The 72,089-nt window shown below is 44.5% G+C and overlaps 1 protein-coding gene across 2 annotated transcripts; it reads left to right on the top strand.

Annotated features, from left to right (window-relative positions):
* Nucleotides 1-35,474: 35,474 nt before the first annotated feature.
* DIPK2B (divergent protein kinase domain 2B) lies at nt 35,475-67,443 on the top strand. 2 transcript variants are annotated; one of them, XM_063084078.1, is made up of 5 exons: nt 35,475-35,874; nt 43,001-43,265; nt 62,607-62,780; nt 64,918-65,206; nt 66,387-67,443. In XM_063084078.1, exons 1-5 carry the CDS (start codon nt 35,639-35,641, stop codon nt 66,725-66,727), a joined length of 1,305 nt encoding a protein of 434 aa, XP_062940148.1. In that variant the 5' UTR covers nt 35,475-35,638; the 3' UTR covers nt 66,728-67,443. The 2 variants fall into 2 exon arrangements, with proteins under 2 accessions (XP_062940148.1, XP_062940149.1); XM_063084079.1 differs by lacking the exon at nt 62,607-62,780.
* Nucleotides 67,444-72,089: the final 4,646 nt, after the last annotated feature.

The following is a 72,089-nucleotide window of genomic DNA, read 5'->3' as shown; positions in this document are numbered from 1 at the left end:
TCCGGGAAGCATTTTACTGAATAATGTCAATAGAGCACTAAGCATGTGCATGGCATATAGTAAGCTCTCAGTAAATGATAATTATTATTATTGCTTTTATCATTCTATCTAAGCCCCTTTCTTTCAGATAAATGTTCCTCTTCACATATAGCTCCCTAACCTACTACACATTAGTCCTTTGTCTACACTATGCCTTTTTTAAGATGGCAGGGTTTAGCCAAAGCAATCTGCAGATTCAATGCAATTGAAATATCAAAATTCCAATGTCATTTTTCACAGAAATAGAAAAAACAATCCTAAAATTCATATGGAACCATAAAAGACCCCACATAGCCAAACATTCTTGAGCAAAAAGAACAAAGCTGGAGCCATCATACTTCCTAATTTCAATATATATTACAAAGTTACAGTAATCAGAACAGTGTGGTAGTGGCGTAGGATCAAGATGGTGGAATAGATGGTCCCCAGCATCACCTTCTCCCACAGTCAACCAATTTACAACCATTAAAAAGTAATGACTGCCAAGCTAGGGCCACTAGAGCTCAGGGGAAAAGGAACAGAGACCTACAGAGTTCACAAAGGCAGGAGAAGCCACGATGAGAGAAAGAAAGGATTGCTCTGACCATTTTGAGCCCCAACCATTTCGAGTGTGGCCCTGGTGAGCACAGGGAGCAGGAGCTGGCAAAAGTTGCTGCTGTGCCCTTCATATGAAGTTGCTTGGAGGAGGCAGGTGAAAAGAGGCCCTTGGCGACCCCCAGGCCAGCAGGACCACTAATAGGGTTCCTGTGGACCCACATAGAAGCGAGGGGCCACATACAACTGAAAAAAGGAGCTACTCAGAGGCCGGTGCGTCATGACAAGGGAACGGTGCATGGCCTGCCCCCTGGGAAGTGTTTGGGCAGTGGGGGAGATGGGCCCACTGGGGGAACACTGGGGCACAGCATGGACAGCTCATCTGCCCTCCAGTCAGCACAGGATCCCTCAGTGGAGACTGGTCAGGAATAGAGAACTGCAGGGGGTGCAGTTTGCTGAAAAGTCTCAGGCCCAGACCAGAGTTTCCACACAACCCAGGTGTGCTGGACCCAGAAGTGCTTACAAGGTCCACAATTAAACCCTGAGCAGCACAAACAGTCTTCCCCAGAGAATGAGCAGCAAAGCAGCAATTTAGCTCAACTGCAGGGTTCAAGGGCAGGTCCCCACACGAAGTTCCCCCATTTAGAAGTGACCAAAGGCCAGCAAATTTGTTCCAGTGCAGAGTTTAAGTGGTGGGGATAGTGAATAATCCAACACAGAACTGAAAGAAACAACAAAAAACCCACAGATCAGAGACAAAGTTCTGATATTAACCAGTAAAGGTCTAACATCTTTAAAACCTAGAAGAACACCTATAAAATCTAGAAGGACCAAAAGCCCCCCAGGCTCCCAAGCCAGGGTGGGGGGTGCTGAGGGCCTCATCCATGCCCCACCAACATCAGCATCCAGCCCAGCACTGACCCCCGAGCCACCAGAAGCCCTCTGAGCTCCCCTGCCAGAATGAGAGGGATGCCGTGGGCCTCGATCATGCCCCACCCTGCCTCCTTCCTCCTTCTACTCCCCCCCATCTGCCTCCTCTTTACCCTCTCTCCCCCTCTCCCCAACTGCTCCACGACAGCATCTTAGAATGTAAAAAATAATAATAATAGTAAATTAAGTAATTTTTTTTAAAGTGTGGTACTGACATAAAAACAGACATATAAACCAATGGAACAGAATAGAAAGTCCAGAAATAAACCCATACACACTCTCTTCAATAAATCATGTTGGGAAAACTGGATACCACATGCTTATCTCAAAAATTGACTCAAAACAGATTAAAGACTTAAACGTAAGACCTGAAACCGTAAAGCTACTAGAAAGAAAACATAGAGGAAAAGCTTCTTGACATTGGTCTTGGCAATGATTTTTTGGATCTGACCCTAAAAGCACAGGCAACAAAAGCAAAAATCTCAAATGAGATTCTATCAAACTAACAATCTTCTGCACAGGAAAGGAGACAATCAACAGTGAAGAGACAACTTGTGAAATGGGAGAAAATATTACATCTGATAAGAGGTTAATATCCAAAATATATAAGAGACTCAAACAACTCAATAGCAAGAAAACAACCTGATTAAAAAATGGGCAAAGGACCTGGGTAAATACTTCTCAAAAGAAAACATACAAATGGCCAACAGGTATATTAAAAAATGCTCAAAAAATGTTCAACATCACTAATCATCAGGGAAATGCAAATAAAAACCACAATGAGATAGCACCTCATACCTGTTAGAATGCTACCATCAAAAAGTTAAAACATAACAAATGTTGGCGAAGATGTGAGCAAAATGGAACCCTCCTACACTGGTGGTGGGACTGTAAATTGGCACAGCCATTGTGGAAAACAGTGTAGAGGATCCTCAAACAATTACAGATAGAACTGCCACATGATCCAGCAATCCCAGTACTGGGTATATACCCAAAGGAAATGAAATCAGATATCTGCATTCTTATGTTCACTGCAGCACTATTTACAATAACCAAAATATGAAATCAACCTAAATGTTCATCAGTTAATGAATGGATAAAGAAAATGTGAAAATGTGGCGTGTGTGAGTGTGTGTGTGTGTGTGTGTGTGTGTGTGTGTAGTCATGTGTGTGTATGTATATGTATATACAATGGAAAATTGTTCCACACAATGGAAAATTATTCAGCTTTAAAAAGAAGGAAGCTGCTGTTTGCAACATGGATGAACCTGGAGGACATTATGCTACGTGAAATAAGCCAGGCTCAGAAAGACAAATTACTGCATGATCTCACTTATTTGTGGAATCTAAAAATAGTCAGACTCGTAGAAGCAGAGGATAGAATGGTGGTACCAGAGGCAGGAGGGAGGGCAGTAAGGGAAAACAGAAGATGTTGGTCCAAGCGTACAAAGTTTCCAATCTGCAGGATAAATAAATTCTGGAGATCTAAGGTACAGCATGGTGATTATAGTTAATACTGTAGATCTTAACTGTTCTCACCACACACACAAAAAACTATGTGAGGTGAAAGATATGTTAATTAGCTTGATAGTGGTAATTATTTCACAATGTATACTTACATCAAAACATCACATTGCACACCTTATCCACCGTATCTCAATAAATAAAGTTAGAAAAAATGCAAATTTTTAAAAAATATGACAGGATTTACTCAGAGAATTATCAAGGAAGGATTAAAACTATTGGTTTTACTTTATATCCTCCAATTACTAATCCACAGAAACCTAAAACTTCAGTAAATATAAGTCCCAAAAGTAATCTCTCCATCACTGTCCACCTTTTAAGCAAAACCTTTAAAAGCAGGGTCTCTCTGTGCCCTCAGCAGCACAACATGTAACCAGCTGTCTCAGATCAGTCTCTCTTAGAAACAGACCCTGAGATGAGGACTTGTGGGCAAGTAATTTATTGAAGGGAGTGCTCCCAAAAGAAGCCAGTCAGGGAGGAGAGGAAACAGGGTGAGAAAAGGGGAGGAAACCAGGCAAGGGTATAATTTCATGCGAAGTTCCAGACTCAGCCTGATCCCCAAAGGAGGTCTGGACTGTAAATTACACTTCAGAATTTGCTGCACCTAGAGACGGGAGAGCTGGGTCATGTAGTCCCAGTTCAGTCTGTCACTGGCTGCCCAGCAGTGGACAGGAGTGGGAATGTAAATCCCAAGCACTTCCAACCAGCAGTGTGCTGGAGCCAGTTTGAACTGGCTCTCCAGAGGTGATTATTCCCAGCTCTGAATTCAGTAAAGTCACATTGGTAGCTTGAAATCAGCCACAGTGAACATATTGATACCATGGAAAATGGTCAGTGCTACAAACCAGGACATCAGGGGCTTTTTTTCGGGAGATCCAGTTGTTAAACATTTACCAGCATACCACTGCTACCAACTCTGTACAGATGAGGTGATGTTTGTATCCAGGGACAATCCTCGGGAGGTCAAAAGTGCCAGCCATTAGCAACAAAGCCTGCAGAAGCTGAAGGATGGGCACACAGCATTGTTTGAAAAAAAAAAAATGGAGGGGTCTGGTGGGGTGCCAGTAGGGTCCACTACACCAGCACAAATCTATTCTGCTTATATGCACCTGAGTTGCGTCTTCAAGGCATGATGTGACCCTGGGGAGTACTCCATTACTGAGTCTCCAGGTCTCCGGGCTGCACTTGGAAATGAGGAGGGCTGCATCAACTGCGCCCCACAGCCCTGTCTCCTCCCCCAGATGCATTGATTCACAGGCTCGCTGGCAATGAGGAAGAAGAGGGTCTTTCTTCCAAAAGCATGTGCATTCCTCTCCGCTTGGTCCCAGTCATGACTCAGTGTCTGACCTGGGAGGCGTCACAGTTACAGTACCTTGTCTAATAACAAAGAGGACAAATAGAAATCCAGGTGTTTTTCTTCCATGGAGAAGAGAACAAAGAACAATATCCAACCATTGAAGCCATTGACCTACCGGCTGGTGACTAGCTCCATTTCCATGGAAACAGAGAGTAGAACAGGAAAAAGAAAGGCTTTTTAGAATAATAGAGGGTTTTGTGTTTCGAGTTGCTTTTTTTAAAAAATAAAGCCAGCAAGGTGCCTCCGTTTTCTCAGCCCTAACCCCCACACGGCTCCCCAGTGAAGCCAGTAGGCAGAGGACAGAATGGCAAGAGGGCACCTGCCCACCCACGGGGCCTCCCCACCAGCCAAGGTGGCCGGAGCTGGCAGGAGATCACACAATGTCAGCCCTGAAGAAGGGGAGACGTTCGGAAGAAAACAAAAACAGTTAACACCGAGGAGAACAAAGCCTTTTGCGAAGAGCTAGCTGGTTTTTACGTCTTTTTGACTTAAATGTATATATACGTGTGTGTTTGTTAGAGAAAAAGCCACCGCCCTCATTGAAACATCATTTTGAAATTATGGTAAATCTTCATATGTTGAAGTGTTAGAACTACCCCAGCCCTCCGCCACCCGCTTTCCTGGGCACTTTGGGGGAGAGAGATGGTCAGAGCAATTGGCCCTGGGGGTGACACTGGTTCCATTTTACATCTTGGCCTCCCTCTAGAGATCCACAGCATCCGTGGATGCTCTGCCCCTTGGCATCTGGCCTGGGCACATGGAGCTCAGCCTCCCGAGCAATCCAGGAGGCAGCCAAGCAGCAGCCTCTCTGATCACACGCCTGATTTGCTTCATGCAAGTTTTATTAAAAGCAACCGTTTTAGAAGAAATGAAGAACTCTACAGCCCCCACACAACTGCCATGGAGAGAAAAAGTGGAACTGAGAAAAAAAAGACACCAAGATAAAAGATGAGTGCTGATCTCTCTTTTCAGAAAGTCGGGTTTGCCTTGGTAACCATAAATCGTAGTTGCCATGGTGATGAGTATGGTTGCTAAGGAAACCTGATTTTATAGGCAAAGCCTGAAAAAAAAATAAAAACGAATTCTACAGGGCTCTTAAGTTTGGGCCCTGCCATTTTACTGAGTAGTGGGCTTCTTCCAGAAGCAGCCTCTGAGATGAGGATTCGGGTGTGAATGATTTATGAAAGAGGTGCTCCCTGGAGGTGCTCCCCAGAGAAAGTGGTAAGGGAGTGGGGAAAGGAGCCAAGCAAGGGTGTGAGCTTAGGTGATGTCCCAGCCTCGGGTGGTTATCCTACAGAGAGCTCCGAGGCAAAAACTGCTCTTCAGAGTTTGATAGGTCTGGAGGCAAGCAAACCAGTCTTTTATAATTCTGCACCTGTCAGTGGTTGGCTAAGGGTCACCCCAGGGACATAAAGCCTTCAGGCATTTCTGCCCCGGTAGCTCAAGGGGAGGCCTCTGCAGAGGGTTGCAGTTGCGGGCCATTAGAACCAAAGCCCACAGAAGATGTGGAGAGACACACTGCAACAGTAAAGGAGGTCTGAGGGGCTTCAAGACCGACACCAGCAGTGGCCACTACACTGAGCAAGTAGGGTTTTTGAAATACAGCCAAGTTATTTGCTAAATGACATGAGAACAACCCTTTGGCCACCCACTTTCCCAAAGAAATCAGATTCCCTAAGGCCTTCCTCAGGGAGCAGGACCGAAAATCTCAGCAATTAAGATGAATAATATCTTTATGCAGTATTTTTAAAAATAAAATTAGTGGGTTTCCTGGCTTTTGATGCATTTGTGGAAAGCAGTATATCTGTTCATGTAGCTGTGCATGTGTATAGATAATACCGGTGATTAAAAAGGAGAGAAAACTGGAGTCTGTATTCACAACCCCGTACATATGTATGCTAACAAGAAACGATGTTTTTATTGAACAGGTGTGTCCCGGTAACTATGGTTTTTGTAGCTTTTTGTAAATTATTTAATGGGATGTAAAAAATATTTTTGGAAAATATTGTTCAGTTCTGTAGGGCATTCCTAACTGCAGTTTTCTGTGGTCTGCAAACCAGTCTTAGATTAGCAAACATTCGGTTCTTACCATCACAGCCAGGCTCAACGAGACTCTGAAACGGGGCTTTTTCGTGTGATTGCTGGCAAAAATGTCCAGTTGTACCTGCACCTCAGGCCTGAAGAAGGCAGCAGTTGCCTTCCCCAAGAATCACTAAATGCCCAAAGGTGTCTGTAGGGAAGCTCCTAGGACAGCACTTTTTATATAAAGGATCATCCCCCTGGTCCCTAGAGTCCAGAGCACGACTTCTGAAAACTGCAGTCTCAGCCTTTGATTGGAAAAATATTTCAAAGCACAATGGCCAATGTGCAAACTGACCAAGCTGTTCCCTGTTGCATGTGGAAATCCAAGTGAGGCCTCTGCGACGGATGCTCTGCAGCTCAGCCCTGAAGCCTGGAGCTTTTCATGTCCAGTCTTGTTCAATCACTACATGATTCTAACATCTAAATAAATCATCTTTTATATGGGAGCTCCTGCTCTTCATTTTTAATCACGGTTCTAAAAGATAATACAACATGTGCATTTTAAATTTCCTTTTCTTGATTTCTGTGCATCAATAAGCACTCAAAGAGTTGCATTAGGAGTTTTGGTTCCAAAACTTCTTGGGGACTGATGATGTGCAAAACCCAGTACTGGGGACAAGACTTCGCCACACCTACTGTTGTGGGAAAGTTAGATAGGGAAAGAGCAGGAAGAGGAAACCTGGTTGTTTCTGAATAGGACAGCCAGTACGGCCAGTTCCCTGAGGACACAGGCATGCATGGCCACAGGAAATACAGATAGGGAGCTCCACCCCCATGTAGGGCACCATTTGGTTGGACCAACGAGCTCCCATCAGCTAAGGTGCCAATCAACAGAAACTACCAGGGCTCAACCAATGACCAAACGACACAAATCCAGCTGGGAAGACCTAAACCCCTGGGAATGTAACTGTAGGAGCTCCTGAGCCACTCTATCACTGGAGCCTGCTCCATCCTCTCTGGAGTATACTCTCTCTTTACTAAATAAACTGTCCTTTGCTTTTCACCTCTAGCATGTCTCATCCAATTCTTTGTTCGAGACACCAAGAACCTGGATTTAGCCAGTGGAACCTGTAGGTTTCCCACAACACTACCTTCCAGGAGCTGGATCCTAGTCGGGGGTGCACCCAAACAACAGTGCCCATGCTTTCAGCAGCTTTCTGCCAGCTGCCTCTCTGTGGCAGATGGGGAAGGGCCCTTTTTGGCACCGAGACTTGGTTAAAGGCAGTAGCCTCTGGTCCTCGGGGCTTAGGCTGTGCAATGCCTTCTTGGCCTCCTGCGCCTTCTGCTCTGAGGCCGCTGTGGTGCCCATGGCTACCGTGGAGGCAGGAATCCTTGTGGGCACTGAGGGGATGTAACATTTACATGGTGATTGTCCAGGAAACTTTCATTGGTCACCCAGAGCTTTACAACTCAGCGTCGTGGTTTAGAGACGATGCAGGATTTACTTTGCAGCTGAATTTTGTTGGTATCATAACATGCAAGTGAATTTTCTACACACTGTGCACTCTGCCTGCCACCTACGGTCAGTGTCTGCTGAGTTGGGAGCTACAATGAGCCAGCTGTGTGGTCCCCCCTCATTGTCTAGTGCCCTCTTGGTGTGCATCAGATATCTCTGTTGTGGCATATCCGTTAACTGAAGTTCTTCTGGGAGAAACAAGTCCGTGTAATCCATGCTTTAACTTTAATTTTTTAAGGAGTGCTTTCAAGCCTCAAAAACAAAAATCAGCTTGTTTTGTACAAAAGAACTGGGGTTTTTTAAAAATACAAATAAATCAAGCACTACCCAAGAAAAAATAAAATAAAATTAGAGCAAAAGAATCCATGATGAAAAAAAAAAAATACTATTTTAAATGAAGACAGGACCCGCCTCTGACTCACCTGGCTCACCCTAATCCTGGCCCTGCCTGGTTCTTTAATGACAAAAACAGGAAGCTGGCCTGGGGGGTGTAGTTTGCCAATTTGATTTTTTTTTTTTTAAATATTGCATTAAAATATTGCTGAGGGTTTTGGTGCCCCCTGAAATTTTGCACCCAAGGTGAGTGCCTCGCTTGCCTCACCCTAGTCCCAGCCCTGCTCAGGCGAGTAGTAACTTCCTGAGAAATGGGCAGCATGCAAGGATTCCTGTCCTGCAACAACACCTCCCTCAACCCAAACACAAATTCCTTAAACACCCTTAATTAAACACCTTTAAATTCCTTCCCTTTCCTGATCTCCAACCCTGATTCTCAATCACTAGGGATAAGAAGTTTTTAAAAATGATTTTCCATTGAGGAAATAAATACATTTTTGTGCACCTTAAAATCTTCCAGCCCCTGGGAAGACCCATCTGCTACACTGATCATGACTTCCTGAAGGGATTTAACCCTCAATCAAGGTAACCAACTCATCCCAGTTTGCCCAGGATTTTCCTGATTTTAGCACTGAAAGCTGCATGTCCCAGGAAATCTCTCAGTCCCAGCCAAATACTCATAATGCTACTTCTCTAGAAGAGGATTGCGCCTTTTCTGCAGATTTTTTTTTTTCAATTATAACTTAGTCGGTAATATACGTCTGTGGGGTACAGCATCAAACATAGATACCTGTGTGCAATATGTGATGTTCAAACCAGGACAATTAATATATTCAGCAATATACAATGAAATCATTTTTCGTGGCTCTTTACCTCCCCTCCCCTTCTTTTCTTCAGGTTCTGACCTCAGGGAAGGACCCCTGCTTCAGTCACTAGCGCTGCACAGCAAACCTGCCCATCATGGTGATATAAAGCCACCACCATTTTAGTCTGCCCATGGAGTCAGTGGGTCAAGAATTTAGACAGAAAGTAGCAGAGACAGCTTGTCTCTCCTTCCCAGTATCTGGAGTCTCAGCTGGGAAGACTCAAAGGCTGGGAGTGACTTGGCTATTGGCTGGAACCTCAGCTGGGTTGTCACTCAGAACACCTCTCCATGACTTCTCCAGGTGATCCCTCTGCATAGGCTAGTTTGGGTTTCCTAAGAGCATGACAGCTGGCTCCAAGAGTGCACATCCCAAGAGACTAAGATGGAGGCGTAGAGCAGTTTTATGGAAGCCACATAGCATCACTTTTTTTATACTCCACTGGTTGAGGCAGTGAAAAAGGTCCACCCAGGTTCAGAGGGAAGTCAGAGATTCCACCTCTTAATGGTGAAGTGGCACAAGTGTAGAAGAGCATAGGGATGAAAATATTGTTTCAAGCATCTTTGGAAAATGCAGACTGCAACAGTCACACAAGCAACAGGGTGTCTTTAAAGGAAGTGAGAAGGAATTTAGAGAGCCTCCCAGGAGACTCCTTGAGGCTCCTGGGTAGCTGGCCTGTGACGCTGTGAAGAGGCTCAAGGATAGAAGTTCTGGGCAAGAGGAGGGACGGGCAAGCTTGAGGCCCTTAGGTCTGTCCTAAGAACCTGAACAACAACTGGGAGCTGGGAGATGGAGAACAGGAGCAAATTGTTGTTCTATGGAGTGAGAATTTCCAGCCCCCAGGAGCTCTGATCCCTCCCTACCCCCTTCCCCAGATCAACACGTCCATTATGGACTGAATATTTGTGTCCCCCCAAATTTGTACATTGAAGCCCTAATCCCCAATGGGATGGTATTTGGAGGTGTGGCCTTTGGGAGGTGATTAGGTTTGAATGACATCATAAGAGGGGAGCCCTCATGATGGGATTCATGTCCATCATGAGAGGAAAGAGATTTCCCCCCCCCAACCCCTGCTGTGTGAGGACACAGTGAGAAGGTGGCTGTCTGCAAGCCAGGAAGAGAGCCCTCACCAGAAACCAACTTTGCTGGCATCCTGATCTCAGATTTCCAACCTCTAGAACTGTGAGAAAATGAGAAAATAAATGTCTGTTGTTTAAGCCACTCAGTCTATGGTATTTTGCTTATTTAGCAGAATGAGTAGACTAAGATGACTTCTACAGAGCTCGTGCTCAAGGGAATGAAGTAAAAGCATTTGTGAGTCCCCTCACCTAGTGCCCCCAGTGGCGCATGCACTGGAAGGTGGTGCCCTCCCTCTGACCTCCAGTTCAACATGGCCACCAACCCCTGGGAAGAACCCCAGAGCCGCCAGCTACCAGCCACAGGAACTTCAGGCCTGGTTGCCCAGGCCCCTGGTGAGGAGCTCTTTCTCTCCCCAGAGTGCTCTCTGCCTTCTTCGCCAAGGCCTGAGTCTGAGCTGATTTCTAAATGTGTGTGAGAACTAGTTTGAAGGCCATTAGGTAAACATAATTTGCACAAAGAAGGAAAAGAAATCAGAGGCCTTAGGTACAAAATTGAAAGATATATTTTTAAAGTTCATCAACAGTAAAAGCATCAAAATCTCATTGTGTAGGGGTTTTCAAGGCCAAATTAAGATCCCTGAGGGCAATTTAGAGATGTGAAGTTCTGCCTCTTTAAAAACTTAAATACTCAGGGGACAGCACACATCCTGTGTAACTTTCATTCTTCTGTTAAAGCTGTAAAAAAAGAAAAAAGAAAAAAGAAGAAAGCCACTTTTTTGTTCTACATTTCATGTCTGAGTAGTGAGAGGAGAGAACAACCCACAATATAGGGTAATAATAGCAGCTAAAAGGAAACTGACAAACAGGCTTTGTTACTGGTTTTTCCAAACTAGGCTAGTCAGAAAGAGAAAAAGAGTTTTTGTGTGGTTTTCTGGTACTTCTGCCAGTCAATTTTTAAATGAAATTTGTATTTTTGTGTTTTTTCCTATATTCAAAAGTAAATCAATGACTGTGTGTGTGCATATTGTTGGTTGTTGTTGTTTTGTTGTTGTCAGACTGTTTAGACTTCCTAACAATGAGTTGCTTGCTTTTCTTATATTTGGTTCAGACTTCCTTAAAGTGACTAAGTTTTCATAAAGGAATAAATGAACAACCAAGTGTACAATGGATTGGAATCCCATTTAAGGGTTATACCAGGTGCTTTTGATTTCTGTTTCCTATAATGGGGTTCCAGTGAATGAACAGCACAGTGTGTAAGTTAGAAAGAGAACTATAAACTTTTCCCCTCCCAGCATCCATGCCCCTGAAAGGTGCATTGCAGATCCTTGCATTCAGAGGTAGAGTCTATATTTTCATCTATTGAATCTGGGTTGGCTATGTAACTTGCTTTGGTCAATGGGGCATTAGTATGCATGACACAAGGAGTGACTTCAAAAGCATTTGCACACTGGAGTTTCTCTTGAAAACTTTCCTGCATCCATGTGAACAAACCCAGGCCTGAGAGACATGTGACACAATCACCCATCTCCACAGCCATTGCCAGCCAACCCCCAGAAGCAGAGCTATTAGCTGATGGGAAGCCAATTGCGAATGTATGAGTGAGCCTGGCTGAAAGAAACAGAAGAACTGCCCAACTGAGCCCAGCCCAAATTACCTACCTACAGACCCGTGAGCTAAATAAATGATTGGTGTGTTAAGCCACTATGTTTTGGAATAGTTTGTTATGCAGTAATGGTTAACTAACACACATAGACTCTTGGGTTTTTATTTACTTTAAAATCTAGAAGATGAATTTCTTAGCAAGGGAGGTAACAAAGGGCACATGTATCAAATAATATTAATTTCCACATAATCTCATGATACATGAAGTTGTCATCATTTTTTATTTTTAAAGCACGTTTCCTCTTGTCTCTTCCCATGACAACAGTGTGAGTTGGTAGGGGTAGGTTAAATGAAGGATGTGACTGGCAGTTAAAGAGCAGAACATGAAGCTGGTTACTTTCAGCCTCTGTTTTCCACCCAGCACTGGAGGTCACAGCAGCCAAGTGGCTGAAGCTCTCAGCCCTCACAGCCACTGGCCCTGAAGACTTCAAGTCTTCTTTCTGTGTCCATGGTTGTTGGGGTACAGCCTGCACTCCCTGCTCTTCTGGTCCCCTTCCCATAACAAGGCTTCATTACAGCAACAGAAGGAGAACAGCCAGGGCCAGCTTCATTGGCATGCAACCAGTGCAGTTGCACAGGGCCTCCCACCCAGAAAGGCCCCTGTGCTGGAAAGAGTTAATACAGCAGGCCTGACTGCTTAGCCTTGAAAAGACCAACTTAAAACGTTGGGCATCGACTGGTGTCTGGGAAGGTGGATTTCAGAAGAGCTCCCACCCTTCCTAACTGATAAGACCGTTCACTTGCCTAGCCTGTTTATACAAACAGTGTGGTTTATGCCAAACACCTGCTTTTCTTCTGGGAGTCTGGAATTTGTGTACATGCCAGGCAGAGGGTGCCTACTTGACCAGCCCCCAATAAAAATCCTGGGTGCTGAGTCTCTAATGAGCTTCTCTGGTTGGCAACATTTCACACATGTTGTCACAACTCATTTGTGACTCCAGTGGGAGAAGACTCAGAAAACTGCACCTGGACTTCGCCCATGTGCCTTTTCCCTTTGTCAATTGTGCGTTGTGTCCTATCACTACAATAAATCATAGCCATGAGGATGACTGTATGCTGAGTCCTGGGAGTCCTCCTAGTGAATCATCCAAACTAGGGGTGGTCTCAGGGGGCCCAGACCCGACCTCACCCTTGGAGTTTAACCCTCTGCAGTCACCATCTTGACATTCATTTCGTCTTTGTTTCCTAAGTGAAGTCAGATGGGCCAATGGAGCATGCTGCTGAGATTTGGAGCCTCTCCCCCTTTGCCTCTCCCATCTCCCAGGGCACTTCTTTTCCTGCTTTGTGAACAAGGGGCCCCACATTTTCAGTTTGCAGTGGACCTCGGAAATTCTGTAGCCAACCCTGAGAACAGCTGAATATGTTGAGCTGTTAGCACTTTAACTGAATCATCTCATTTCATCCTCTCAACTGTCTCCCATGCTTTTGGACTGATGCCCTTGAACTGTTTTTCAACCATGATTTTGAGTAAGAAATGTATTTTACACGTGACCCATACATAGAAATGAAACAAATTCTTCACTAAATAATATTTGTCTCTACTACATGTGATAAAGCAAAATATAACAAATTCATATCACATATGATTTTATGAAAACTTAAATACGATATCAAAAACTCCCCAATAAATAATGTAAAACAAAACTTTGGGGAAAATGTGTTTGATGAAGCTTGACAGCCTAGATCATAAGGGGACAAGGATACATGTATAACTGGAACATTGTTGAGCCCGTTTCCAGACTTTTTTTCTTTTAAGCTGATCACAACCTAAAGTTATTTCACAACACACAATTAACAGGTCACTTTCTGTTATCTGAGAAACACTATTCTGGAGCAGTACTTCCTATCTCTGCCCCTAATATCATGCAAACTGTAATTAAGTGTTGCACAGAAGAAGAGTTCTTTTTTTTTTTTTAAAGATAAACAGTAAGGGGATCTTAACCCTTGACTTGGTGTTGTCAGCACCACACTCACCCAGTGAGCCAACCGGCCATCCCTATATGGGATCCGAACCCGTGGCCTTGGTGCTATCAGCACCACACTCTCCCGAGTGAGCCACGGGCCGGCCCCCAGAAGAAGAGTTCTACAGGCAATAAATGTAGGAAATGCTGCATATTCACTATTTTTCCTAGAAATTCACAATCTTCCTAGAAATTCATAACGCACATTACTGTATTATTGTCTCTGAGAAATCCTGTAGTGGAAAGAAATAGATACCATTTTTTAAATCCAATCTTTACCGACCATTAGCATATAATCTTTTTTATGTAGTTATTGGGTCAAAGGGAAAATAAAAACACAACATGTGGATATTTTAAAAGTGAAAATGACAACACTGTGTATTGGATTTTATAGAATGGGGTCAAAATTCCTGTCAGATGTAAATTTATAGCTTTAACAGATTTTATTATAAAAAAATGGATTTTAAAATATTAAAGATTCAATTCAAGAAGTTCATTAGAAGATAATAAAACAACCCTAGGGGAATCAGGAGGATATAATAGAAAACCATAAACTAATTAATTAAAAGCAAGAAAAATAGAATTGCTCTTAAAAAATAGACAAAACTTTGCCAAGTACAATTTTAAAAAGAAAATATAAATAAATAAAAGTATAATGAATAAAAAAGAACAACAGATGTGTGGGTTGGACAACCTTAATGACATGGAGAATTTTCTGGGAAAATATAAAGGAGGAGAAAACCTAACAGACCAATAACAATAAAGAAAAAAAAGAGTTTGCAAGGACGTACCTTCAAAGGAAGGCTGGAGGACCAAATAGTCTTACCAGTAGAGTCTTTTCAAATTTTCAGTGTGCTAATTTCTAATGCACCATATATTGCTCCCAGAGGGGAAAAAAAGAGGAACCTATTCAATTTGTCTCATGTAACTAAAATACATTTGACACTAAACCTGATAAGTACAGGTAAAATTCTTTAGATGGAGACCATTAGCACTTATTTTAAAAAGCTAAAATGCACAAATGACATAAAATCAAATGCTACAGAATATTAAAATAACAACCTACTATATCCACACCTAATTAGAGTCTATTCCAAGTCTGCAAGATTTAATTTATAGTAGAAAATCTATAAATAGCATGTGTCATATCAATAGGTTAAATAAGAAAACTCATCAGTAGTAAGAATGCTTTAAGAGCATTTTAATTAAATTCAAATCCAACTCATGATTTTAAATATCAAAACCCTTTAAAATTAAGAATAAAAGGATATTTCCTTGACATCAGAAGTTCTTAACTTATGGTTCTAGGGATCCATGGATAATAGTTCAAGGGGGCTGTGATCCCATGAAATTGTACACAAAATTGAGCAAGCACTTTCTAGAAATAAAATTCATAAAACTAACATCAGATACTCAAAGGAGTTTATGACCCCAAAAAACTAACAATCATTACTTTATAGGATAAATACTTTTTATCTCAACCCAGTTAACTTTATACTGAACTAAAAAATTAGAAGGCATTCCTATAAATAGGAGAAACAAAACAATGATGTTCACTATCCATTGTTAATTTTAACATGAGTCTAGGAGCTCTCACCAAGGCAACAGTATGTAAAACAGAAATAAGAGCTATGACTACTGGAAAGGAAGAGACCAATTTATCACTATATGGATCACTGTATGGATCACTGTATGGATCACTGTATGGATCATTGGAAACTCTAAGAAACCAGTAAAAAACACTGTTCAAGCTGGTCAACAAATTATGCACAGTAGCCCATAACAAAAACGCATATCATTATAAATTTGATAGTAGAATAAGAAAATCCCAACATAATAATCATTAAAACTTAAAAGAACTAGAAAGAAACTTAACAGAAATCTAAGAAATTCTATGAAAAATTCCAAAACATTGTTGAGACAGTATTTTAATGTCCAGAAAAACAAACTATTTTCCTAGATATTAATAATTCTATAGTATACAGCTGTTAACTCTTCCCCAATCAATTCGAAGGTAAAAAAAACTCCAATTAAAGTTCCAATGGGATTTGGTTTTGAATTTTTCAAAAAGATTTTTAAAGAACATCTAATAGAATAAATAGGGAGAAAAAAATATAAAAACCATAGGGAAAAATTTTAAAACAACTTTAGAAAGCTAATAAAAATCATAGAAAAGAGCAATAATGGGTTATCTATCCTTCCAGATATTAAAACATATTGTAAAACTATATTAATTAGAACAGTGTGACACTGATGCAAGTATAGACACATTTGTTATCAAAAATATATAAGTAATCCAGAAACTTCCTCGTATATATCCACTATGAAAATGGAATCATATATCAGTGAGGAAGGGACTGACTATTGAAAAGTCTGACAAATTAGCTAGTTACTTAGAAATAATAACAATATTTATTACTACTCACTGGGGGTTAAGACTTCAATATATGAATTTTGAAGGGATACGATTCAGCTTATAACAAAAGACAACGTATTTTCCTTTGGACCATCAGGACAGATATTTGAGATACTTCAGTTCTTAGTTTTCTTTTTTACTCCTGGGCCTTCAGAAAAGTTTGACCAACATTGTTTGGCAGCATTGAGAAGAACAAAAGGAAGTGTGACCTTCCCTACATTTACCCCTTCGCTGACTCTGCGAGGTAGGAAAGCAGCAGATTATAAAGGGGACCATGTTGAGGAACGCATGCTAGGACCAGCGCAATGGAGCAAGGGGGTCCTCCAGTGGAAGAGGTGACAGCTGTGGGCAAGGGCAGGACCCGCAGAGCTGCACCATGAGACCCAAGACTCGCTCCCTGCTATGTGCCAGAGCAAGGAAACCAGAGAGAAAAGGGTTCAAGTGATCCAGATTTATTCATTTATTTTTTCAAAAATATTTATTGAACACATACCATGTGTAAGGCAGTGTACTAGGTTCTGAGGATATGTAAGGAACAAAAGAGGCTGGCCGGTTAGCTAAGTTGCTTAGCACGCAGCCTTATAACCCAAAGTCACGAGTTTGTACCCCCATACCAGCCGGCTGCAAAAAAATAATAATAAAATTAAAAAAAAAAAAAAACACAATGAGGAACAAAAGCGACAAGGTCCCTGCCCTATATTGTAATGCAGGAGAGACAATGATGAAATTAATATACCATTGTAGGTAGTAAAGAACAGTGTAGAAAATCAAACACACTCTAGTAAGGGAAAAGAGAGTGAGGAAGGGGTGATATTTAGGACACAGTGGTGAGAGGAAGCTTCTCTGAGGAGGTGACTTTGAGAGAAATGTGAATGAAGTGAGGGCGGGAGCTGCTCAGGGTCACAGGGAAGCATCTTAGCACAGAGAGAGAGACAGAGAAAGAAAGATTGCCAGGAGGTCTTTATTCCTTCTCGGAGTATGTAGATTGGGTTTTGTGTCAGATACAGAAATGTACCCCTCAGATCCCCCTTTGAGAAAGAACTTGTTGCCCATCTGTGAGGAGCATGGTTAACTGGCAGCTTCCACCTGTTAGCTTTGTCAGGGTTCACCTGGGCTTTCAAGCTGAGATCATACATACCTTCTTCAGGGAATGACAGTCATTGAGCCTGACCAATGACTGGGTAAGGAGGTGGTAGCTGAGGGCACACTTTTCTTGGGGTAGCCCCCAGCAACTAAGCAGCGTGCTTGTAAAAGGGCCTGGCCATCTCCACCCAATGCAGGACTCCTCCAGTGGGCAGTCTCTGCTCCAAACCTTTCTGCTGAGCAGGTAGAGGTCTCAGCTCAGTCTGATAGTTCCCCCTCCCCAGTCCTGCTTCCTCCCTTCTCCGTGTGCAGCTGCTACTCCTCAACCGAACTTCCACACTCCTAACTCTGTCTCAGCATCTGCTTCCCAGGGACAGCAAATTGCCATGGTTTTAAAGAATAAAACATTTCTCCAGGTTCTGGGTAATCTACCAGAGCAGGATGTTAGATGGAAATTATAGATATCACACTCAAAGTGAATTGTGAGATTTCAAAATAGATTCCAAAAACCAATTAGATGATTCACCATCATTGAGGCTATGTAAGAGTTGGGTTGTTGGAGACTAAGAGAGGACGGACTTTAGACAGAATTGCTCTAGAGATAACTGTTTTCTGCATAGCCCCTCCCCCCACCTCACCCCTAAAAGAGAAGATAAAGGTGCCTGTTTCTCACCTCAGGCCTATGAATGGTTTTTAATAGGACCACTTGCAGTATTTGTTCCCCAGAACTTGGGGGAAAAACAATGGCCCACTGTCCAATTCATGCCAAAGAATTCTCACAGAAAAGAGATTTGCCAGCTGGAAAAGTCTGCTGTGTTGGGGACAGCCCACACTCCCAGCGTTTGTGAGAACAGAGGATGACATTGGAGCTACAGTTGGCCTGAAACCATTTACCCCACCTCTTAATACCATCATATTGGTGATTAAATTTCAGATTAATTAAGCTTCAAGCAATTAATTTTGGGGGACACATTCAGACCATAGGAATGGCTAGGCAGAGACCATATTAACATTTCCAAGGGGAAGGGGGTGTGAGGAATACCAGCCTGTGAAAGTTTCTGCCAGAAAGTGTTCATTGTTCAAAAAGTTGTGGGAAACACTGCATACTATTTCTTTCTCTTGGAATTTCATAGAATATTTTGACATTTCAAGGGCTCCAGAAAGCCTGGTAGTTAAAAACAACAACAAAAACCATATTTATGCAACAATGGAAGTTTTTATTGTAAAATCTACATGCATTCTTGCAGATTTTTTTTTCATAGAACATACTTCAAGAAATGCTGAACCTCAGCCACGTGTGTCTTCCTACTGAACAGCATGATTCTCGATGCTGAGTCAATCGGAGGACAATACTCTCAGAAGAGCAAGGTGACTCCAGGTTCATTCAGATGGGCACAGTGTTAACACCAGCCATGACGAGAGCAGTGAAACTCCTTCCCTGGGGAAAAGCAGCCTGGTGCTCTGCGGTGCTCATTAGACTGACAACCCAAAGCCCTGGTTCCAGTCCAGGTCAGCAACTTCAGAAGAAGCCCAAAGCCCTAAAAACATTATAGGCCTTACCCCACATATATTATACTTCAAAATTAACCCAACCCCAAATTGTAAAATAAAAAGAAACATAACAGAATTCTGAATGACTCAAATAATGAACTAACAGAAAGAGAAATAAAGAAAGTAAGCCCATTTACAATTGTCACACACAAAATAAAATACCTAGGGATCAATTTAACCAAGGAGGTGAAAGACCTCTATGATGAGAACTACAAACCCCTTCTGAAAGAAATTAAAGAAGACACAAAAAGATGGAAAGATATTCCATACTCCTAGATTGGAAGAATTAACATTGTGAAAATGTCTATACTACCCAAAGTGATCTACAGATTCAATGCAATCCCTATCAAAATACCAATGACATTCTTTACAGAAATGGAAAACACAATCTTACCTTTCATATGGAACAACAAAAGGCCCCAAATAGCTAAGACAATCCTGAGCAAAAAAAAAAAAAAAATAAAGCCAGAGGCATAAAACTACCTGACTTCAAATTATACTACAAAGCTATTATAACCAAAACGGCATGGTACAGGTATAAAAAAAAAAGACATTCAGACTAATGGAGTAGAATTGAGAACCCAGAAATCACCCCTCAGGCTTATTGCCATCTGACATTGGAGAAAGGCAACAAAAATCTACATTGGGGAAGAGACTGCCTCTTCAACAAGTGGTGCTGGGAAAACTGGATATCCATATGCAGAAGAATGAAACCAGATATGCATCTCTCACCTTACACTAAAATCAGCTCAAAATGGATTAAAGACAAGTATAAGACCTGAAACTGTAAAATTACTAAGGGAAAATATAGGTGAAACACTTCAGCAATTAGGTGTGGTCACAGGCTTTATGAACATGAGCCCAAAAGCACAAGCAGCAAAAGAAAAAATAAACAAATGGGACTATATCAAACTAAAAAGCTTCTGCACAGCAAAGGAAACAATCAACAGAGGGAAATGACAACCTACAGAGTGGGAGAAAATTTTTGCTAACTACGCATCTGAGAAGGGATTAGTATCCATAATATACAAGGAACTCAAGGAATTAATTATACAGTAAAAAAACAAATAACCCAATTTAAAAATGGGCAGAGGAGCTGAATAGACATTTTTCAAAGGAAGACATACAAATGGCCAATAGGTACATGAAAAAATGCTCAGCATCACTAGTCATCAGAGAAATGCAAATTAAAACCACATTGAGATATCACCTCACCCCAGTCAGACTGTCTATAATCAAAAAGACAGTGAATAACGAATGCTGGCGAGGGTGTGGAGAGAAGGAAACAGTACTGCACTGTTGGTGGGACTGTAAATCAGTACAACCACCTTGGAAAACAATTTGGAGGTTTCTCAAAAAACTACAGATAGATCTTCCATACGATCCAGCAATCCCACTTCTGAGTATATACCCAGAGGAATGGAAATCATCATGTCAAGGGGTTTACCTACACTCCCATGTTCATTGCAGCTCTGTTTACAATAGCCAAGACATGAAACCAACCTAAATGTCCATCGATGGATGGTTGGATAAGGAAACTGTGGTACATATACACCATGGAATACTACTCTGCCATAAAAAAGAATGAAATTCTCCCATCTGCAACAACATGGATGAACCTGGAGAAACTTATGTTGAGTGAAATAAGCAAAGCACAGAAGGATAAATACCACATGTACTCACTCATATGTGGGAGCTAAGAGAGAAAGAAGGAAGGAAAGAAAGACCACAGTGGTGCGTTGTACTTGCAGAGGGAGAGAACATACCTTAGGCTACAAAATGGAGTGGGGGGAAAGTGGGAGGGGGAGCGAAGTTGGGGATAATTGGTGGGGGACACGGGGTACAAATGCAATTTGTGGTAATGGGTATGCTGCCAGTATGAATCGGGCCTCCACTTCATGGGCACAAGGGGTGACAATCAGCTTTGTATCTCATGAATATTCATAACCAATTTTTTAAAAAAAGAATTCTGAATGATTCCACAATAACTTCAGTATTTTAAATGTCAAATATCAAATTCTTTCCAGAAAAGAAATGCATGTGCTTTGCTGGTGCCCTAAGCACATGCTTCTTCTGAGTCAAGTTACAGCCTTGCCAGTATTTACATCTCAGGTTCTGCCATGTGTTGACTCAAAGCTGATACAATTCACCTCTTTTGGCCTCAGTTAAAATGGCATAGGAGATTAAACTAGGCTCGAGAATTGCTAAGATTACTTTCAGCTTTAAAGTTCTGTGACTCCTCCTGTTGTGTTAACTAGTCCTTGGTCTTCAGCCTGACATTGGAGGATTTCCCAGGTGCCTACTGTAGTATACACTGTCAGCTTCTCACCTAAGCAGGCACTGTAGATGCCCACCCACCTGCCCTTGACACTTTCTTCATTCCCATACTTGCCACTTAATTGTTTCCAACTTCAGACACTGCAATGCTTTGCCTGAGGCTTTCCTCTGACCAGCAGAGCTCACTCAGCCTAAGTGGGGCAGGCTAGAACTGCCGTGGAGTTAATATCCCCTAGAGCAGCCCTCAACCAATGACTGGAGAGAGTTGGTCTATAAATACCTCAGCTTTCTGGCCCTCAGTCAGAGTAACTCTGAGGTGTGTGCTCTCCACCGCCTCCCAGAATTCCCAAGCAGGATTGAACCCATTGTCCACAGTGGTAACTGGCTTGATAATGCATTCTTTATTGGTTTCTTTCACTGCCCTATCTCAGCTCCTCCCTCTCCTACCAATATTTCTGGGAACACCTTCCAAATAATCTACTTGCACTCAAATCTTTGTTTCAGTTTGTTTCTGGGGAACCCAGACCAAGACACTAGCCAGCATTTATTTCCTTCACTTTCTTTCTCTGTAACGACACCTTGTTTTGGTTTAGCTACCCACCCAGCAAGAAAATGTATTCCTAATCCCAGCTCTAGGGATAGAGCCAAACCAACCACAGTAATTTCAGTCCTCTTCCTAATGATGGCGTAGGATTTGATCCAATTCTAGCCAGCGAGACCTGAAGGGAGAATTCTGGGAAATAGCTTCTTGCTCCAAAAAAAGAGACACTGTATTAGTTCGTTTCTGTTGCTTATAACAAGATACACAGATCTAGGTAATTTGTAAGAAAATGAAATTTATTGCTAACAGTTTCAGAGGCTGGGAAGTCCAAAGTCCAGGGAACACATCCCGTGAGTTTTCCTTGGTAGTGGCTTTACAGCAATGCAAAGGTCTCACATGGCAGAAGATGGTGGAGCAGAGAGAACAAGAGACTAACCTCATTCCCTCTCTTTTTAAAGCCCTCCAAACCACACCCATGACCACCATCTTTAATCCGTTCACTATGGCATGGTCCTACAATCCAATCACTTCTTCAAGGCCTCACATTTCAATTACTGTAATAAGATTTCCCACCCTCTCTTTACACTGTCACAGTGGGGACTAAGTTCTGGGGGGACATTCAACCCAAGGCAGACAGAAAAACAATTTCTACTGGAAATTGACATGTCTCAGTATGATGCCCAGAACTGTAGCCACTAACTTGTGACCAGGGAGCCAGCCTAAAGGGAAAACTGACTTACCTAATATGCAAAGTAGGGAGGTGACACAATCCTGCCTCATTGATGACATTTTTGAGCTGCTGGAGCCCACTGAACTTCTGGACTTCTTACATGAGTTAATAGAATTTGTAGTATGTAGACCAATTTCAGTGGGACTAGTCTGTTAATTGCAGTTAAAGATATCCTATCTGATATACTTTCCCAAAGATTTCAAGAACCAAAGCAAAATGTTTTGTTTTGAAACCCTGTCACTTGAAAAATTAAATCTTGCAAAGTTTTTAGCAGATATCTAATAATAGGGGCTTGTTCGGTAAATTATGGCACACACTATACAGCCATGAAAAGTCCTGTTTTGGGAAAAATGTTTAATGACACAGAAAATTACTTCATTGTATTTTTAAGTGAAAAATCAGGTGTGATATAAATGCACTGAAAAATAGTAAAAGTTAATACTGAGAACTGTTAACATTTGCTTTAATTTTTTATTTTCATTTTCCAAGCTTTCTCTTAAGAAGATACATTGTTTTTATACTTGTAAAAAAAATACAGTATTTTAAAAAATAACATATGCTCCTTCTTTTTTCTTCCTCTCAGGGAAAACACCAAGTGTTCAGCAGTAAAGGACACATTTAGGGGCAGAAAGTGCCCAGGACCTGCAGTGAACCAAGATTCAAAAGGTCAGCTTCATGAGCTGGTCAGGGCAGAGTTGTCAAGATAATCATTTATACTGCTACTCAGGAATTATGGGCAATGTGAGAAGGCTTCCAACAGCCTGATGGGCAAATCTATGTACACTCACCACTGGGAATGCTGTAGGTACAAGCTGGCGTCCTGGCTTCAGGAAAGGTGACAGGGGTTGAGGAAACTTCTATGTGCTAACTTACTAAAGGGGAAGTGAGGTTTCTTTGCAGGAGGGAAGAAAGCAAAATCCAAAAGGGAAGCCAGAATCAGAAAGCAAAGAGACATCAAAACCAACGTCATGATGGTGGTGGTGAATGGAAAAAAATACCGGAGGGTTAAAAAAAAAAAGGAGAAGAAACAGCACAAAGAGGTCGGATCACCGGCCGCCTCACCAAGAGTGACGCTGGACATACAAAGTCGCCGACACTTCATGGCAATGTAGAGAGGTCTTCACAGGCACCGGCAGCTTGTGCCCTCCCTGCTGGGAAGAGCCGAGAGGGCACAGGCTGACCCCTTGTGGCTGAATCAGAGGTATGCCATCTTCATTGGGTGTGTTGCCAAAACACGTGGGAAGTTTTCCGAGAACCCAATGCCTCTTCTGCTTATTTGGTGATTCAAGTTAGACTCGTTGAAATCACCAAAACAAACTCAAACCTCCTCTTGAAAGGCTGCGTGGTAGTGTAGACAGAGCCCTGTGTTATGCTTCAGAAGAGCTGGGTTCAAGCCTCAGATCTGGTACATGATAGCTGTGTAACTTTTGGAATATATTAAACATCTCTAAGCATCAGTTTCCTCATCTATAAAATTATCATTATTATTATTATTATTATTATTATTGACTATGCAGCTCTTTCATAAGGTTGTTATAAGAATCTAGCAAAAAAGTAAATGTGAAAGTGCTTTGGGAAACTATAGAAATCTCCACAGGGTAAAGTATTATGAGTGATTTTTTTTAGTCCTGTTCAGGAAAATTAAAAAGTAGGTAACTAGGAACTGTAAATAGGCTAAGGGCAATTTTTTACCATGCTCATCTGAAGAACCACAAAAGAATAGATCTATGTCTAGTAGATGGTGCTGGTAGAGAGAAATCTGCATCCTATTGGGTTGCCATCTTTTACATCAAGGAGAATAGTTTTCAAATATTAAAGAGTAGGACCAATACTGTTGAGAAAAATATCAAAGCCCAAGCAATTTGAGGGAACTATATGAGACCTCTTCCTTGGGACTTCGTGCTTAACAAATTATTTCTGAGCCCCTGAAAAAACTTAAGACATTTGATCCCAGGACCAATGTCAGGAGAGCATAGAAGAATCACGTTTGTTTCAGTTGGCTCCTCCAGGAAGCAGACGCTGAGATGCAGTTAAGAGTGCAAGAGGTTTAGTAGTATCTACCTTGCACAAGATAAAGGAAAAGGAAGCATTTTGGGGCAGGAAGAGTCTCAAACCACATGCAGATCTGACAAAGCCTCAGCCAACCCAACAGCGAGCTCTGCAGCAAAGATTACCCATTAAAGGAATCCTGTGTTGGGCAGCAATGGCCAGATGGTAACCCCTCCGCCATGCTCACTCATTAGCTGGGGCTGCCCAAGAAGAGTGTGGCTTCAGTTTAAAATCTGAGGTGAGTCCTAAAGTGCTAACAGATGGAGACCGTCAGCTAACTGCATTCCTGGTGGTGGATCTGCTCGTTCTTTCTTGAAGAGAAATCAGAATAGTGTGCCACCAGGACTGCCATGATGTTGAATAAAAGAAGTGCAGGGAGACTGAAGCCGTTCAGGCATACTGGGGTTTTTTAAAGGGACATCTAGAAAGTCTAGATTTGACTGTTGAACAGACTGCTTGTGAGCTCTTACAACGAATATTGGAGATCACTAGGGACCAGTAATGGTTCATTCATAGTGGTCCATCTTACTTCCTGTTTTTAGCATTACCAGTCTGACACACCAGCAGAATGTTGATGATACAGTATGCTGGATTTCAGTAAGATATTTATCAAAATCGTTACCATCAAGATGAAAATATGGGAGCTGGGTAACAGTTTAGTTGGGTAAATTCTGATATTCTTAAGCAATCATATCCATGGAGATCAATTAATAAGATCTACATTTACAGCTAATGTTTTAAGTTCAAAGGTCCCAAACTGGGATTATTGTCTTCTTCCAAGACTAGCTTCTCTTCCTCATTCCCAACTTCAGTCTATAGTACTATATTTTCTTGGACATCCAGATTTGAAAGCTCTAAGCTTCCATGGATTCTTGCTTCTCCCTTATTCCCTTTATTGACTCAGTTTCCAAGTCAGGCAGACTGGATTTCTTAAACCTCCTCACATTCATCCCTTCACTTTCATTCCCACAGCCAATTTCCTGGCTCTGGGTACCATTTCTTCAAGCATACTCCATGCAGTAGTCTTCCATCTGTTCTTTACACATTAATCCATCCCACACACTACCCACATTGACCTTCCCTGCCACTCCAAACTACTGGCCTGCTATCCAAGGCCCCCACAATGGGGCCCTCCATCTATGCCCCTCTCCCACCGCTTGCTCATGTGTTCCACCCCTGCGGTCAGACGAATCAAAGTAGTGCCCCTGCTGTGCCTCTTCTTGGCTGCTGGCTGCCTTGCAGATTTCCTCAGTGCTGAGCCACACATTTTTAAAATCTTTCTATGTTTCTGAAATAAGGATGCACCTTACAATCAAGGTCAAAAGAAAACTGTCATCTTCGGGATCAAAGAACTTATGAAAGGGTCCTCACTGCCTGTGTCTATGAGAATTTTGTAATGCATAGAAAGGATCAATTCATCTAATCGTCATTACAGCTGTATATTAACTTTGGATCCTTAATTTTTACTTAAAATGAGAAAGCATACACTAGAAGTCTCTCTGAATGCTTGAGGCAAAACAGACAAAAATCCCTTCCCTGGTGGATCATGTTGTTACTTAACCCAAGTCCAGCTCCCTGCCCTAAATAAAAGTGAATGACCCAAAAGTCAAATGGTAGTGGAATAGGAAGTCAGCTTTTATTCAGGAATACCAGTGACCTGAGGAGAGATGTAGGGCTAACCCATCTCTCCAGCAACCCTGAAGGAGAATGGCCAGACTAAAGCCATCTCAAAGTCTCACATTTACTGAGGGGTTTTTAAAGAGGGGGTTGAGGGAATGGAACATGGGAAATGAAAAGTAGGAGGGAGGGAATGTGTAAGGGGCAAAGTACAAATTCTCACCAAGGCTCCATCTGCTTCTGTTTTCATCCTTGACATTATCTTAGGGTCCTGCAGGATTTTGATTTGCTTCAGGATGCAAACAGCATAGCTTTATTGATGTCTTCCTTGGTTTTTCAGGATCTGAAGAGTACATATGTTGTGGCAAGTTGGCAGCTCCAGGCTGACTGGAAAACAACTTTACATTTATGTAAATTATGTAATCTTGCCCCTTAACCAAGGTTCAAAATATCAAATAACCACAGGAAAAGAGGGAACTCAGAGAAATGCATGCTAAGAAAAAAACAATGTTTTTTCAAAATCTTCCCATAGCCCAGGCAGTTTTAGGTCCCAATATGGCTTCAGTCCTGCTCACTCCAGCAATACATCATGAAGAACTGTCGCCAGGTTCTGAAAAACCTGTCACAGGGTCTGGTTGACTTTTAAGAGAAGCAATTTAACTTGTAGGAACAAATAACTCAATTAGGGAAAAACTGAAACTATTATTCCAGCCAAACAAGGCATGCAGACAAAACCTGTCATACTTTGTGTAGCAGAAAAACATCTGGAAACTGTAACCTACGCTTTTGGTACCTTTATATATTTTCTTCTTTCTGCACCACCCCCCCCCCACCAATTCAAGCAGAGTTGGCCCCTTTCTCACTTCCTCAGGGGAAGAATGTAGCAAATCAGAAAATAGATATGGACTAAGAGAGAGGGGATCGGGGCCCCACTGCTCAGCAGTGCTAGTAACACGGTGAGACCCCAGAAAGGAAATGGCACTTGGGTACATCTATAGTCATGGCAAGCCAAAGCACACGTCCCAAGTGGAGCTTGAAGAGACTGAGGAGCAACTGCAACTGGACGTGGCAGGCCACAGGAAAGGGGCACCCTGGGGTCTCCTGCCCCTCCCTGAGCAATTCTGCGCAGCAAGGAGTCAGATATCAAACAGCCCTCCCCCATGGCTGCATGTTCAGTAAACCCCCCAGAACCTCAGTAAAACGCCAGAAGAGAAGGGAGGAACTCAAAAAAGAGCCATACTGATATTTCCCACCAATCCATAAAAGAAGGCTTAAAATGGAAATTGTTATAAAATCTAAAGTTATGTGTCTTACACATCTGCACTTACAGATTGAAAGTCTTACATGCTATATTTGCCATATCATGAAATTAAAAGTGCCAAAGTGGTCAAGAATCATAAGAACATTATGAAAAGCAGCAAGATACCTGGAATGCTTGAGGAGAAAAGCGATTCTGAAAAATCTTAATGCTCTGTGAAAAAAATTCAAAATTTGGTCATAATTCTAAAGGAAAAGTAGTCTATATTAAAAATCTCAGGAATAAATTTATACTATATGACATTAGTATACTTGATACCATGTTTCTTCTATTTCGCCTTACTAGCCTTTTATTTAAATTAATAATCGATTTATATTTTCAATAAATTGCGCATCTCACAGTTGATGGCATTTTGGAAGCGAGGAAAAAAATGCTGCTTTTCATCATTGTCAGGGTTTTCAGCTGTTAAAATCTTACCCATCAGCAACTAAAATGTTTAACAATAAGGGGTTTGTTAAATAAATTTGCTACATCTGTATAATGAAACGCAGTCCTTATAAATAGTCTCATAGAGGAATGTTTATGACATAAGAAAATGCTAAAGTTAACTATGCTTTTTTTAAAAAAAAGAAAACCACACGTGTGGGGGGGTGTGGATGTGGATGTGTGTGTGATCTACAGATCTGCCTCTGAGGTGTCTCCCAAGCCTTCTAACCTCAAAGGCTGTTCTTTAATCTAGTAGCCAAGTGGCACACTTGAGGTCCCATCTCATGCACCTGACACGGGAGGTCTCCAGTGCCAGGATGATAACCATTGAGCTTTTCCTGGGAGTGAAGACTTTCCTGGGAGGCAGGACCTTCAGGGCTAAAATATATACGGTACTGAGCAAACTGGAACAGTCTGTCACCCTAATCACTTCCCTTCCCAGTATCTCAGGAGCAGAGTCAGTCCTCGCTGCAGCAACCACTGCTGTACGGGCCTCGAGCTCCTTCCTTGGGCTCTTGGCTCCCCCACTGCTGGGCCCACCTGCAGGACCTAAAACAAGGCCTTGAAGTCATAGTAAGTACCAATAAACATTCTGTTATATCACATTGAATGTAGAATGCCAGTTCCAGCACTTTGCCCAGGGCTCCATACTGGGGCCTGAACTCTTTTCAAGACTTCTGTACTTTTTATCAATGCATTGGATAAAGACTTGCTTCTAAAAGTTACAGATAACAGAAATTAGAATTCACAGACTCTTAAATCCAAAATATCACCAAAGATCGAAACTATGCCCAGGGGGTCCCGAGATGGGCTGTGGGCCTTAATCCCTCCCCTGCCATACATCCAGGCCAGCAACAGAGCCAGTCCACACCCGGGATCCTGAGAGGGGGGCCAGGCCAGCCCCACCCCACAACCAGATCCTAGAATGTACTTATTAACCACATGTGTTTTTGGGGGGTGTGTGACTTATCTGCTCATGTCCTTAACCAAATTTCTACTTAGATTTCTCTAATTCATTTTTAAGAGTTCTTTTTGCAATAAGGATGTTAATTTTTGTGTGTTTAAAAAAAGTGCAGAGAACAGAATAATGATTACCAGAGACTGGGAGGAGTGGGGCAGGGGCAGATTAGGGGTGAACTAATGGGAACGAAACTATGTTATCTACCCTAAATGAATCATTGTGCAGGATATGCATGTATTGAAAAGACACACTGTACCCCAGAAAAATAAATATAAATAAAATTGAATTAAAAAAAAAGATTGAAACTAAAGCCAAACCCAAGATGCAATTAAACAAGGGAAAATATCAAGATCTCAAGTTAAGACTTTTTTAAAAAAATCAATAATACATGTATAGACTTAAGGACACCTGATGGAGTAGTTTATATGAAAAATAACGGGATTTTAGTTTGCTGAAAGGTTGTATGAGACAAGAGGATGAAATAAAGCTGCCCCAAAAAAGAAAAAATAATCTTTAAATATATCAGTTGAAATATAATGCCTGCGAGAAGCGAAATTCCGACCACATCTCCCCCTTAAGATAGGGATCAATGAGTTACAGCACTGGTTTTCAACATGCATCATAACTGCCCAGAAAACTTGTTAAAGCACAGGTTGCTGGGCCCCACAACAGTTTCTGATTCAGTCTGGGATGGGGCCCAAGAATATGCATTTCTAACAAGCTCCCAGCTGAAGCTGACGCTGCTGGTCTGGGGGCCACAATTTGAGTAGCTCTGGTGTGGTAGGCATCCTTCTAAAACAGCTCCCGGTGATTCCCAGCTCCTGGTATTCACACCCTTATGTAATCCTCTCCTCTGGAGAGGGCTGTGGGCTGCACCTAGTGACTTGCTTCTGGCAGATAAAATGCAGCCAAAGTGATGGAATGTCAGTACAGAGATTAGGCCATAAAAGACTGTGAGAGACTTCTACTTCCAGAAAGATGGACTAGAAGTACTTTTTTAGAAGTATTTTATCCTATTTCTCCTGCTAAGTACTGCTAAAGATCCTGGACATTATATATGTAAACCAAACGTAAGAAGACACTGAAAAGTGAAAAGAAGACAGATGAGCTAGGGACCCTGAGATCCAAGGAATGACATGGTTGCAAATCCCCTAAGTTTTCTTTTTGCTTCATAATCCAAGACTTGGTGCTGGAGAAGCTGGCAAGCCGGAAATGCCAATGGACGGAGATTTTTTAAAAAACAAAAGCCATATCTTTCTAGCCACAGGACTAGGAAAGGGCCTAAAAAGACAGAAGAAACTGTGGCCTTACCCCCACCAGCAAGGCCAAGAGGAGAGCCTAGATTTCTACCCTTGCCAGACTATAACAACATATCCTAAACCCCCCTCCTTTACCGGGTGATGCCAGAGAAGTTCAAGTGGGGAGCCAAGACTTTCATCACCCCCAGGCAGTAGCAAGCATATATCACCCTCCCCCTGCCATGAGGGGAGGCCGTGTGGAAAGCCTGGATGTCAACGCCGCCCAGTAGTAATGGAGTGCCCATGCTGTCTCCCTGCTAGAGTTGCAGGCCTAGTGAAGAGCCAGGACTTTTGCCACTGCCCAGTAGCAACGAGACCAGATACCCTCTACTTGGAGGAAGGAGAGGGATGTGAGCACTGGACTTTGCCTCATACCCCAATATTGGGCCCACCCCAGTAAAACCCAGTGTTGGGCAGGTACTTATGGCCCAGACCCCTAGCCAGTATCTGCGAGTTGAGCCTCCAGGCCCACTGCAGTGTCAGGCCAGATCCCACACTCCCAGGCTCCAGGCTGGCCCAGCAGACTCTGTCTCTGGCCACCACCACCCCCCCCCCCACCAGCCCAGCCCCCACAGATTCAGGCTCCAGACCCCAGAGTGAGGTCTGCCTCAGGGGTCCCAGGCTCCAGACTGCCCCCAGCACCTGGCTGACCCCCACAGCCCTGGGCTTCAGGCCCACCCCAGCACTAGGCCGGCCCCACATTCTTGGTCGTCAGGCCAGCACCAAACCTCCGAGCCGGCCCCTGTGCATACAGGCTCCAGGCCTACTGGCGTAAAAACAGGCACAGACCAATGGGACACAATAGCGAGCCCTGAAATAAACCCATGTGTTTATGGTCAATTGATTTTTTGACAAAGGTGCAAAGAATGCACAATAGGGACTGTCCCAGTCTCTTCAATACATGGTGTCGGGACACCTGGAGATCCACATGCAGAATGAAATTAGACTCAGCTTATACCATACATGAAAATCAACACAAAATGGATTAAAGACTTAAATGTAAGACCTGAAACTATAAAGCTACTGGGAGAAAAATAGAAATAAGCTTCGCGACATTGGTCTCAGCAACAATTGTTTGGCTATGACCCCAACAAGCAAACAAGCAAAGCAAAAATAAATAGCAGCAAAAGCAACAAAAGCAAAAATAAACAATAGGATTACATCAAACAAAAAAGCTTCTGCACAGCAAAGGAAACAATCAACAGAGTAAAGAGACAACCTACGGAATGGGAGAAAATATTTGCAAGCCATACATCTGATGAGAGGCAAATATCCAAAATATACAAGAAACTCAAACAACTCAATAACAGGAAAACATATAACCCACTTTAAAAATGGGCAAAGGTAAACAGACATCCATTACTAAAGTAAAGATTAAATAGTTTTATGACAAACACGACTGTAATAGGAATATAGTGTCGTTTGTACTGGGTAACTCACATCCCAGTTTTCTTATGATGATGCAAATTATTGAATACTGTACACTTTTAATATATGTGCTTTTATTTATATAGTAAACATGTTTCCATGTCATTTTGAGAATTATTTTAATAAACATTCAAATAGCTTGCTATAACGTTTTATATCATACAAAGTCTATTACATATACGGTATGAGATGCTTCAGTTCAAATAACAGAGCAATAATTCACCTATATCTAAGAGATTGCCAAATGATTAAACATCAGGTATTGCACTTCTATTTCAAGTGGGAGCTTACACATTTTAAATTACATCAAGGGGAAATCGATGCTATGAGTATTGTAATTTGGTCCACTTCAAACGTAATTTCAAAGACTGTGCTCATTTGATCTATTTAAGCAACCAGAAAAAAGGTAACAAAAAAAGTAATCAAGTTGTATGTTTATTTCCAGAAAAGGCATTTACCCTGGAAGAGAGTAGAATTTACTAATGTAGTTTAAAGTCTGTGCAATTAAAAAATTAAAAATCAATTTGTGATTATTTCTTTAAGTAAAATATACAGATCAAGTTCACTTATAATCTTATGGCATTACTAAACTGAACAAACAAAATATTTTTCAGAGGAAAAAAACTGTGCAAAGGACCTGAACAGACGTTTCTCAAAAGAAGACATGCAAATGGCCAACAGTTATATGAAAAAATTCATGACATCTCCAGTCATCAGGGAAATGCTAGTTAAAACCACAAGGAGCAATCACTTCACACCTGTGAAAATGGCTATTATCAAAAAGGTGAAGGGTAACTAGTATTGGTGAGGACATGGAGAAAACGGAACCCTGTTACACAGTTAGTGGGAATGTAAATTAGGACAACCGTTTAGAAAGCAGTATGGAGTTCCTCAAAAATCTAAACTAGAGCTACCATATGATCCAGAAATCCCACAAAATCAGTATGTCAAAGAGATTTCTTCACTCCCATGTTCATTACAGCATTATTCACAACAGCCAAGATATGGAAGCAACTTAAGTGTCCATCAATGGATGAATGGATGAAGAAAATATGGTATATATACACAATGGAGTACTATTCAGCCTTGAAAAAGAAGAAAATTCTGTCATTTGCAACAACATGGATGAAACTAGAGGACATTATGGTAAGTTAAATAAGACAGGCACAGAAGGAAAAATTATTGCATGATCTTGTATATGTAGAATCTAAAAAAGTTGAACTCATAGAAGCAGAAAGCAGCCTGATGGTTACCATGGACAGAGGGGATGGGGGTTGGGTGTGGGGAAGATGGTCAAAGGATACAAAATTCCAGTTATATAGGAGGAATAACTTGAAGAGATCTATTTTACAACATAGTGACTATTTTAATAATAATGCATTGTACTCTTAAAAATTGCTAAGAGTAGGTTTTAAGTGTTCTCACCACAAAAAAATAAGTATGTGAGGTAATGCATATGTTAATTAGCTCAATTTAGCCACTTCAAAATGTATACATATTTCAAAATATCGGTTGTATAGGATAAGTATATACAATTTTTGTATAAGTATATACAATTTTTTTGTCAATTTAAATAAATAAACAAATAATTTGAAAATAATACAGGACTCGGATGCCAAAATCTACAAAACACTGATGGAAAAAGTCAAAGAAGATCTAACTAAGTGGAGAGGCATACAGTGTTCGTGGATTTGAAGACTCAACATAATAAAGATGTCAATTCTCCCCAAATCGATATACAGATTTAACTCAATTCCTATTGATATCTCCAGAAAAGTTTTTGTAGATATAGACAAGAGTATTCTAAAATATATATGAAAAGTCAAATGAACTAGAAGAGCTCATATAATTTAGAAAAAGAAGAAAGTAGGAGAAATCACTCTACCCAGTTTCCGATTTATTATATGGCTATGGTAATCAAGACTGCAGGACTGACAAAGGAATAGACACACAGATAATGGAATACAGTAGAGAAGCCGGACACAGCCACATACAAGTACAAGCAACTGATTTTTGACAAAGGTGCAAGAACAATTCATTAACTCAAAATGGATCATAGATTTAAATGTAAAATGTAAGACTATAAAACTTTTATAAGCAACCATAGGAGAAAATCACTGGGACCTAGGGCTAGGCAAAGAATTCCTACACTTGTTAAAAAAAAAATTCTAATTGGGAGGCCATTAGACTGGGTGGCTCTGGCACTTTAAATTCCTACATGAACAAACCAAAGCCCATTGTAAACAGTAAATTGAAACTAGAAGCTGTACCAATCCGAAACCACCAACTAACCTCTAGCTAGGGACTTTCCACTCTAACCCATCAAAATTTTCTTTGTCTTTCTTCTGCAGACACTTCATGAAAGTTTCCCTTTTTGCCCCTCCTGGGGGAGTGTTAGCAATCCGGTGCTGCCCTGATTCATGAATCACTGAATGAATGCTCAGATAAACTCTTTAAGATTTAAATGTGCTTAAGTTTTTCTTTTTATCACACTTGACACCAAAAGCATGATCCAGAAAAGGGAAAACTGACAAATGGGACTTCATCAAAATTCAAAACTTTTGCTCTGCAAAAGAGTCTCTTAAGAGGATGAAAGACAAGTTTACCACCTGGGAAAAAATATTGGCATGCCACATATCCAACAAAGGACTAGGAGCTAAGATAAGTAAAGAAGTCTCAAAACTCAACAATAAAAAGCAAACACAACAAGACATTTACAAAGGAAGATATATAGATGGCTAATAAGCACACGCTTAAACATCAGAGAACTGCCTTCACCCTGTTTTTTCCCATCAATGTTTAGCAAAACTCTCAGTTCTGAGGCCATCCGTCCCCTTCTCCCCTCCTTTTTCCCTCTCCCTCCCGCATCTTCCTATGCGCTCTCTCATATTCTCAAACTGTGCCCCTCCCCCGCCCACACCCCCTCGCAGGAAGTCAGACAACCTGCCTTGCCTGATTTGGTCCTCACAGGCTCTCTCTATTCCCAAATAAGCACTGCCATCTCCTCCATGCTGTGGACCTTGATCCTGGGGCAGTTAAGTCCTACTAAGTCAGGCCAGCCACCGAGAAGTGAGGCAGGGTGGTAAAGGCTTCCCTTTAGCTACCTTTAGCTAAATAAGGTAAATAAATAATAAAGTAAATAAGGTAAATAAATAATAAATAAGGTAAATAAATAATAAATAAAGTAAATAAGTAAAAAGTTTCCCTTTAGCTAAATAACATCCCTTAGGGGCTTTCAGGCCTAAGGAAGAGGATGGACACAGCTGGGCACAGGCACAGGGCTCTTCCTGGTGCTCCCCCCATGGCATCACAGAGGCCACCAGATTCTTTCCCTTCTCTTATTCTCAGATCAGCAGGAGAAAATGGACTAGCCTGAGTTTTTCTATTCTCTAAGCAGCAAAAAGTCTTCGCCTTTCAAATCAATGTTAAATGTGCAACTCAATGGCCGGCAAACTAACCTCTAGTTAGTTCACAGCCAAATATGGTAAAAGTGGGTGAGGTATGGCTGGTTAAGGATCAGGACAAATTATCCAGTGTGGAGGGAGAAAAAAACTGGCGTGTGTGTGCGTGTGTGTGTGTGTGCGTGTGTGTGTGCGTGCGCGTGTGTGTGTGTGTGTGTGTGTGTGTGTGTGTGTGTGTGTGTGTGTGTGTGTGTAATCCATAAGGACAGATGTACCCAGAATTAAAACAGTGGAGGGTGGAGACCTCCAGGAGCCTTTGAAACTCCCAGGTGGAATCCAGGTCAGACACACATCCCGCATGGACCTTTTCCTGCCAAGCCGGGATATCCTGTGTTTGTTGAAAGGACCACACAGGGAAACCCTGACCATTGTCCTTCCCAAAATCTGCCAGTGAGCCCCTCCCCAGCCTGAAGCAGCCACCCCAGGCAGAGGAAGAGTAACTCTGGAAGCACGTTATCAGCATCCTCCCTGGACTTCCTCACCTCCTGCCCAGCCTCATTAGCCCCGAGCTCCTCAGCATCCTCAAAGAGAAACCTGGGAGGCTGGGATATGGTGAGCGCCCTGAAGCCAGCCCCCTCTGACAGCTTCCTCTCGGCCAAGCCCTGCCTCTGTGCCGCCCAGAGTGGGCAGCTGCAGGCTGCGGCCGCAGCCCAGAGCCCGAGATGGAGCCCCAGCTGGGGCCCGAGGTAGCTGCCCTCCGCCCAGGCTGGCCGGCCGTGCTGCTGCTGTCGGTCTCAGCCCTGAGCTGCTCTTTCTCCTCGCTGGCTTCACCGCCTCCTTCTCTGGTGCCCCAAGTCCGAACCAGCTACAATTTTGGAAGGACTTTCCTCGGTCTTGATAAATGCAATGCCTGCATCGGGACATCTATTTGCAAGAAATTCTTTAAAGAAGAAATAAGGTCAGAACCTCAATCAAATAACTCAGAGGGGCAAAATTCTGTTCCTTTATGTGAAGATGTCCAGGAGTTTGTTGAAAATGAATTGGGATGTGATATATGGGTGGGAGCTGAAACAATGCCATTTAATCAGGGTGGTATGGTTTGAAGTTGGGGTGGGTAGGAAGGCAAAGTGTGACCCAAATTCCAGCCCTAAATGCTAAATCCAAAGTTTCCTTGGCTTGAAGTCTTCTTTTCTATGAATGGAGTAGCCTGGGACTGCTGAGTTTACCAAGTTCGTTTCTCATAGCTGGAGGGAAATAAAATTTATAGAAACCGACTGTGACAGACATTTTAAACCGTCTTAGAAGTTACTGATTTGCACTCATTATTCAGATGGTGAACTGAGGCAGAGCAAGATTAAGTGACTTACTCACGGCTATCACCTAAGAAGTGGCAGATGTGGAATTCAAACCAGGACAGTTTGTTCCAAAGTTTCCGAGCCACTTTTCTGTTGTGAGATGTTGCCTTGATCAGAGGAAAACCAGAATTTGGTAAATTGCAATGCACATGGCTCTCACCAAACAATGATGTCACACTCTAGAATCCAGTCTTGTCAATGCACAGTCAATGTCCCTTTACCATGACCAGCACCCATCAGGTGCTATGGTGACAGCCACTGTAACTCTACGTTGCCTTCTAGGGGGTCAGGAGGAGGAAGCTGTGTTACAAATAATAATAATAAGACTTGGTCGATGCAGGCCAGTGTAAAGCACCTCCAGGAGTTCCAGGAAGGGACGTTAAATCCAAATGGAGACTGGGAAGGGCTTTTCCAGGGGGAGTTATTGTGAGCATGGCCTTAAAGGATGAGCTGAAATTTAGCGCGAGGGAAATGGCTTAAGGCGGAAGAAGCAGCTTAAGCAAAGGCCCAGAGGTGTGGGAAGAGGTGAGAGATGCTTAGTGGTTTGAGCACAGAGTGTATGTGGAAGGGTGGCAGAGGAGGAGGATGGAAAGGCATACGGGGTAGGGGGCCTTGAATGCCGTGCCAAGGAATTGGGACCTTAGTCAGTGGGCCAGTGGTTTCAGCCTTTTCAGTGCCAAAGACCCTTTGTCGTATATTCCTTCTCCTCTGCTCTCCTCCAAAGACCTACTTCTTGCTTGTAAGATTTGGTGACCAAACAAAAGGCACTAATTAACAGTGATTTTATTTCTAATCCATATTAACCCGAGACATATGTGATTATTCAACTAAATTACTAAACAGAAATAATAAATAGAACATACCAGTGAAAAATGTGAAACTTCTTTTGTGAGACTGTAGATATTTTATGGTGTTGATGTGAAGTTTTCCTATTAAGCTATTTTTTAAAGGCATTTTTGAATGTTGAAAAGTTGAAAGACTGCCAGTTGGGGAAGCTCTCTTGCAGGCAATGGTGAGGGTAAGCTGGGGAGGGGCAAGATGAGACCCATGTTTTGGGAAGATCTCATGGAAAGCAGGGTGCAGGATGGACTGGGGGTGTTGGCAGGAGCTGTGAGGCCAATTCTCAAAGTCCCGGAGAGAGGTCATCGGGAACAAAGTAGGGCAGGAAGCATCCAATTCTGTTCAGCTATAGAGTCATTTTGGTGACCAACTTGATGTGAGAGGAAATCAAGCTGGAGATGTTGAACTTGAACTCAAAGTTTCCCACCTAGGAAACAGGATGAAGACCAACAACACAGGCAAAGTGCTGCTGATTCCTCAGAGAAAGAAGGCAATATGGACATATTTTCAGATATTTTAAGATAAGAGGGAAAGAAATAAAGAAATTTCAACTGAGGAAGAGCTTTAGGTTCACATCCTCCTTTTTCACCAAGTGCAGTAAATGAAGTTTTTCCCATCAGGCAGGTACTGACTGGCCTAATTCAGAAAGCATTTCCCTAAACAGGTTTGTGCTCCACTGGAGTTCAGGATATTACTTCACCTCTCTTAGAATGCATTTTCCATGTGCGCCCGAAAGGGAAGTGTGCAGATACAAGCAGGAAAACACCCAGGATGGCAGATTTGGGTTTACAGCTCTCCACATTGAGAATGCTCATTCTCAGCATGGAGGCAGGGAGAGGCAGTGAGTGGGTCTGGGAACATGGACTTTTTATAGTCCTTTTCTCCACATTATAAAGAACTTTTTTCTTACTGTGAAAGTAGTGCCTATTTATTTTAGAATTTTCAGGAAATACTGATTAAGAAAAGCACAATTCTTCCACCAAGAGATCACTCCTTAGTGAGCATTTTGTTGTATATCCTTGCCATCCTTTTTCTAAGTATGGATTAAGAAATTTTTTCAACAAAATGTATCATACTATATATACTCTTTTGAAACTTTATTTAACAATCTATTAGAAACACCTTTCCACATTATTAAATATCCTCCACAATTTGATTTTTAATGGCTTTATGGTATTTGATTGCCTCAACCAACCATAATTTATTTAACTAATCCACCATTTTTTTCACTTTATGATAAATAATGCTTTGTTAAACATGCCTGCAGCTAGATTTTGTGCACATCAGTGATTATTTCCTTATGACAAACTCCTAAAAATGGAATTTTTGGTTCAAAAAATATGGCAAATTTTTAGGAGATTATATATATATATATCCAAATGGAGATGTCTACCTATAGAGCTGACTTCTTGTACACTCACACATATTTAATACTATATTTTTAGTTTGCATTTCCTCTGAGTTGAGCCTTTTTGGGGGGATTTATTGGCCATTTATATTTCTTCTTTGCTAAATTGTCTGCAAGTTCACATCCTTCACCTCTCTTTCTAATGTTGTATTTGTTCATCTGGTTCGGCCCTGGACCCCACTAAGGACTGGACAGTGCTAGAACTCATTCAGCAACGAACAATGAATGGGCTTCCCAGTCTGGCTGGGTATGCTGAAGACATGATTGGCAGGTGAAGGTCACCTTTCCTTCTTTCCCTTATCTTTTCTTTGGTGAAAATGCTAATGATGAATCAGATGTTTCTCATACTCAACTATTGACCTTTGAAAATTTGAATGTTTTCAGAACCAGTTTTCCCATACACGCCATGATGACTTAAATCCTGAATGAAAAAGTTAAGGGAAGCTAGGAAAATGAGTAAGCTTGATTGGTACACGGTTCCTACTAAAAATATGCCTGTATCTGAAATTTTGAGTGGTCACACCAACTGGTAGGATCTACCAAGATCCAGTGGATCAGGATTGTGTATGTTGAGGTGGGGGGAGAGGGGTATTTAGAGGCAGTGTTTCTGATCTGAATCATTCCTAGAGGGTCTTGGGGTCTTACCAGGGTAAGATGCTTTACCTCACCTTGATGCTTTACCTCGCCTTCCTTACTGTAAGTACTTGGGTTTACAATCCCCCTACTCACAAAGTCGCAAAGAATGTTTAAACACTTGCAACTGAGCAGTGGAGTCTCACAGTGAAATAAGTAAGTCATTAGGCTTGATCTTGCCTTCCCTTCTCCCTTGCCTGTTCTATCTCCTTCACCTCAAAAGATGATAATAATTATTGCCTTATCTCACTTCATGTATCAAGTCAGAGACCTTGGGTGCTGTAGGGCCGAGGGGCTTATGAAAAAATTGTCCGTCTACACATTCAGTCATCCGTACATGCACCCATGCATCCAGGCATCCCTCTGTGCATTCTTCGACCCAGCCGTCATTCTGAGCATCCCACAGCTCACTTATCCATCTGTACATCCAAATACCCATCCATCCATTCATCCATCCAACTATAAGGTATTGAGCACTAAACTGGTATGGAGCAGTTTGCTGCGCATTGAGTTACAAAGCTGAAAGAATCCTTGCCCTGAAGGAGTTTAGTTTCTATTGGGAAGACAGAGAAGTCTATCAATAGTTAAAGCAGAGTATAAGGAATATACAAAATGTCCTTCACAGGGTGTCACGGCAGCACGTGGAAAGGAACCTATCCCAACTGGGGGATGAAAGAGTGAAGATCAGAAGGGATGGTACCTGTCTGAGTTTTAAAGGGTTGGGTAGGGATTATCCAGACATGGAAAAGGAAGAACATGTCTCAGACAAAAGGATTAGCCCACGACAGGTGAGTAGAAGCTCAGAGGCCCGAAAGAATGTGGCTTATCCAAGGATAGCCAGTGGTTTGGTGAGACCAAAGCCAGCTTGTAAGGGGAGCAGCAGGCGAAGGGCCCAGAAAGAGCATTGTGAACTGCACTTAGGAGTATGAACTGCACCAGCTTTGTGAAGATGCTGGACGGTTTAAGAGTCTGGTACAGACCTGCGAGATGGAGAAGAGGGAACACAGGCAAGAAGCATTTAGGAAGGCTGTCTACAGACTTAATGTTTGACTGGCTGGAAGCATGAGCCTTTCATTCTAATTCCAGTGCTGTCCCTGTCCCCTACACCCCCACCCTACTCTCCATGTTGAGGGGCCTGGGGGGATGGGACCACAGGGCCTGATGCTTCCTTCCAGCTCTGAGAAACTATGATCCTGCTTCTCCATCTTTCAACACAGTGAGGAACTGGCCAGCCTCTCTCTTTAATCGTGCCCCTGAGCCCAGTTCAAAAGGAAAACTAGAAAGCTGCCTCTGTTTTGTGGTTTTCCACATTCCAAAATGTTAACATTTTAGTGAATAAAAAGCAGGGCTCATTTTGTCACTGACATTCTTCTATTCAGTAAAGTAGGTAATCAACATTGTTACAATATACACTTTTCCCATTCGATGCCATAAATGTCTTACCGTTTTGGATGGGGGAGAAGTGAGGCCTGTGAACCTGTTTATTTGTCTCAATTAGTCCTGGAATGCCTGAAGCCATCGCTGAACCTGCACAGGCATTCATTACATGTCACCTACCAATCAGTGCTGTTGTCTCAGCAGAGCTTCCTCAGGAGGTGGGGACAGAGAAAAAGGACAATCAACCTTGTCCCACAGGACAGGAAGTGTCTCCCCGTGCCATTCCTACCAATTAGGAGAACAGGAGCCCTGAGATCTGCCCTCTTCCACCATTAATTGTCTGTGATTCTTCAAACAAGTTACATGTATGTTCTGCCTTCAATTTTCTCATCCTCAAAACAAGATGGAGAAGGGGGCAGGGACAAAATAATCTTGAAGGATCCCACCAGCTATAACCACTAATAATGTTATCAATCTGCTCCCATGAGCTTATTCATAAAATGGGTGATAGAGGAAGAAGCAACGGCAAAGTGGTGAAGAGCACACACTCTGGAGCCTTGAATGCCACCTCCTCCAATTTCTGGCCATGTGACCTTGGGCAAATGATGTAACTGCTCCACACCTCAGTTCCCTCATCTGTATGGTTAATAATAGTCTCAACACCATAGGCTTATTGGAAGGATGAAATGAATTAATACACATAAAGTGCTTAGCAAAGCGACGGACACGTTTAAGTGTTTCATACCATGTGTGTTACTATTATTATCTGAAAGAGCCACCTAGTTGTAAATGCTTAGTCCTGGGTCTTCTGGAGGGATGAATCTGCATGAGCAAGAGCTACAGGAAACAGGCAGACAGGCCTGCCTCTGGGCCCTGCGCCCTTCCTTATCCTCCCAGAGGGGAGGATCGTTTCCCAAGGTTGTACTGATACTTCCAGTAAAATTGACTCATTGCACGTGTACAGTGCTTCGTCTTTTTGGGTATATTCGTGGCAATGTTCTTGAACAGAACCCTTTGTGCCTACTTCTGTTGCAATTTGCCTTGTCCTGCATTACAGGAATTGCTTACTGACAGTTTCTTGTTGGAGCACCTTCCCAAATGTGAGCGGCACAGAGCTCTAGAGCATTCCTCGGGGGTTCAGACGCCTGGGCTCTCCGGCTTCCTGGACGAGTTTCTTGATCTCTTTGCCTTTGTATGTTTTTGTGTGGTTTTCTTTGCCAACAAAGCAGTAGGAAAAGCTGTGGTCACTCATAGTAAATGTGTGTCATATCAGTGACACAAACAAAACAATCTGGGGTTTGGGGGCTAATTCTTCCAAAATGCATTATTCAAAACTCATTATCATGGGATTGCTCAATAATTCCCAATAAAAAGAATTTAAAGATGCTTATTTAAATTAAATATATAACATATTTTATGTAGCCTGATTTTCATTTGCAGTATACCCCTCAATTATTAATAATAATGAAGGGGCTGGCCAATTAGCTCAGTTGGTTAGAGCAGTGTTATAACACCAAGGTCAAGGGTTCAGATCTGTATATGGGTGAGCTGCCAAAAAAAAATGATAATAATGAAGGTAATCTTTTTGTGAGTAATTTTTCATACCTAAATCAAAAGGAGATTTAATATTCTTCCCTAATGGAAATGTCAGCACACAGCTGGAGAAATGAGTAAGGAAAAAGAGCAAATGTGGGGCCTAGGAAATGGGCAGATGATAATAGGTCAGTGCCTCTCCCCTGAGGATTAAGGCCCTAGCAGGCCATTGTGTGGAATTATACACCTCCCGGAGCCCAGATAGCTTCAAGTTTGGTAACCATTTAGCAGCCAGTGTCACCTGAGACTTGGTTGGTGCTAATGTCTTAGATCTTTTGACTAAAGGCAAAACTAATGCGGCTCTTTGGGGTTGGATATGGAGGGGCAATGGTCCCCCCAGTGCAGGCCCAAGAGCCTTTTCAAGCACTATCGTTCTAAGACCAGCTTTTGGTCAGAGAGTGGGCGGTTACAGGGACTGGTGTAGGGAAGGGGAAAAATAGCGGTGTTTGCTGACAGAGCGCCCGGGTTTGCACTCCTGCTTGGCAGCATATTTGGCAGGGTACATACTTTTTAAAAGCCTCAGTGTCCACACCTGTAAACTGGGGATGGGCTATTAGGAGAATCATAAGTGTGGGCATGTGCAAAGCTGCTATCGTTACATGGAATAGAAGTTCTGAAAGCCATGGCTAGTCCTTTTGCACCAGCTGTGTGAAGGGGATAAAGTTTGTTTGACTCATGATTCCCTTGCCTTTTCTGACATCACATATACACTTCCATAAGTTTGAGAAAACAAAAGTAGTCCTCGAAAAGGGTTTGGAGCACCCCAGTCTAAGGAGGAGAAATGGATTAGATGGGCTGTTGTCCCCTGTCACCCTGTCCCTCAGCTCTGCCGGCCTCCAGCTCACAGGCCAATCCTAAAAGGGCTATTCTTCCGACAGGTTTGACAACTGGCTGGCTTCCCACCTCGAACCTCCTCCCGAGTACCTGCCTTCTTATCCTGCAAATTATTCAGATGATTCCAAATCCTGGCGCCCTGTGGAGATCTTTAGGCTGGTCAGCAAATACCAAGATGAGATCTCGGACAGGAGAATCTGTGCTTCTGCATCAGCCCCGAAGACCTGCAGCATCGAGCGTGTCCTGCGGAAAACAGGGAGGTTCCAGAAATGGCTGCAGGCCAAGCGCCTCACGCCAGGCCTGGTGCAGGTGAGTGTGTGGGCCCCCGGGAGTGGGAGGGCAGAGGGGAGCAGGGACAGAGGGAGAGATGGACCCATTCCCATCTCATATTTCAGTCTGAGGAAAAGGAGAAATCATAGTCTGTCTAAAGTGCAACAAAACACTGTCATAAAACAGTGGCTTATGACAAGACAGGAAGTGATCAAAGTTTACTTATAATGATTTGTCCCATTGTCATCCTCCACTCTCTGATGTGAATCTCAGCAACTATTTGAGAAAGAGTCCCTAGCTGCCACCTCTGGTCTGAAGACCTGACAGGATGCCCCTCACCAACCCACTGCCCTGACAGAGCTTAAATCACCTACAACCATCTCCTGGCAGCCTTGGCCAACCCCCAAGCTAGGTGAGTGCCATCTCTCAGAAGCTCCCACTTGCGTCCTCTTTCACAGTACAGAGAGCCCACTTGGAAAATCAGCTTCCTCTTCCATGTCCGACTGCAAAGTAGAACCAAAGCTCAGTCATGACAGAAGCAAACTCTGATAATACAGTGCCCCTTCTTGCCCAAGAGCTCTCCCCTCCATTGCTACGAGTCTGCTGCCCTGGGAACTTCAGCACATTGCTGGTGCCTTCATATCCTACACTGGTTCCCTCCTGTGCTGTTGTCTCAAGTATCACCCTTCTTCATTCAAACCAGTATGGCCGTGGACCTCCATGCACATCCAGCTGAGCCTGTTGGGGCAGAAGGTGCCACCTCAGAGGATTGAGAAATGGCTTGCCTTCATCACAGATGGGAAAGAAGAGGCTCACGCCAGCCTGCTTGCCATGAAAAGGCTGGAGGACTTGAATTGACCTTCTCATAGGGATGCTAAGGCTTCTTCTCATACTCCCTGGGCCACCAGCTCCTTCACATGGGCACCTAAGGCTGCCCAGATATGTTCTGAGCACTAAAAAAACCCTCCCTTGGCCTCTTCAAGAAGGGGGACATAGAACAGAGAAGAATCACTAGTTCATGGATGTCTCATCCATGTAACAAGATCATCTCCCTTTGCTCTTAGGTTGTGTGCTGTGATGATTAATTTTATGTGTCAACTTGATTGGGCCACAGGATGTCCAGATATTTGGTCAAACAATATGCTGAGTGTTTCTGTGATGGTGTTTAGGGAAGAGATTAACATTGGAATAGGTACACTGAGTAAAGCAGATGGCCCTCCCTAATGTGGGTGGGCTTCATCCAATCTGCTGGGGGCCTGAATAGAACAAAAAGGCTGACCCTTCCCCACATAAGAGGGAACTCCTCCTGTCTTACTGACTGCATTTGAGCCAGGACATTGGTGTTTTCCTGCCTTCAGACTCAAACTGAAACATCAGCTCTTCCTGGGTCTTAGGCCTACTAGTCTTTGGACTGAAACTACACCACCAGCTCTTCTGGGTCTCCAACTTGCTGACTAAAGATCTTAGGACGTAGCCTCTATAATTTCCTTATAACATATATGAGGGGTCCTCAAAAATTTTGCAGAAAGATAGAATTAAAAGAAAATATGAATCTTTCCATGAACTTTTTGAAGACCCGTCTCACACACACACACACACACACACACACACACACACACACACACACCATTGTTCTTTTTCTCTAGAGAACCCTGGATAATACATGTGGAAACTGCTTTGAAATCAGGAGTCAAGTTGCTGGTAATATGGCCATCATCTGACATTGAATAAAACTGAGCTTTCCCATGTGGTGCTTTTGAAGTCTATGCTCTGAATTTACCGGCATTGAGTGGGGAGGAAACAAACCAGAGGAAGTCAAGCTGTCCCCAGGTTGGGGAAGTGGTGGCAAGATCCAGCATAAGGATCCTGGAGTTGGTGCAGGAGACAAGAAGTGGAGGCTCAGGTAGAAGAATTCCATGGGGGCTGCTCAACATAGGGCAGAAGACAGAGGACAGACACCAAAGCCTACACCATGGTCAATGCCTTAGGTGTAATCCCCCTATTAGACAGACCCTTCATGCACTGGCCTAGGTACCCACCATATGCCATTCACAGGCTGGCACAACTAGTACTGAGGCATGGGAAAGACCAATATGAGACCTCCTCTGCTTTGCCTCAAATATGTGCTCAGGATCAAATAGAAGTCGCCAGGAAGAGCAAAACAAGGTAGACAAGAAACTTTCAGAATCCCTAAAAAATCCCACCACCTCTTCCTGCCCCCATCGTTGTCAAGTCTCACACTGAAGAACACCCTTCCCCCAAGGCAAGACTACCTCCACTGAGACCTGGACAGCACACCAAAGGAAGGAAGGTCCTGGTGCACAAGACACACTTTCTGAGATCCTACATAAGATGGCTAGACTGGCCTTAGGCTTTGAACTAAGGAAAACTCTTTCCCTTGCCTTCTAGACACTTTCACAAGAACAATACAGTGGGGATTATCCCAGGGGGCTTGGCACATCCAAAGCAACCTGCCAAGAACATCTAGTGTCACCTACCTTAATGAGTGCAGACATGGGGGCAACGGGAAAAGTTCTCCGTGGTCTGGAAACTGTGGTTAAGTCCTGGATCTGTCACTAAAAGCAGTGGCAGAGAGAGAAAGAGCAGAGACCCAGGAAGAACCAAGAGCTTCCACTTCCTGTTCATCCATTCAACAAGTTTCAACCATTGTGCTACATCCTGGGAATTCAAAGATGAATCCAATGCAAGCCCCAGCCCCCCACCCCCAGGATCATATGGCTCAATAGTGGAGACAGACAAGAGCACAAATCACCACAAAGCAAATTAACTGATGCTATGATGATGTTATGGATGGGGACAAGGGACAGACTACTGACTTGGGTCCTTCACCCAATGACCAGTTGACCTTGGGTTTAAGCCCAGGACTTTGGCATTCTGCTCTGACATTCCTCCTCCAATAGTGGGGTGGGAAGAGGGCTTCTGGATGACCTCAAAGATCCTCCGAGATCTGACATTCTTTGACTTGATCTGACTCTGTTTCATTTATTTAACAAATGCTGATCGAATGCCTCCTATCACCAGGCGCAGTGCTGGGCACCTTGATTTTCCTGTTTCTCAAATGACAGCAAATGGTACTTGCTCTGCCTGATTCATTCATCCTAATGAGCTTACAGTTATGAAGAAACTTTAGAAAAAGTTCATTGCTATAGAAATGCACAGCAGCCTTCTTGTAACAAGTGGGTCCCTTCCTTTAATTTGTTGTGCGAAAATTTGCTCTTCCAATTTTGTCATCCTGTGTTAAACGCAGCTAAACAAGCTTTCCTTTTTTCTACCAAAACAGCATCCATTAACAATACCATCTTAAGACACAGCCAAAACCATAACAATTTTCACTTTACTTTGGCCTTCCCCTTAACCCATCTCTTTATCCCCACCAGAGATTTTTCCTCCCCTTATTAAAAACTGAAAAATATCAGCATACATTTTATAAAGTCTGGACAAACCTCATTCTTCTTCTATCCACCAAGTTCAAGGTCATCACCATCCTATTTTGACACCATCTTCTCTCTCTCCTGCCCTACTTCCCAGACCTTTACCCTTAGAGCTCCATAGCATGCCCAAGGTGCTCAGCCATACTGATTCCTACTCCCAGGCAGCACCCAAACTCTGCTCTTTTCTTCTCAGCAAAACTCACCTATCAGACAGTTTCAAATGGATCTGTCTTTATCAAAGGTGGCAAAAAAAAAAAAAAAATCCACCCTCACCTATCCACCCAAGAGAATTGAAAACAAGTATTCATACAAAAACTTGTATGTGAATGCTCATCACAGCATTATTCGTAATAGCCAAAAGGTGGAAACAACCCAGATGTCCATCAACTGATAAATGGATAAACAAAACATGCTATATCCATACAATGTAATATTATTCAGCCATAAAAAGGAATGAGATACTGATACATGCTACAGTGTGGATGAACCTTGAAAACAATATGCTCAATGAAAGAAGCCAGATACAAAAAGCGACATATTGCATCTGATTTATTAAGAAATACCCAGAATAAGCAAATCCCTAGAGACAAAAAAGCAGATAAGTCGTTGCCAGGTGTTGAGAAAAGAGGAGAATTGGGAGTGACTGCTTCGTGGGTGCAGGGTTGCTTCTGGGAGTGATGAAACGGTCTGGAATGAGATAGTCATGGTGGTTGCACAACCTCGTGAATGTTCTAAAAGCCACTGAATTGCACACTTTAAAATGTTTAAAATGGTGAATTTTATGTTATGTGAATTTTACCTCAATTAAAAAAAAAAGGAAAAATCAGCCTTAAAAAATCACCTATTTTGTGACTTCATTCTCTTAGAACCTTGTGGTGGACAGCTAATCTAATAATGTAATTTATGCCAGTATGTTAACAGCTAGCGTTTCACTGTTAGCCCTCTAAGAAACCATTTGCATGTAAAGCCAATACCGCAATAGTCCCACTAACCCATCCATGACTATCTCAGACCTTCCTATACCTCCCACTAAACCCAGATGTGGCCCCAGAATCCTCCTCAGTAGTGTTCTAAACAAGCAGCCTCTGCCTTTGATCTCAGCAGCAAGAAGAGATGGAATCTCTGAGTGACCATTCATCCCAGATTTGGCTGAACAGCTCTGCCCTACTTTTCTGATAACCCGTCAGACATGAGACCTAATTTCTTGTTTGGAAATCATTATCTTTCTATACTTATATGGTATTTTCAGGAGCCAACTGGGGAGATGGTAGGGAGACTTGCCTCATCCTTCAACTCAAACCAAACTGCCCAATGCCAGCTCAGCCTACCAATCAGCCCAGTCCCTGGGATACTCTTGGCACATGGCTTAAGTGGATTTTCCCTGATTTTCTCAAGAGCCATTTTCCAACAGGGATCTAAGCCAGAGTCCTCCATTGTGCCTATCTGCTTGTGTGTGCATGCTTGTGTGTGTGTTTGGGGAAAGAAAAGAGGCCACAAGGAACTCACAGGCTTTGCTCAGAGAACTGGCAAAGCAGAGATGAGAGGAGAAAAAAAATCAAAGAAACAAAAGTAAACTGATGGGAGGAGGGGTCTGATTGGCTTGGGGGCCTCAGAACCTGGACTGTCAGTCCTGCTTATGAATAAATAAAGTCAAATTGGATTTAAAACCCCAGTAGTCATCATCAGAGGCTGGGCGGGGCATCCGGGGCTCCCCTCCTGCTGGGCCAAATGCAGCTTTGTACTAAGGACATCCTCTCTGGAGCCACAGGCAGTAACTACAGCAGGGGCTGCCAACCTGGGCGACAGGACCAAGAATCAGGAAAAGGGTGAGACCATGCAGCGTGTGTGTGTGTGTGTGTGTGTGTGTGTTTGTGTGTAGCACTCATGCTAATAAAATCGTGACTTTTCTAAAAGCTGCATTGTTCTAATGGGAATATCCCACAGCCTGAATTACTAGCCCACAAATGTGAACTACAGCCAAGAACACTACTCGGAGCTTATCATGTTGTGCTCGCTTGCAAAACCACAAAGGCGGCTTCCTCTGCTACGATGCCAAGCGCGAAGAGGCAACCACCCTAGGCAGCACGTGGCTAATCAGAGGAAAACACATATCCTCCATCGTGTCCCCCTCCCATCCCTTCAACTCGGATCTGATCCGCTGTAACATTTTTCTAAACACAGACCTTGGGAACGGACTAGATGGCCGCGGAGCCTTTTCTCCCACTAGATGGCGGTACCGAGTGTTCAGGCAGCTTTGTTTAAACAAGGACGGCTGGTTTACTTCCTACGTCTCCATTATTTTTCTAAACAAATGGAATAAGGGAAAGAAGCAAATTAACCAAAATGCACGTTAATCATTTAATAAAAATATGAGTTTAAGTGTGACTACTAAACAAGTGAAATTCACTTTTGCTTAAATTAAACTCAAAAATATTTAAGGGGCATTTAAAGGACGTATGTGACGTACCAGGGTGTTAAGAGAAGGTCCCTTCACTCTGCGAAATGACACCCCAGTGAGGGAGATGGACCATATTCGACTCGTTCTGATACAAGATAGATGATGATAAAGTGTTTGAATGAAGATGGACATTCTATATTGGACTCACAGCTAGTTTTCAGACTATAAATATTTTAAACCCTCACAGGCTACGAGGTCAAGGACCCTTCAAAAAAGTTGCATCCTTTTTTATAAAATAATCTGACTATATGGATGCTGGGGGGAAAACAGCGGACTGGTAGACGTATCATTTTCACGCTTATCTAACATTGGGGTCAAAGATGAAATGACTATTAGAGGACAAGGGAATTTGAGGAACTAGAAGTGCCCGGCCAGTACCGCAGAGGGCGCTGTTCCCCGGGCATCAGTGCACATCCTCTGGCGCGCGGACCTCGGGAAGCAGAGCCCTGCGGAGGGAGGTACATGGTGACTCTGAGCTCATGTTCACGTCACTATCGTGACCCTTGGGAGCAGTCATGGTGCAGTGTTTGCTGCCCATGAGAGTTTCAGGAGCCAACTGGAGAGACACTATGGAATGGGATGGATGGAAGACTCTCCCTGCTCAGCCCATTTTCTCTTTCCAATCATGGAAATGTTGAAAAAAATAAGATTTTGAATTTGGAATTTGTTTAGGTTAGAACCATTGAGACTTCATCACCTCAGCATTCGTGGTAAACGAGTTATTTGGAATGGGACAGAAACTAACCTGTTCATTTCTAGGCCTCCCCCTTTTTTAAAAAATCAAACCATCCTTTGTTCTATGAAATTCTTCCTTTGATATCTCTTTGTTGCTATTCCAGTATATTCCGGAACAAATGCTTTTGCTGTAAGTGTGACTTGGCTCAGAGGCCTCTGGATTGGCTGTGCCCCTATGCATGTCCACAGAATATAAAGTAAGCAGAGGTTAAACTACATAATATCTAATATATGTCTATAAAGAAAATCACTTGGAAGAATTAATTATAGAACTAGTTGATATATCGAGTATGTTCTAAAAACTGTTTATTAGGCCACAAAACCCTTCAATAAATATTTGAAAGTAGAAATATTAAAGACCGTTTTCTCTAATCAAAAGGCAATAACATCAGACATTAACCATAATTAAAAGGCCAAAAAAAAAAAAAAAAACCTCTATCAAACCAGGATTTTTAAAACATTATCTTTTGAATCACAGAGCAACTAATTGAAATTGTAGTAATATCAAGAAAATAATAATGATGAAAATTCTATATTTCACCAATCTATAATTTAGCCTTTGGCAAGTCACTGCTTAGAGGAAAATCTGAAATCAATTCAGTGTTAGGCAGCTGTCGATACAAGTTTAGTTATTAACGTGGAGGAATAATATAAAAAGATATTAAAATGCATATTAATTTGGTCCTAACTCAGTGCCATTTATAGCATTAATAATTTTTCCAATTGCATTAGCTCTTCTCTCTAAGGATTACCAAGAGTTCTACAGAAGGCATGATTTGTAAACCTTTTCTGTGGGTTAAGTAGGGAATAAATATTACTCCTGGTTTATGTATGAAAGCACATCACAGAGATTAACTCAACTGGTTAAAGATCAAAATACATCTCTACTCACTGAACTGTACATATGTCATAGATTCCTGAGGTTGAAATAAACTTGAAAGCTCACCAATTTAAACTGTCAAAATATTTGCATCCTTTCTATGCGGTGAAGGGTGATCTATCCTACCATAGAAAGACGGGAAACTCGCTACCTTCAGAAACAGCCTATGCCTTCTTTGGACAGAATAGATCATTCGAAAGTTCATCTCAAATCTGTCTTCTTGCAGCTTTCACACATGTAAACTATTTTTATTCCTTGGAGTTATACAGATTACATATGACATTTCCTCTCCCATACATTCTCTTCCTAAATCCTGGCTTCCCCAGTCTGAACATCCCCAATTTTCTTTCCCATCTTGGTCGTTCCCCTCATATTGAAGCATACTGAACACTGTGTCAACTAAAACCCCTCCGTGGCTAGATTTTAGTTTACAAGAGCAGAACATTTTATTTATCAAATTAAATGTGATCTTCTTAGATTAAATCCATTAATCTAGCCTGTCAGCTTGATTCTGATACTCGTTACAGCCACTATCACCCCAAGTACATATCTTCAGTTTTGATAAACACAACTTTTATCTATGTCCTAGAAGCCTTCTTTCTCTGTGGGGGTTAATCCATTGATTGTTAGGCAAAGTCAGTGAACCACTTACTAATCATCTTACTTCCCTGTGCACCAAAATCCTGCTTCTCCATCTCCTTTACAGGATCATCATGCAAACAATTGTTGAATGCCTCACGGAGGTCCATATATTCTAACTTTAAAACCAGGTCAAAGAAAAAAAGTTAAGTTAGTCTGGGATGATTCAATGTAAGGAATCTTCAGTGACTCCTTTAGGTCATCACTTCCCCTTTTATTTATTTATTTATTTTTGTTTGTTTTGTTTTTATTTTATTTTATTTATGTATTTATGTAAATTTTTATTGAATCATAATTGATTATACATATTTTGGGGGTTCAATGTTGACATATGTTGATCAAATCAATATTACTAGCATATATATCATTACAGATTGTAATTATTCTTTATGCCCTTTGTCCAATCTCTCCCCATCCCTCTCTTCCTCCCCCCTCCCCTCTCTAATTGCCCTAGATTTCTTCTCTCCTTCTGAAAAAGTAATGGTCACTCTGTTGATTTGTTGCCTAGATGATCTGTCCAGTGCTTGAGGTGTGTTCAGGTTCCCCAGTATTATCGTAGAGCAGCTGCTGCTTCTGTTACTCCGGAATGAGCTTTGTGGAGAGAGACATCCTCTTCTTTTCTTTAGTCTCTGACTCTCCTTGTGTCAATGCCCTCCAGTGGCTGGCACACCATCTGCATGGTGGCTGTGGTATCTAGCCATTTTCACAGCAGCCATGGTTATTGTGGTGGCTGTGGTGGGCCACCCATGTGGAGGGGATATTTTGGGGATGCTCCTTGGCACTGGCAGTGTGCCTGGTTGTGGGGGGGTGTCCAGTCCCCGGCTCCATACCTCAGGTCCCTGGGTGGGCCCTGAGGCACTGGTGGTGTGCCTAAGCTGGAACTAATTTTTTGTCCTTTGCTTACTTCTAAAATGGGGGGATTTCCTGTGGGGACCAGTACTTGAGCTGTGTGGTTGAGCTAAATTGCTGCTTGGCTGCTGATTCCCTGGGGAAGGCTTTTTGTGCAGCTCAGGGTTGAATGGTTGACTTTATAGGTACTCCCTGAGTCTTTCCATCAAACTGCACCCCATGCAATTCTATATTCCTAACCAGTCTCCTCTGAGTGGTCCTTTGCTGATTGGGGTGCCAGTCAGCTGTCCTTGCTGTGCCCCAGTGTTCTCCTGGTGGGCCTGTCTCCCCCACCAACCATGCTGCAGACACTTCCCATGAGACAGGCTGTGTGCCAGTCCCTTGAGATGACTCACTGGCCTTTGAGTGGCTCCTTTTTTTCAGTTGTTGTGGCTCCTTGCTCCTGTGTGGGTCCACGGGAACCCTATTAGTGGTCTTGCTGTCCTGGGGGCCACCAAAGTCCTCCTCTCCCCTGCCACCTCCAAGCAACTTCATCCAAAGGGCACAGCCGTGGCTTTTGCTGACTCCTGCTCCATGCACTCAGCAGCTCCAGCCTTGAAGCAGCCGTGGCACAAAATGGTCGGAGCGGTTTTTTCTTTCTTTCATCGTGGCTTCTCCAGCCTTCATGAACTCCGTAGGTCTCTCTTTCTGTTCCCCTGAGCTCTAGTGGCCCCAGCTTGTCTGTTGTTGCTTTTTTATAGTTGTAAATTGGTTGATGTGTGGGAGAGAGTGATACTGGGGACCATCTATTCTGCCATCTTAGAGGGTCACAAGTCATCCTATTAATCACCTGTTTTGGAATATTTCCTGTGATCCAGGTTCAGTCCACTAATCACTGATTTGGCTGTGGTGGAGACTTACTGCACACCATCATGTATTCAGATTCAGCGGGTGGTCATTTACCTGTGGCACTTTCCAATTCTGGGGACAAGACAGTGGACAGTATGTATACCTGTGGGCAGGGGATGAGGGACTGTAGAATATAAATGACTTTTTTATTAACCAACAGATATAACTACCTTTTATTAACTTGAGATTGGCAGCCTCTTTTCATTCTAAAACTACAGTCCTTTCCACAAGACTCTGGGCCTGAAGAACTCTCTAGATGAAGCTACCCGGTTTTTATATGGCCAGGAGGGCTGCAGCAACGTGTGGAAAGTCATGAGGCTCTTTCAGCCGTGTGCTCCTCCTACACAGCATTGTGAGGTGGGAAGGCATCACTCCCAGCCTGTTTCAGAGAGCTCTGAGACCTGTCTCCTTGCCTCTCACCTTTCCTTTCTCAAGCGCCTTCAACCCAGCCACCTGCTACCCTCCCAAAGAGCAGATCTTTCCCTTTCCAGCTCAAAAACTTTCTTTCCTTCAGTTTTTAGCTTTTATTTTTGATTATTAAGGTACCGTATACTCATAAAAATTTATAAAGTGCATATAAATTTTAAAACCCAAAAGAAAGTAGGGGAAAAAAATCACTTATAACCCTCCACCCAGAGGCAACTGCTGTTAACACATTTTTGTTTTTCCTTCTAGTTTTTTTTCTAGTCATATTAACTTGATGTGTTAGTCTGTTTCCATTGCTTATAACAAAATACTTGGAACCTGGTAATTAGTAAAGAAAAACAAAATTTATTGCTTCCAGTTTCTGAGGCTGGGAAGTCCAAAGTCCATCTGGTGCTGGTGACAGTGACCCAGGGGTCTCACACTGCAAGATGGTGGAAGGAGAGAGAGCATAGAGAGCAAGAGAGAGAAAAAGACAGACTCTCCTCTTCTTTTAAATCTCTCAGAACCACGCCCCTGACCGCCATTTTTGATCCATTCACTACTGCACGGTCCTACAATACAGTCACCTCTTCAAGGCCCCACCTTTCAATTACCATAATAGGATTTCCCACCATCTTAACAGTCACAGTGGGGCCAAGTTTCTAATACATGAAACTTGGGGAGCACAATTCAAGCTCCAGTGAGTTTTGGGGGACATAATTCAACCCACTACACTTGGTTAAAAATAAGTTGTATATGTAATGCTGCCTACTCCTCTATGGCTTAATATTATATCTCATACAATCCCCCTATCATTAAAAATCTTTATAAGTACCATTTCATCACATGGACACAGCACAATGTTATTCACTATTGTTCAATGTTTACATTGTTTTACTTTGCATTAGCATAAATAATACTTTGATAAACATCTTGCAAAGTCTTTGCCTGAATTTTATATTATGTCCTTGAGACAAAGTTCCTTTTCAAAACTACCACAAACTGACTGCTTTCTCTGGGCCAGGTATGCTTCATGCACATTTATCACCGTTAACCTTCACAACCGTATAAGGTATTCTTGTTCCCATTTTACAGATGAGGAATCTTAGGTTTGGAGAGATTTATACCTTTCCCAAGGTTACCCAGCTAGTAAATTTTGGAACTGGGATTTGAACACAGGCTTGCTCCTGACTGCAAAAGTGACACCTTTAAATACTATGTTTTCTTGCTTCCCTACTTCTCGGTAGTGGAACTACTGGGTCAAATAGTATAAATGTCTTTACATCTTTGAATACATATTGCCAAACTGAATTTAACTCCCACCAGCAGTTTTTGAGGGTGTTCATAGCATCCTTGTGAGCAGTTACTTTGCCTTGAAGATTATACACATTCCCTGTAGAATAAAACTTAAATTCCTAAATATGGCATTCACGAGCCCCACGGTTTGGTTGCAACCCACCTTCTCAGTCTTCTCCTGATGAAACCCTGTCTGTATCCCACAGGCCAGACGTGGCCTTTAACCCTTCTCCCTGCCTTTGCTCAGTTCTGATCCTTCAGCTTAGAATGCAGTAACGTTATAGCTTCACCTGAAATCCTAGTCATTCTTCAAGGCCATGCCCAGACCACCTCTTCTGTGAAGCCTTCCTGGATTCCCCTACTGCTCTCTCTTCTGTATTCCCATAGCATCTTGTTTACACCTCTTACAGCCTTTGTCATATTCTGCCCCATACTGAACTTTATGGTATGCATGTCACTCTGCCCAGCAAGAATATCAGTTCCTTGGAGGTAAGGGACCTCTGTTATTTATCTTTGTGACCACAGTAGACCCTATAAGACAAGGCATTGTGCCTTATATAAACTTTTATTGAATAAATGACTTGCAACAGCCTCAGGGGGGAGATTTTACAAGTTTCCTAACCCACATGCATGGTTGCAGCAGTATATTTGGATTGTGGGAAGAGTCCCCAAATTCTTTTGATTCTCCTTGCAATGCAGTCCCAAAGGGCCACTGAACCTAGTGACAGACCTGGGTTTCCCTAGCACCTCTTTCCTCAAGGTTAAAACTCAGCTCAGGCCATTCTGGGCTTTGTGGCCTCCCTCTCCGGTGCCTCTGGTGCTGCTTTTTCACACCCACTCTCTGGGAAGTTGCCTGCTTTTCTCTCCCTTGACCCTTCCCTCCAACACAGAAAGGACCTGGTAGATGGTACCTTGTAAAGCCACCTAACACGCAGGGGAGTGGGGGCAGTAAAGAGGGGGAAAATAGAGGTTGGGAATGGAGCTAGAAAGGAGGTTCAGCCCACCAGGAGCTTCTCTCAGGTGCCAAAGAATGCATCACCAGCACCCTTGCACACAAGCTGCCTACCCAAGCCCACCCCCCTAGCCAGGTTTTTCTCAGGACAGTAAACCTCCATGCCACAAATATACACTCAGGGGGGTTAGGCCCCAGTGAGATATTTCAGTCAGGTCAGAGAAGAGGAAAGTCACCATGAGAGATGCAAAAAAAAAGCCAAAGGTGATATGGTGGCTCAACTTGAACTACTCAAACTACATTTCCCAGAATTCCCTTCTCTATGTTTCCGGGTAGGGTGGGCCACAGAGAGATTCTGCTGGGAGATTGGGAAGGCGGAAGTGGTCCTGGTAGCTCTCACACATTGTTGCTTACCTGCTGGCTCGACTTGCTGGTGGGAAGCAGCAGCTGGGCCTTCCCCTGGCTCTTCCTTCAGTTTCTCAGACTCCTGGGCCAGGTTTAGCTTCATACCGAAGGACTCTGGCTTCCGCAGGACACCACACCATCAAGGTCAGAGGTAACGAGAACTGACATGGGTTTCAGTCAGTCCTTATGGGCTCCAGCTTGTGCTTGTGGGTTCAGTCTTGTCCTTGATCTTCCTCCACTCTGCATCCATCTTCCCTTCCCCACTCTCTGCCCTGTGGACTTCAAGCTCCAGCATGAAGCGTTACAGAGACTGCTCAACCAGCTCCTGCCGTTGTGGAAGGTCAAACCCCTGCAACAAATACATAACAAATATGTCTCCTAGTGGTTCTGCTTCCCAGATTAAACCCTGACTGATACAGGTGCTCCCAGGCAAGCGTGATGGTGCTCCTGACAATCAGAATTCTGTCCGAGCCTCCGGGACCACAGGACCTTTGCATAGCAGAAAGCAGCACGCTCCTATGGATGTTTCTGCTAGCTTGGGTGCACAGATGATTTGTCAGACACGCATGGCTTCCTGTCTTTTGATTAAAAAAAGAAGAAGAAAAGAGAAAGACAGGGGCCCATAAAAAGAAATGGCCCAGGGGAGAATTATGACCAGCCTTGGCATACCTGAATCAAAATGACAGACCATGAAATAATGTGTTTTACTCTGCATCAGCTGCCCCGCCTGCCCCAACTATCAGCTGAATTGCCTGCCACAATGATTATTTCATCTGCCACAGTGAAAATCTTTGTCAGATGCTTCAGTGGCAAAGCCCCAGGGGCGCTGGAACAGAAGAAGATGAAGAACAAAGCGGAAGGTGGAAGGAAAGAAAGAGCCTCCAGTGGAAGGGAAAGCTAGCTACCACTTCCACCAGCAGGGTCATCCAAGATGTCTCCTGCCCCACGGAAGAGGGAGCCAGGATCACCACCACGTGAGCTGCTGGCTGCCAAAGGCTTTACAGCAAGGGGTACAAATAAGAATAGACACCATGTGTGATACTGTGGGGTATTCAGCTAAGATGGCCACCTACTTAACTGCGACAATGCATGTCTCTGAAAGCAACCGTTTGCATGTATCTTAATCAAGGATCAGTTGCAAGGATCAGGAACCTCCTCAGACCAATTAAAGCAGAAAAGGGCTTCATTGTGCTGGAAGTGCATCCATCCAGGCCTCCGGGAACCAGGAAGTTGTAAGTCACCTCTTCAGTCCATCTCTGCCCTCAGGGTCGCACTGCTCTTCATCTGCTCCTTTCTGGATGTCTGCTCCATGACCTCTCAGCAGACTGCATCTGCCTGTGTTACTCAGGCTCCCTGTTCTTTCAGCGTTACCTGAGGTTACAGTTCCCAGACCCACCACCAACCAGCTGCTTGACTCAGCCTCTCCAGCACTGTGGGACGCCCCAAGTAAATGCACTGCAGCACATCAATCTGTGCCAGTCTGCACACACGGATTTGCTCATTACAGACCTCCTCGGTGCCTGCCTTCTACTAGTTGCTGAGGAGGTTGCAGAAATGTGATGATGCAAAGCTCCTGTCTGCAAGGCACCGACACACACAGCACAAGGCCTGGGTAGCACAGACTGCAGGACAGGGAAGAAAATGAGGGCTGGAAGGGCCTGAGGTCTGGCCTGAACTGAGAGAGGAAGGGTGGGACAGGGAAATGTCAAAGGGAGATCTTCCACAGCAGGGCAAAGACGTGGAAGTGAGAATAAGTTGCGACTGTGGGAAGTAGCAAGTGTCATGGCCTGCCATTAAAGTGTCAGAGGGCAGTAGGTGGACATTGAAATGACAGGTCTGGAGCTGGGGGTAGGGAGCTAAATTTCATTCTGTAATGGGCATCACAATCCCCTGGAGGGCTTGTTAATACACACATCGCTGGGCCCCACCCCAGAGGTTCCGATTCAGCAGGTTTGGGGCAGGGTCTGAGAACTTACATTTCTAAAGAAAAGTGACTTGAGAACAGTGCATCTTTGCACAAATGGGTCTAAAAGTGGTATGCAGGGTGGACAGGCAGGGATCCAGAGTAAGGTCAGGAAGGCTTCATGGCAGAAGTGGGGCAGACCCACACCCACACAGGTTGGTGGAGGAAGCAGGGAGGGGAGGGCACATCCAAGAGGTGTGGCATCTGCCATAGGTGGGATGGCGCACAGGGTTCCTGCAGAAATGAAGGCCCATGGAATCCAGTTCCTGTACCTGAGGCACAGACCACCTGGCAGTACCAGAGAGAAAAGGCCCAGCAAGGAGGCTGCAGTTTCAACACAAGAAGGCAGTAGGGTCTGGTCTAAGACTTGGGCAGTCGTGGGTTCAAATCCTAGTTTCACCACTATGTGTAAAACACTGAATGTGTTCCTCGACTTCCTGGCACACAGAATCCTTATTGCAGGCTACTGTGGTGCCTACCCTTGTGTCAGCATGAAAATTTACCAAGGCAACATGCAAAGCACAGAGCACAGTGCCCGAAACAGCAAGCACACAATAATATTAGCTATAGTTTTGATTAACATCGTGTCAAAAGTCACAAAACAGAAAGGTCGCCCTTTCTGTTGACTCCCAAAAGGCCTCACACCCTGGTAAATTCACCACAGTAGTCCAGATTTGGGACTTCAGTAATTCCTCCAGTGATTTAAGAACACCCTATTGAGTGTGAACTTTTTACCAGGTGCTAGGGACACAGTGGCAAACACGACAGAAAAAGTCCCTGCTCTCTTGGAGTTCACATTTAGTGGTCTTGCCAGCACATCCTCAGAGTAGCCAACTCATACTGGCCAAGCCACAGAGCCAGCAAATGAAACGGCTATTTAAAATGCATTAGGGTCCCATGGAGTGGAACCACCTCTCTCTGTGTGAAGGCTCGTGCAGTGGAAGGCGAGCGTGGTCAGAAGGCTGCTGGGTGGGCGCTGATCCAAGAGGGGAATTAGTGGGTGATTGTCAGTGGCCCGGCCACCTGCCTGCAGGTCACAGTGCTGGAGGCTATGAGCCAGGGCACCCTCTTCTTCACACCCCAAGGCCAACTTCTGACCCTTGGGTTTTCCTGTCTGAATGCCCAATCTGACAGCCCCTTGTGTGCACTTGACCTCTCCAAATGGCGTACAAGACGATAACACTTACGTCCCAACCCTTCTCCCTGAATTTTCTTCCAGAGCTTCCTGACTAGGGTTTCCCTGGGTTCCCAAATATTATTCTGACATTTAAAGATGGTCCTGGGTCAAACACAGTGTGGATGTTGTTATTTGGCCCTCCAAAGACAACCATGTTTCCTACTCACAGATCCAACTTATTGTGAAATTTGGGGAGGGGACATGTTACCATTGACCCCTTGAAGTGACAACCCAGGAGGGAGCCAGGTAGAAGCTGTATCACTTTTCATGGCCGAGGCGAGGTCAGAAGTCATGCAGCATCACTCCATAGCATTCTAGTCACTGGAAGTGAGACATAGAGCCAGTGCATATTGGGGGGGGGGGGGGGCGGGAATTAGACGTCACACTTTGATGGGAGGAGTGTCAAAGAGTTTATGAAGTGTTCCAAAACCACGTTGGCTGTGTTCCACCCTCACGTTGGGTGCTACCTCTGACACCTATTTCCTCACCCCCCTCCCGTTCAGCCAATCACCAAGCCTCGTGGATCCTACTACCAACAAACATCTTCAGATCTCTTCATTCTCTCGTGTCACATCTGCACCACTGCATCTTCCTAACCGACCTTCCTGCCTCCACTCTTTCCTCCTGTGACATTTAGGATCAGGTCCAGTTGCAGGTGACAACAAATTCAAATAACAATGGCTTAACAAGATCAAAATATACTTCTCTTTTACATAAAAGAAACTGATACATAGCTCTCCGAAGCTGATGTCGTGACTCTGTGATTGTCAGGGATCCAGGCTACTTTCATTCTACTGCTCCACAGACCTTAGCACACTCTGGTCCAAGATGGTTGCCCAAGCACCAACCATCACTTCCACATTCCAGCCAGGAAGAAAGGAGTGAAGTAGGGTGCACCCTCTCCCTTTAAGGACCAGAAATTTCTACGTATACCTCATTGACTAGTACCTAGTCACGTTACCACATTTAGCTGCAAAGGAAGCTGGGAATGGAATCTTTAATTTGGGCAGCCATATCCCTGGCTAAAGTCCGGTTGTCAATAACTAGAAGTCTTTGCCACACTCCTGTGAATCTATTGTCCACATAGCACCCAGAATCATTTCCTAAAATGTGTATGTGAGCGTAAAGCATATATCTGCTTAAAGCATTCAGTGGTCCCCTATCCCTTCTGGATAAAAACAAAATTCCTTAAAATGACTTCAACATTCTTCCTTTCTGGGCCTCTTCTCCATCCACTCCCACTAGGGATACTCTAGCTTCGAGGACACTAACCTACCTGTAGTTTTCAGCACATTCTCTCTCATCTTAAGGTTTTCTTGCATATGCTGTTCCTTCTACAGAAAATACCCTTTTGCCCTCTTTGCAGGTTCTCTCTACCCAGGCTTCAGGCCTTAGCTTAGGCTTCACTGTCTTCCAAGAAGCCTTTTAGGGTTCCATGAAAATGTTTTGATTTCTTTTAAAAGCAGGGGAAAAAATGAACTTTTAGGTTGAAGAAAATGTTTGAATATATAATATTCATATATTTGTCTTAACACCAATGCAATTGTAAATATCATTTTTAATATTTTTCATGGAGAAAGGGGCCCATGAAAGCAAAGGTACTGAGGGCCCACAAATGTTATAACGTGGCCCTGCCCCCATGGGCTCCGTAGGTCACTGTACCTGTAGCTGGTCCTGCACTACATCATAACTGCCGGCCACTTGATGATCTCTCCCAGCCAAGGGCAGGTCCTGTTTTGCTCCCCTCTGTATCCACAAATACAGTCCGATCCTCTGTAGATGCTCTGCAAACATTGGTGCATGAATGAATAAATGGGTGCCCTGACATCAGCTAATTGCAGGGTATGTGATGTGATCATCTCATCCCAGTGAAGATAAGGGTGCAGGTCCTACCTGGATCCACCTGTCTCTAACCTAGTGTTCTGTCTTGTTTCTAATACTAGGTATATGTGACTTGGGGCCACTCACTTAATCTCTCTAAATCTCAGTATTGCCATCTGTAAAATGGAGCAATAATAGGTTCTGGTGAAGAGTAAATGAACAAATATGCTACCTATGAGGGGCTTAGAACAGTACATACTGTATGTAGTAAGCACTCAGTAATTATGACCTATGGTTATTTGTTGTTGTTATGGCCAATTAGCGTCCCACCTCTCCCACAGGTATTTTCATTTAAGAATTGGCTCTTGAAGAAGAGAAGAAGAAATTATTTACCTCCCTCCATCCTCCATCCCCTAATTATCATCCCTAATGGTGACATTTCAAGCTGTGTAGGACAACACTATCAGAAGCAGAGAGACCTCATGGCTTCGAGTCATGGTCTATGGTCTCTGCCTCAGTATGTTATGGGTCTGGGGACAGAGCAGGACCTATTACGGGGGAAAGGCATGGATATTAGAGTGTCACCCATTGGGTTCAAATCCCAAATCCAACCCTTCTAACCATGACCTACACTCTGCAAACTTCCAATTCCTCAGTTGCAAAATGCGGCTGATAATAGCACCTTCCTGATGAGGTGTCTGGGAGGATTAAACAAGCATGCAGGTCTACATGTATTGACTTATTTGGCTCCTCACGACCTCTTAGGTGCCACTGCAGTCATCCTCACTTTAGACTGGAACCTGAGGTACAGAGAGACTAAGTAACTTGTCCGAGGTCACAGAGCAGGCAGTTGTGGACGCAGGGTTGAATCCGGGCAGACTGGCCCCAGGGCCCTGCTCTTAACTCTGTGGCATTGCGTCTGTGAGTAGGCTGCTTGTCTTCTTTGCTCGGCATGAGGAGAAAGGCGTAGGGAAGGGCTGGGAGGTCATGGAAAATAGGCCTAGGTCCCTATCGCCAAGTTTTATCCCAAGAAGAGCAAAGCGACACATAGGAACATGCTCATGTGTAGCGTCATGGTTGTGGTGATACCGCAGTGAAATAACGGAAGGAATCGAAAGGGCCGATCGCAGGGGGCCGACCTGAGGGGTTCAGCCTGGGATCAGCTCTCTTTGGAAGGGTAGGGTGCGGTGCGACGGCGGTGCCACCTGCTCAGCGGGTGGGGTGAGGACAGTCACCTTCCCGCCTCTTCCCCCTCTCCCCCCCTCAACCCACCTGCCCAGTGCCCCTCTACCCCGCCGCCTAGGAGGGCTCAGTCCCTTTTCCGATCCCTGGGCCTCAGCCCCACCCCACCCCGACCCCTCTCCCCCACGGCACTCCAACCCCAAGCTGTCCCCCAGCAGCAGGGCCGACGAGCGCTCAGCAGCCTTCCCCGTCCTGGGGTCTCTCCCACTTGCCCGTAGGGCCTGCCCAGCCCCCTCCTGCGCTGCCCGTCGCAGCGACTGCTGGACCGCGTGGTCCGACGCTATGCTGAGGTGGCCGACGCCGGCAGCATCTTCATGGACCACTTCACCGACCGCGACAAGCTGCGCCTGCTCTACACGCTGGCTGTCAACACGCACCCCATCCTCCTACAGGTACGCAGCAGTCCCCGCAAGCCCTCCAGGTTGAGGGTCAAACGGGGCCCCCCGGGGGCCGCCCTGGGTTGAGCTCGCCCCCACTTTCCTGCACGCTTTAGGGCCACCAGCCCGTGTTAGCACCTTTGTGGCATTCAGTGAGTATTTGTTGGCATCTGTAGTGTGAAAGTGCTGCCGCTGCTGTAGAGCAGAGGTGTGGGAGCCAGGCTGCGGGGGAGGGGAGGGCAGGCGCCACCTTTGCAGCAGCCCTGAAGTGCTTTGTGAAGGAGGACGACTTTGACCTGTGCCTCAAAGATCCCTAAGATTTGAGCAAGCTCAGAAAGCAGGGAAACAGCCAAAGAATGGCCCACCCAGAGATGTGCCCTGCAGCTGTGCTTGAAATGAAGAAAGCCGTGGAAATAACCTAAATGTCTCTCATTAGGGGAATGGTCAAATAAATGCGGTTGCATTGGGGCCTGGGGATACACTGGTCACCAAGACAGGCATGGTGGCCCCTGCCTTTCTGCAGTTTCCAATCCAGTGTTAAGTGGACAGGCACTTAGCGTGTAAACAAACATCCCTGGAACACCGTAAGCCCAATCACACCAAGTCCCCCCTGACCCAAGGGTCAGGACACGGAGGTCACATAACAGATCCCAAAGAAACTAGGAAGTGAGGAGGTGGAGCAGGGAAAGGAGGAGAAAGAGGAGGGAGAGGAGGGAGAGAGGGTGCAGGTAGAGGAGAAAGAAGCCACCGCAAAGGATGGTTAGTAAATATTGACCAGAACAGCAGCGTCCCTCCTTTATTGAGCACCTGCTGTGTGCCAGGCATTGTGTCGATGCGAGATGTCTTTATCTCATTTAATGCTCAGAACAACCCCCTGGGAATATTATTATTGCCCCCCTTTTTCAGATGAGGTTAAGTGGAGCTCAGAGAGGTGAAGTGACTTGACCAAGGTCACTTAGCTAGTGTCAGGGATGGAACCCAAACCCAGAGCTGCCAGACTTCAGGAGCCATGCCCTCTCTGTGAAAACCTGCCTAGTACCGTGGCGTTTGAGATACTAGAGGAGGCCGAGGACTCGCTGGTTGTTGGTGGCGGCAGCAGGCCCTGGCTACTCCCAGGCCTGGCTCCTGAGAGGCCTGGGCTGGGACCATGGGGTGAGGACCCTCCACTCAACCCTGGGCTCTGCCTGGGAAGAGCATGGAACTGAGAATGGCTGCGTGGCCACACTTGTAGACAGGGACAGCAGGCTCAGGACCTCCCTCCGAGGCACATGGTGGGAAAGTCCCCTCTGGGCAGGGGTTCTTCGCAACGGGGGCTGGTGAGTTAAAAAGGGCAGAAGGTCACAGACTATCAGAGAGGGGGAGGACTTCGGTTTTTGGGGGGAAAACAAGGGGAAAGTGCTGAGTATTTATAGTTTCTGACATTTCTGTCATAGTTTAAAGAAACACCGTTCTAGATACAGCTGCTTCAATAGTCAAGAAAAGGCCAACCAGGATTCCCTCCCCACTATTTCATTGCACAAATTCACGAGTTTGGAGCTCTCACAAGGAGACAGAGGAGACAGACCGGGGCTGTGCGCTTCCCTGGGCCAGTGTTAGGCCATGTGGAAAGTTCCAGTCTGTTGGGGAGCATCTGTGAGTATATAGCTACCCCAGCCAGGCAGATTCACCACAGCTGGCAGGAGAGAGACTTAAGGCTGGTGCAGTGGGTCCCAAAACTTAAGTCACCCGAGAGCCACCTTCCTGATTTTTGCCCTATCCCAGAACCAGGTACCTGTACTGTTATTTTTAAAAATATTTTTCCTGAAATCAGCCTTAAATTGACCCGCTATGATTTTTCCCATAGCCTCTTCCTAAGATATCTGTGAAATCTCAAAGACTAGTCATATTTTTTCAACTACTCAACTCTTGAAATCTAGTCTGCTGCACGGGAACGAGAGCAGCTTCCTTTTCCAAATGTTTCCATCAACAATAGAATTTAAAAAGTGGGGGAGGGGAGGGGCGGGGGGATTGCCATGTTCCAGAAGGTATAAAAAAGGTGGAGAGACACTGACATGCTTTGAGACCGAGGATGCCGGTGGGAGGCAGAGAGAGAGCTGTCTCCATGAGGTTTTTCTCTTTAATCCTCTGATGCCTCCTCCTTCCTGCTTGGCAGATCTTCCCTGGGGCCGAGGGATGGCCACTGCCCAAGTACCTGGGCTCCTGTGGCAGGGTCCTCGTCAGCACCAGCACCAGACCCCTGCAGGAGTTCTACGGCGCAGCCCCAGACCAGGCAGCCGACCTCGCCTACCAGCTCCTTGGCGTCCTGGAGTCTCTGAGGAGCAACGATTTGAACTATTTCTTTTACTTCACCCATGTCGACGCAGGCATGTTTGGCATCTTTAACAACGGGCATCTGTTCATCCGGGATGCCAGCGCACTGGGAGTCATCGACAAGCAGGAAGGTACCCCGTGGGGTCCTGGCTGAGCAGCTGTCAGAGGGGAAGTCAGGGTGACAGGAGCTAGGGAGGGGTGTCCGGGGGTCACACTATCAGGTGTTTCCAGTCTCCAGGGGTCACAGTGAGAGCAATCCAAGTTCGGGGGATGTTAGCTGTCATGTAAAATGCCCCTCACCCCCATTCGAATTTCTGCTCCAATCCCATCTCCAAAGGGGAAATGGACTTGACCTTGCCCACGAGGGGCATTGTGACACGGCCCTGACTGCACCTTCCCAGGTCAATGCTGTTGTCTAATCTGGGCTCTGTGGCCCGGGGACCTGCCCTGCCCCTCCTCATACATACAAATCTCGGCTCCATCTCCCCTCCGAGCCTTTCTTGTCAGATGCTTTTAGCTTTTGTTTAAAACGTAGATATCTGGCTGATTCACTGGCACATTTTGCAATCCATTTTGGCACGTTAGCTTTTTATAAAGTTTTCAAATTAAAAAGCATGGAACCAAATGAAGTGTAGGAGTGAATCATGTTTCTCATCATGTGGAAAGGCTCATCCAGAGTTCCAGAACCTTTGAATATCCCAATCTCTAATGGTGACCAAATTTTCTGAGCCCAAAAATAGGACAAAGGATTTTCTTTTCTGCTTTCTGATTTTGTTTATATGAGAAGGCCTACAAAGATAGACAAATTAAGCCACACTTACTCATTTCCTGATTTGCCTTTATTAAGAAGAATTAAATTAGAAGAAATGAGGCTGATTCCAGAATATTTGGGATACGTAAATCGTTGAAGGTCAGTTGCACTACAGCCTGTTGAATGTATCTCCTGAATTATTTCTTTCTCCTGACTTTGTTTTTAAAGAGGTCAAATGAAACCAGTCCTGATAATTTCCTGAATTCCCTAATTCAGTACTAATGGGAGAATAACAATATGTATGTGATTCCTACCATGATAAACCCAGCTTCTGCTGGGGACAAGTGGGTTTTCCATGCCCAGGTTTCAACCTATTGTAACAAAGAGAATCCTCCCGTGTTGTTCTCAGAAGGGGCCATTGTGTCCCTGAGCCCTAAATCTCCTGGTGACAGGAAATTGCTAGGAGACTAAACTACTTCACCCAGCAATAGTAATTAGTGACGCCCTCCCCCAAGGCGAACAGGCTGTAGAGTGTGTAATATTTTCCATTTCTCTTCTAGGCAGCCAGGCAGCCTCCGGGGCAGTTGAGAATAAAGACATCTTTAGCTGCCTTGTGTCTGGCTGCCAGGCCCAGCCGCCCTCCTGCGACACCATCCCTGAGAAGCAGAGCCTGGTGCTGGTGTGTCGGCAGTTGCTGCCTCGACTTCTCCAGGGGAGGTTCCCCTCCCCGGTGCAAGAGGAGATAAACTCTGCTCTCACTCAGTGCGGGGATGACGTCCGCCCAGACCCCGAGGTCCTCAGGGCCGCCAGCAGGCTGAAGGCTATCTTGAGGCCCCTGCGAACCTGTGATCCCAGATTTGCCTACCGCTACCCGGACTGCAAGTATAATGATAAGTTCTGAGGGGCTGGAGCTGACTGGCCTCAGGGGACAACAAGCTTGGCTCTCCGTTCCCCTAGTCAGGTTGCTGCAAGCTCCATTTTAAACATTAGGAGAAAAGCATTTTCCTTTCCCAGGGACTGAGGAACATGGGAACTACCAGAGGGGAGCTGTGTGATATGGCATGATTGCTCCCGCTGGCTGGGACATTCCAGCAGAGCCCAAGTGTAGGCAGCAGAAGACCCAGGTGTGGACACAGGCTTGGTGCCTTTTAGCCTCAGTGGCCTCTGTTTACCAGACTCTCCTGAGGGTGGAAGAAGAGAGAGTTGTGAGGGGCTTGGGACACATTCTCACCACCTCCAGCCCAGGTGGCTACAAAGTATGTTCTAGAAGCTCACACTAAATGAGTGATTATTTTATTAGGGGAAACGCCATGTGAAAGGAAAGAGGGAGGGAGCCAGAGAATGCTGGGAGAGAAATTCAAAAGGTCGTCGGGCTGTCCTTGAGGCAAAGCCGGCCGTGAATGGACCCCCAGTAGTCCCCCTGCTGCACTCAGGAGCAACAGCTCCTGGGAAGCCTGGCCTCGGCCCACCTGCAGAGATAGATTTCAAAGCACAGCAGCTGGATCAGTTCCATCCTTATAGAGCAGGAAGTCTGAGGGGAAGAACATTCTTGTAGCCACAGCTGGGGACCGGGCCAGCTTTCTCTATGCTGCATGCTCCAGTGCAGACTCTAAGGAGTCCCAGAGTTTTCATTCAAACTTGGCCTTACAGGTCATTATAAAAATTTTTTTTTCAAGGTCAGCCAATGGAATATATTTTACTCGACTTTTGTTAGTTTGCTTCATACCTTTTAAATATTTAGCCACATGGTATGGGGGCCTCCATGTATGCTCTTGTCCCGGCCCCTCAAACGTTAGTGGGGGGCCCTTGTGGACCTTTGCCCGGCCTCCCTGGCAGCCCTCTATCCCCAGGGGCCTCTCAGTCTACCTCCTCTTTTCTACCTCTGAATCACCACCTTAAAGTCACAACACCTGGCTTAACAGGCCTCACTGTGCAGGTGGGGAAACTGAGGTCCAGGGAGGAAGAGTGATTTGCCGGAATAGTTCCAGAACTCCTGCTACCAGCCCATGCTCCTCTTGCCTTTCCCTTCAGCCTCTGACTCTCACCCTGTACTACGCAATTCTGGTCCATTCACTCACATTTAAAAATTGACCCAAGAAAGTCCTATTTTGTGGTGTACTAGGTTGCCTTTTGGGTTTGCCTTTGGACTGCTCCTTGCACTGTCCCAGGGCAACCATGACAGCGAGGACGACAGGCCAGGCTTATGGAAGACCAGGCTTGGGTTGCCTGAGAACCTTTGAAATGGCTGCCTCCTGGCTTGTTTTGGAGGGTGAAGACGGACCACCCTTCCCACCGCACATTCACGGTCCCGCCCCCCAGCCGGCCTCCTGACCAGAGCCCAGGAAAGAGGCTGCGGCCTCCAGACCCTCCAGAGTTCCACAGAGGAATAAGGCTTGCCACAGAGACTCTCCAATGCACGAGCCAGGCTCCAGCCCATCTCTCTGGGTTCGCATGTCTTTCCACTGCAAAATGCTTCCATGCGATGAGGGACTTTGAATGAGGTCCCCAGGGAATCCAGAAATAGTCCCTGTGTGGGGCCAGCACGTGGTCTGAGGTAATGCTTTAACTCCTTCACCACATGGCCGCATGTCTGTTCCCTTTTATCCTCCAGACCAGTCACCTGAGACTCTGAGGAACGTCCCTTCAAAACCATCATGTCACCCCCTAGAGCGGAACTGCAGCCCCAGGCCCCTCCTGAATCAGGGGAAAGAGTCCTGTGCCCTGTCTGACCAAGTCCCAGGAGAGAGCAAAGAACAAACCACCCGAACGCCCCCGGGTGCTGTTAGGAGGTTTGTCTTTAGTATAAATCAGAATACAGCTCTGGATGTGTGCAGCTGTGTTCACATCTGCAGCACAGGGTCTACGTCTCCTGAGCAATGGCCTAGAAATGGTTCCCCAACTGGCGGTTTTGCCCAGGTTCAAGAGGTCGCAGAGTCCCTCTTCTCATATACTTCCATGACAGAACAGATATGGTGTTCTTGTCCGCATGCCTGAAGACCAAGGGTCGCCACTCAGGCTCAGCCTTCAGGGGACCCTCCCCCGCCAGCCATCTGCTGACCCTCTCTCCCACTCCCTTCCTGTGGAGGACACAGAGCGGAGCTGCCCAGAACACCCTTCAGGAGCAGTTCTCTTCCTAGCGCAGGAGTGTGCTGGGCAGGCATCTCAGCTCTGCCTCGGCCACACAGAGCAGCTTCACACGAGGTCACACCCTTCCTAGGGCACATCCACAGCCGGTGACCGGGCATGGCGAGGTGGGAAGGCCGAGCTGGTCAGGACTCTGATGGGCCTACATCACAGTGTCCTTTCCTCCTGCCCGTCCTGCTTCCTCTGCATTCTTCTCACTGATGTTGATCCCTGTTAAACATCTCGTATCCTGTTGTGGGCTGAATGGTGGCCCCCAGAAAGATCTGTCCACGTCCTAATCCCCAGAACCTGTGACTGACAAAAGCTGTGATGAAGTGAAGGATCTTGAAAGGAGATTACCTTGGATTATCCAGGTGGGTCCTAAATGCCACCACATGTGTCCTTATAAGCAAGAGGCAGAGAGAGTTTTGAGACAGAAGAAGAGGAGGCCATGTGAAGATGAAGGCAGAGATTGGGGTGATGTGGCCACAAGCCAAAGAATGCCGGCAGCCACCAGAAGCTGGAAGGGGCAGGGAACGGATTCTCCTCCAGAGCCTCCAGAAGGAATGTGGCCCTGCCGACACCTTGATTGCAGTCCGGTGAAACTGGCTTTGGATTCCCGGCTCCCAAAACTGTGAGAAAATAAATTTCTATTGTTTCCAGCCATGCGCTTTGCAACAATTTGTTATAGCACCCCCAGGACACTAATACACCCCAAACCCAAATTAGGACCTGTTTCCAGAGAGCCCACCCTGTGATACTCCCCAACTCCAGTCTACATGCTCCATTTAAAAGCAAGCCCTGATGGGAGGGAGCATGTGACCGATCCACAGCCAGGCCTGAGGGTTTCATTCCTCCCCTTGCCAAGTTACAGGCATTATTAAAGACCCTGTCCGAGTCCTACCTTGACCTGAAGCTTTGCCCGACAGCCCAGCCCCCAGCGATCCCTTTCTGAATCCTGTCTCTCTGAGCTTCTGGACCATAAATCTGTGTCCCACTTGAGGCTAATAGCAAGGGTATCCTGGAGAGATGTGTGTCCCACCCTCCCATCCAGCTGGGAGCTCCCTGAGGATGGTGGTGAAATGTGGCACTTTGTGCTTCCCCATGGCAACAGGCACAAGGCTGGGCACAGAGCGCACGCTGCACAAATGCTCTTGTTGAGAGGAGTGACTGCATTCTTCAGCCTTTTTCACCTGATGCCGTTCATACACCATCCCGGCCTTATATAGGCCAGAGCCACTTCCCCAGGCACAGTGCCTTCCCCTTAACAGCCAGGAGACAGGCGAGCCAGCACTCAAGTGACTTCAGCCAGAACATCATCATCATGTATTCTCAGTCCCCTGGAATTTGATTGGAGGCGTTACATTATTTCCCTGAGTTATGACAGCCACTGCCTGGACAGATCGGCTACGTAACTTGTGTCCACGTAACCCAGTACAAAATGAAAACGTGAGGTCCCCTGTTCAAAAAGTATTAAGAATAACAAGATGAGACAGCAAAGCACTAGAGTAAGCTCAGGCCCTCTGCGACCACACAGGTTGCAGGCCCGTGAGGCCGCCCTGCGTGCCTGCGAGTACGCATTCCCCTTACACTCAGTGTTTGCTGGGGTCTCATTTAACCTTCACACCCAAGGGGAGCAGGTGTGGGACAAGGGGCAATATATAGAATATTTAACAACTGCCATGGCAGAGGAACTGACCTACAGGGACAGACGCCCCTGCTGCGGCTGGCAGGAGAGCTGAACTACAGCCCTGGGGCCAAGTCCTCCTTTTCAAACAAAGAAATTGGTTTAAGTGATTTGCTTGAAGTGACCATTTTTAGGTTTCCTGCTTTCCCAGTTTCCCCTGCCTGCAACATCTAACTTCTGCTTATAAGTGATTCCAAGAGCCTGAACATTTTCTCTAGAATTAAAATAAATAATTTGTTGTCTTGGTGTTCTTTTTGAAAAATCAGACAGATCTGGCATCAAATCATGAGTCTACTGGTTACTTTATAACCTGGGGTAGGGTATGTAACCTTTCTAAGCCTCACTCCCATCATCCATAAAATGGGGACAAAAAGATTTACCCTGGCAGTGTTATTGTCCTGTTTAAATAACATGTCTTGCAAGAACCTGGACGTGGGCATTCTGTATTTGAAGGCAAATGTAGGGAAAGAGGAGAGAGTCTCCCAGCTGAACGGGTTCCCTGCACAGCCAAGGTGGACACAGCAGCCTCTTGGGAGGGACCCTGATCCCGGCCCCCAGTCTCCAGCCCAGAGGGGATGCCTCAGGCTGCTGGGCGCTCCGACTGGGCCATTCCTCTTCCCTCCCCCATCCAGGCCCTGGGTCAATCATTCATGGTCACTATACTCGTCTCCCCAGCCCGGCCCTCCGCCAGGCTCAGAAGGAAACCTTCCTCAAGCAGGTAATGTTAGGAGCCCGAAGAAGTCCATCCATGCTCAGTATATGAAGAGACAAGAGGAGCACATCCTGGCCCATTGAAAGCTCCAGCCTCGCTGCCAGTTCGTGTGAGGTGGCTTTTCTGCCCACTTTGGGCCTGTTACCCACATATATTGGCACAGCTAAGCTCACATGCATGCAGGCGTACTTTGGTCTGTCTGCAGCTCCTCATGGCATTGTCTAAGGACAGTTGAGGGCTGTGAGGGAGGGTCCACACACAGACAGGGGCCCCCGCGTTCACAGATATAACGACCCTCTAGGAAGGCAACTCAGAGGAATCAACTGGCAAAGGTGGGCTAGGCAACCTGTGCAAGTGGCCCACCCATTGGAGCTGTTTGTAGAAGTAGACGAACACCCCTGTCCCACTCAGGTGATCAGGCCTGGATCGTGACTCTAAAGGCACTGTGGCACCTCGGAGGGAGCTTTGGCTCTGGAAGCAGATATGTCTGCCTTCAGATCCTGTATCAGTCCCTCTCACAAAAGTCAGTGCACCAAAGTTATTCATCGCACAATGGTATTCATTGCAACTGAGTAATGAATAAGCAAATAATTTGCAATGAATAAGCAGTTATTTGCTGTAATTGCAATATATTGGAAACAATCTAAATGCCCATACGTAGGGGAGTGGTTGAACGAACTACAGTGCACCTACACAATGGAGCGCCATACAGCTGCACACATGGTGAGAAAGAGCTCTAGT

The sequence above is a fragment of the Cynocephalus volans genome, chromosome X (assembly GCF_027409185.1).
Source record: "Cynocephalus volans isolate mCynVol1 chromosome X, mCynVol1.pri, whole genome shotgun sequence".
In the NCBI taxonomy this organism is placed as follows: domain Eukaryota; kingdom Metazoa; phylum Chordata; class Mammalia; order Dermoptera; family Cynocephalidae; genus Cynocephalus; species Cynocephalus volans.
Note: the sequence above shows the minus strand (reverse complement) of the source record. Positions and strands in the feature narration are given on the sequence as shown.

What these genes read in the sequence shown, in the direction of transcription:
- DIPK2B (XM_063084078.1), top strand. Translation starts at nt 35,639, where the DNA reads ATGGAGCCCCAGCTGGGGCCCGAGGTAGCTGCCCTCCGCCCAGGCTGG. An exon ending in TTCTTTAAAGAAGAAATAAG is followed by an intron (nt 35,875 to 43,000) that starts GTCAGAACCTCA and finishes TTCTTCCGACAG; the next exon opens with GTTTGACAACTGGCTGGCTT. An exon ending in AGTCATCGACAAGCAGGAAG is followed by an intron (nt 65,207 to 66,386) that starts GTACCCCGTGGG and finishes TTTCTCTTCTAG; the next exon opens with GCAGCCAGGCAGCCTCCGGG.